The 72,089-nt window shown below is 40.5% G+C and overlaps 4 protein-coding genes across 8 annotated transcripts; 3 read left to right on the top strand and 1 right to left on the bottom strand.

The window, feature by feature from the left end:
• Nucleotides 1-14,025: 14,025 nt before the first annotated feature.
• LOC104931115 (histone acetyltransferase KAT7) lies at nucleotides 14,026-34,507 on the bottom strand. Of its 4 annotated transcripts, none has more exons than XM_019261700.2 (15): nucleotides 34,163-34,303; nucleotides 32,619-32,763; nucleotides 30,796-31,020; nucleotides 28,801-29,082; nucleotides 28,599-28,681; nucleotides 28,096-28,182; nucleotides 26,738-26,836; nucleotides 26,547-26,636; nucleotides 25,214-25,405; nucleotides 23,185-23,274; nucleotides 21,855-21,995; nucleotides 21,259-21,352; nucleotides 20,851-20,997; nucleotides 17,886-17,992; nucleotides 14,026-17,781 (listed from the first exon to the last, which is right to left on the bottom strand). In XM_019261700.2, the coding sequence occupies exons 1-15, from the start codon at nucleotides 34,193-34,195 to the stop codon at nucleotides 17,683-17,685; spliced, it is 1,914 nt and encodes a 637-aa protein (XP_019117245.1). In that variant the 5' UTR covers nucleotides 34,196-34,303; the 3' UTR covers nucleotides 14,026-17,682. The 4 variants fall into 4 exon arrangements, with proteins under 4 accessions (XP_019117245.1, XP_010744344.2, XP_027140640.1 ...); XM_010746042.3 differs by having other exon boundaries at nucleotides 26,526-26,636; nucleotides 34,163-34,302; XM_027284839.1 differs by lacking the exon at nucleotides 34,163-34,303 and adding an exon at nucleotides 32,904-32,945 and having other exon boundaries at nucleotides 26,526-26,636.
• Nucleotides 34,508-34,894: 387 nt separating this feature from the next.
• On the top strand, nucleotides 34,895-42,979 carry aldh16a1 (aldehyde dehydrogenase 16 family, member A1). The gene is made up of 17 exons (XM_010746041.3): nucleotides 34,895-35,168; nucleotides 36,131-36,230; nucleotides 36,311-36,437; nucleotides 36,533-36,690; nucleotides 36,788-36,865; nucleotides 36,968-37,155; nucleotides 37,236-37,394; nucleotides 37,492-37,650; nucleotides 39,008-39,164; nucleotides 39,399-39,474; nucleotides 39,647-39,752; nucleotides 39,868-40,001; nucleotides 40,199-40,369; nucleotides 41,137-41,341; nucleotides 41,471-41,656; nucleotides 42,060-42,185; nucleotides 42,318-42,979. The coding sequence occupies exons 1-17, from the start codon at nucleotides 35,079-35,081 to the stop codon at nucleotides 42,495-42,497; spliced, it is 2,400 nt and encodes a 799-aa protein (XP_010744343.2). The 5' UTR covers nucleotides 34,895-35,078; the 3' UTR covers nucleotides 42,498-42,979.
• Nucleotides 42,980-47,886: 4,907 nt separating this feature from the next.
• Nucleotides 47,887-49,689, top strand: fthl27 (ferritin, heavy polypeptide-like 27). Its single transcript, NM_001303319.1, is given in 4 exon segments — nucleotides 47,887-48,191; nucleotides 48,658-48,804; nucleotides 49,040-49,165; nucleotides 49,261-49,689. Coding segments are annotated over 4 exon segments (531 nt in total). The 5' UTR covers nucleotides 47,887-48,089; the 3' UTR covers nucleotides 49,417-49,689.
• Nucleotides 49,690-51,986: 2,297 nt separating this feature from the next.
• Nucleotides 51,987-64,776, top strand: syt5a (synaptotagmin Va). 2 transcript variants are annotated; one of them, XM_019261684.2, is made up of 10 exons: nucleotides 51,987-52,230; nucleotides 58,154-58,329; nucleotides 58,969-58,983; nucleotides 59,164-59,345; nucleotides 61,113-61,199; nucleotides 61,357-61,524; nucleotides 61,619-61,786; nucleotides 61,883-62,000; nucleotides 62,110-62,243; nucleotides 63,098-64,776. In XM_019261684.2, exons 2-10 carry the CDS (start codon nucleotides 58,161-58,163, stop codon nucleotides 63,305-63,307), a joined length of 1,251 nt encoding a protein of 416 aa, XP_019117229.1. In that variant the 5' UTR covers nucleotides 51,987-52,230; nucleotides 58,154-58,160; the 3' UTR covers nucleotides 63,308-64,776. The 2 variants fall into 2 exon arrangements, with proteins under 2 accessions (XP_019117229.1, XP_019117230.1); XM_019261685.2 differs by lacking the exon at nucleotides 58,969-58,983.
• The last annotated feature ends 7,313 nt before the right edge of the window (nucleotides 64,777-72,089 follow it).

The following is a 72,089-nucleotide window of genomic DNA, read 5'->3' as shown; positions in this document are numbered from 1 at the left end:
TCATATTTTATACAGTCTATGGGCACAGCTGTCTTACAGCTGACAAAGCATTGTGAATGGTGGTGTTGTGGCTTTAGTAAAATGTGCAACCACTCTAGCATCATGGAATAAAAGAAGATAAGTAGACGGACGGTAAACGACAAAATAGACACTGTTGTTATGGCAAAGTGAACTGACTTGTCATTGTGCATGTGAAAAACCATCATAATTAAAGTGAACTGTGTGCTGTGACTAAACATACAACAAAACACAGCAGCCACCTCAAACATGGCTGTAGAAACAAACACCTCGGGGGAGTTCTGCGTTCACATTGCGCCCTTCGAGCTGCCTGCGCTGACGTCTTGCTCGGCTGTCTGCACATTGCTCATTTGGGTTTGCATGTGCAATATCTGCTGTCGAATGACAGAGGGAGAAACAGTGGCGAGAAAGTTGAATGAGGTCAGACGAGCGGGAGGGGGAGGTGAGATGAGTCTGATCAGACAAATAAAAACTGATTGGATCTGCAGTAAAATGGCTGGCAGCATGACGAGAGCCTGCCTCCTTTCAACAGCCAATTGTGGACCTGGGTGTTCCTTTCCATTTCAGGCAGCCAAAGCTCATTTACGAGGTGGCCGCAGATATATTTCCCCTTTTCCTTTGTTATACACATGTCTCTCTGTGCTGTTTGAAATACAGACGGAGGACAGAGTGATAGGAGATGACATGTGACTGAAGTAATGAAACAACCAAAGTGAATTGTGTTGGTGTATTCAGCACTTCTGATGCACATAAATCCAATGGTCGACAATCAAATTAAATAAAATATAAAAATTCCTGATCATTGGTTGTTATTAAGCTATAAACGAGCTCAGTAATCGTAACTAGGCCTGACAGGCTGTCAAAAGTATCGATAGTTTTTTTTTTTTCGATAGCGCTATCGATTATCTATTCAACCAGGGGTCCATGACCCCTAAGGGGTCTGCAGAGGTACTGCAGGGAGTCCGCCAATTTGTGTCATAATAATTGACAATTTTCACCAAAATAATAGTGAACATGAGGGTGCAGATAATTGAGAACCTACAAACAGCAGAGGCATTCACACTCCAATTGGATGAATCAGTGAACATGTCCAAAGACGCACAGCTCTTTGCATTTAATAACCAATAATTATTATTATTTATTATCATAAACACATATAGGATTATAACCCAGTATATAACTTTTATAACTTTTATTTCACCTTATTACCCTTTAATAAGGTGAAACAAAAGTTGAATAAAGTAAATATAAAAGTTATTAAAGGCCAGGCTTAAAATGTGACACATTTTTAAAAAATGAATTACATGTGGGGGTCCATGTTCACTTTGTCTCTTGTCTTGGTCTGAAAAAGTTTGAAAGCCTCTGATCTAAAGTACCAAAAAACAGATCTACAATCAGAAAGATGGATACTGTGCAGTGTCTCCACCTCCCTCTCCGCCCAATAATCTTAGAGAGAGGTTATCTTCATTAAGCTGGGACCAGGTAAACAGTGAACACAGCTGGTCAGCGCCACGTCGGTGTCGATCAGCTGCGATCTGCTGCTGTGAAAACGGAACTGCAGATGGGAAAAGAAAAGTTTAACTTTTTTCTATGAGTTTGTGAATGCTAAAATATGTAAAGTGGAGAAATAAAATAGTTACATAAAAAATAATACATAAACATGAAATTGCACCACAGTTACACCGTCATTCTGCGGGAAACACTACAACATGTGTTCAGTCACTTTTTCTGTACCAGCACTGTCGGTATGTTTGTGGACTTACAAGTCATGTTAGAGGAACACCTGTTCAGGACTGACGCACCATCCAGTATATATGAATGGCAGCCCTGTTATAGTGATGGAGTGCTCTGAAATGATTACACGTACTCCTCACTACCCAGCACACTTAACTTACATATATACATAATACATTGTGCTTCAACAACCAATCAGTGAATGACGTTATAGCACACAACCTTCACACCACCCCACCTGGACCAAAAGGCGGTAATATCACATGTAAATCTAGAAATGCTTATTCTATTAAAAGTGATTTCAAGCTGTGTGTTCTGTAAATACACACACTAAGTACGTGCACACACAGAACAGACATTTCATTGGTGTGTATTAGCTGCAGCATGGCTAAGCTGTGCGTACATGGTCTGAGATTAGTGTCAAACTGTGTTCAGCTTCAAACACGACAAGACCACCCATCATTATGACGAGACATTTATATCGGATGCTGCAAAAATAAGGCTAGGAGGATCTTTAAAGAACCAAAACCACCCAAATAATGGTTTAGAAAGAAGGTTCTGGATACACCAGACAAGCACTGAGAGGCTCAGGATGAGCTCAGACCACTAGGATCCTAAATGATGACTAAGACTGACCATTCAGATTATTATTATTATTATGACTGATTTACTTCCATTACTATTAAGATCCTATTTTTTCTTTTTTTACCCACATTATTTCCATAATAACCACATTATTTAGTAGATTTTCTTTTATATCGTGCTGTTTTACACAATTTTATTTCAAATAATTTTATAAGCTTACTGAAATACATATGATTATGTACTATGATTGTACATGTATGATTATATGTGACAGCTAAACTCAGCTTGAATTTAAATATACATGTCGTGCAGAGCAGAATGTTGTAAGCTGCAAACGAAGACAAAATAAACGTCCAGCAATTTTTACAGCATGAAATAAAAGCATTCTTTTACTTCATCATTTTCTTCTGGCTCTCATTATTATAATTTATCATTATTATGGTGACGAACATTCTGCATTTAATGTTCCTTCTAAGCAACAGAGTCATCAGGACACGGCAGGAAAAAGTAATAAGGAATTAGCTTTAAATGGATTAAAGAAATATTTTAGTGTGTTGGCACCTCTTACCATGTTGTCTTTGCTTATCCCTGGAGAAAGTGCTGACAGCTGGAGTGATGTCTCCTATTTTGTTTGGCAAAAACTGCTCCCCTGGCGGTTCACTGGATCTAAGCTTAGCTTCAATGTCCACAGATTTTTCACAGGAGTCACTGTGGAATGCAAAATCGAAAAGGACTGGGAGCTAAGAAATATGAAAATAATGAACCCTTGAAGTCAAATGAGAAGAGGTGAAAATAACATCTGTCTGTGTAACATCCATCGACAACAGCTGCACAAACTAAATGTGGGTGAAATCCTTGATGATCATTGCCGCATTGTTGGCTGATGCCACCGCGATAATGTTACCCCTGATATGCTGCCACATCTTTAAGAAATCCAACCTAAATGTTGTCCATCATGCACAGCTCAACTCCCTTCCAGAACTCTTGAATCTGGAGTTATTAATCTAAATATTAAATAAATAAATAAATAAATAAATAAATAAATAAATAAATAAATAAATAAATATAATGACAATAAACATATTTTATATAGCGCTTTAAATGTTTTTTAACATGGTCTCTAGTGACAACAACTCACACTGAGTTGTTTTAAGTTGTAGAATGAATTCACATATTCTTCAATGCATTGTATATGTAATTGCTTTTTTTTCCACCCCAAAAGCTACCAATAAACGTAGAAAACAATATGTTTAAGCTGAGTGGATCAGCACTGCTCAGATAAGTACCGATATGGAAGTCGGCAGTGTTAGTGCTCCTTCTGTCCTTAAACTCCTCCTCTGAGACCTTTTATTGGCAAGCAGCTGCTGTAAGTGATTGATTCAAAACAGCAGACAGTAGTTTCCACAGGAGATACTGACCACCACCAAGTGGCGTCGATATGGTGCCTGGGAGAAAGATGGTTGGAGAGATGAACAGGGGTAGGTTTTATTAGGGGGTTTCATGCCACTGAACATGTGTATGAGTCTCATTTAAAGGTCTAAACTCAGACCTGTGGAATCTCAACCTTAGATGGAGACTATTATAAATGTATTTCTTATTTATAGACTATCCCAATGTTGGTCAATATGTTGGTTAACCACGTTATTCCAGACTAAAATCTCTTCACAGTTGTTGGATTGATTGATATGAAGATTCTTTTTGCAGAAGGTTATGGTTCACATAAGTGCTTTTGAATGAAATACCTCGAGAACTATTGAATGGTTTGCCATGAAATTTGGCACAGGAATTCCATATAATCATCTCATTGGCTATCCACTTTATTTTGTGGGGTTATAAGTCATGTTAGAGGAACGTCTCAGGACTGAAGCACCATCCAGTATATATGAATAGCAGCTCTGTTACATGTGTAACTTTTGGCAAATACCTCTGCAGTGATGGAGTGCTCTGAGCTGCCGGTCAATAATTACATCTACTCCTCACTATCCAGCACACTTGACTTAACACATTATGTTTAATGTCCCAACCAATCAATGAAAGACACAGACAACATGCTCCAAGATTACTTAGACACAGACATTCCATATAATTTGAGTTCTACAAAAATTCACCCTCAGTACAGTTGTCATGAACGGGGAAATTAGCTACAGAGACCAAAACTGTTTTTTGTACCAGGCTGTAAACATGTTTATTTCTGCTGTGAAGTTGGACATTTGGACATGGGGACTTATGGAGACTGACTCACTTCTGGAGCCAGCCTCGTGGACGTTTGAAGAACTGCAGTTTTTAGCACTTTTTATGTTGGCTTCTCTTCACAGCCACGGAGGTTGTCGCTTAGGAACGATACAACAGATTCCTATCCAAAGCAGTGATAACACTAAGCTAATACTAAGCTAACCCATACACACACACTGATGGCAAGGCCATCTAAAGCAAATTGTCCAATATAGTGCCCAAAAACACTTTGAATGGACTTACAGCAATCATAGTAATGATACATTTCTTGCATGATCAGACATTATTTTCCACAAACTGATGAATCGTAAACAGAGGCAGCAGCATATCCATCCAGCTGTTCATGAGCTTCCATGATTCCAGTGGCGCATGTACATTTTTAACATTATTATCTGTATTTCAGGCCAGCACAGGACCACAACCCATCTATAATCTGATGTAATTTTCAATACAACCATTCATTTCAACAATTATGTGAGTCACTTAGTCATCATGGTAGAACGGTTAAACATAACTGAGGTAATGACTTGGTGATTTTGTTCTATGAACCATGCAGCAGTCCAGCGTCATGTCAAGGCAGGTGGTCTGCAGTATTTATGAGGGTGCAGGTGTTTGACTAAAGGAAGGATGAGACAATAAAAACATCACACATATTTTAACAGTGCTGTTTGAAGCACTTTTCATGACATTTCTAGCGCGGAGCACAAACCCCTGCACATTAGAAGGCCTTTAAGTGTTGTCCAAATGCAAATACTTGCTGCTCTCAAAATAAAGTGCCATAACATTTGTCAGCATTTATCATCAAATACTGTGAGTTGGAAGAAATCTAATCATTTGCTTCCTTTCCAACAGACAAGAAGAACTAGGGATGCACCGAAATGAACATTTTCGACCGAAACCGAATATGAAATACGGTTGTTAAATTTTTCACTATTTTTTTACTATTGCATAAATAGCCTAGAATAAATTTGTAGACATTTTTTTTCAAAGAAAGTAAATGTTTATTTAATATCCTTCAAATATTCCAGTAGAATTTCCAGTTAGTATAATTATTATTTCATTTATACTGTTAGAAAGCCCATGTTGTTTTAATCACTGTTAATTTGTTCTTGAAAGAAATACTATTTAGTTTTATTATATTTCCGGTGAATTTCCATTTTTCCCACGACACGAACGCATCTTAGTCATTCCGACGGTCGCTGAACGCACCTCGCCTGTGTGAGACAGTCATTCCGACGGTCGCTGAACGCACCTCGCCTGTGTGAGACGCCGTAGTTTAAAGATATAGCTTCGCTAAAGAGCAGTGTATGATGTATTTCTTGCCTGTGTTTTTCCTATATCCTGCATCGTGGGTTTATTGTGTGAGAATGAGAATAGAGTCACGCCACTATTCAGCCTTACTATTCGGCCACTTCACCGAAAGCCGAATGTGGCATTTTTTTTGCAATATTCGGCCGAAACTTTCGGTTGCCGAATATTCGGTGCATCCCTAAGAAGAACAATAAAACACCATGGATTAAACAGACAAGATATAAAACATTGATCAGCGAGGTTTAGGCGCACCTTATGACGGAACCAAAACTGAAGCTGCACACACAACACCACAGGTCCACTTGATGCAAATGTGTGGCTGCTGGTGAGAACAGTTGAGACTTTAGGAGCCCATATGATAGTTTGGGACAACACAACATGTTTCCTGCTTAATTAAATAGTAGAAAAATAAATGTAAAGTTTATTATTAACAGGTTGTTTTTAACCACTATTTGATAATAATATGTCCGTCTGAGTTTTCATCTAGTGTTATCAGGTAAATAATTCAATGTTGTCCAATTTCTGACCAAAAAGACTAAAAAGAAATTTCAATCACCACCTGTACTTATCTTTACATGAAAGATGCTATATATGACATTCAGAACCACTAGATGAGACAGCAACAGATGGACGTGTAGGCTACACCTCTGGAGACGGAGTAGAGGTGCAGCCTGTCGACAGCCTCCCTTTACTGCACCATGACCTACTTGATGTTGAGACAGCCCACCTGATTGAGGATTACACAATCAAAATCAAAATTGTCATTGGCTACAATGGAAATAATCACATGAAATCAAGTCATAAAGAGACAAGTTTGAATCAAAATTACAAATGAAGTAGCAAAGTTTATACAGAGTTTGTAAAGTTTCACAGCCACATATATATACACTGCTATACAATGCTTTAATATTGTATATTTGTATATTTGCTTTTCAAGCGTTCATGACGTAGAACTGATCACTCTCTTCTCAATAGTTTCTGATTACCAAAGGAGTCTGATTGCAGATAATCTTTCCAGGGGGAAACAACGTAATCCAACCACTGTCATTAGATTAAAGATGTGAATACAAAAATGACTAATCAGTGGTCAGCATAGTATTCTAATGGCTGCCCCAGTTAAAGATGACTGATTGAGGGAAGATAACTGAACTGAAATGGCTAACTGAACATACTGATGAGACATACGTGGATGTATGTTTGACAGAGGGTGTCATTTTTCATTAAAATGCATTTAGAGATAATGTACTTAAGGACAATAAGGAACATATCACAGGTTCTTTAGAGAGCATATCCGCACACTCGAAACACAACAGGCAGCACATTACTGCCCCGATGTATTCTCATTTTATGGGAGCATGGCGTACTTCCTTACAGTTTCATCAGGCAAAGACCATTTATATAAAATGAATATGATGCTGTTTGATAATAAATAGCAGTGTTGTAGTGAAGACCACCTAAACCGAGACCAAGTTCTGACCAAGATCAGAGTGCATCGAGACCAAGATGAAGACTTTGATGGGTTGAGGACAGGTCAAGACCAAGACCACACAGTACATAGCATACTTAGAAGTGGAGCCATTGACTAGGACAAATTCTGATTGAACTGAGCACTTGAAATATGTCAGTATCCGGTATATTAATACAGGGCTTCTGAAGATGTGTCCTAACTGAGTGTATGTGCATCAAAGTCTAATTTCCTCCATTGGTTAGCCCTGACCCTGGTATGGAATTGAGGTCCTTGGCAAAGCTCAGAAATCTTCCACTCATAAAGGTGAAGAGTAAGCAAAGGCTGATCCCTGGACAGCTGTTTGTGCACACAGATAAGCCTGTGTGAAAGCAAACTGTATTTGTGGTACCTGCAAGATGGATCGTTTGATGGATTGGAAAGTATAAAAGATGAAAGAGTAAAAACAGTTCCCCTCTCCTGTTATTGGAGAATCCATCTGTCATGTGTGACATGCTGCTGATATTTGAAAGGGCTGGCAGTTCTGTGAGGCTGTACTTAGGCACACAGTCATTTCAGATAAGTTCAATTCAGTTCAATTTTATATGGCGCCAAATTATAACTTTTCAACATCTTATCTTAGCACGTTAGCATACCAATATTTGATAATCAGCACTGAACAGAAATCACAGCATAAGGCCAGAGTGGCTGAACATTTACCGTAGCGAGTGCACCCCTCTGCAACCTTTATCTGTTACACTTGGGATCAGAGGTTATGGCTTCAGGGTGAATATGAAATGTCAGCAGTTCAACCAGTTAAACACAAGAGTGATTCTTGGCTTTCAGATTGTTTAATTTCAGGGTTTTGGGGCAGGTCTGAAGAGGTGACAGTATTTAAAACACCCCTTTAATCATAAAAGTTCTAAAAGTTCTGTTGCTTCCAACACAGCAGTGTATTCTCGTCAAAGACTGTTGCTGCAGTGATTATTTAAAGTATAAATTCATCAGGCTCCTGGACCAAGCACCTGCAGAATGACACAAACAAAGCATGACTACATCACAGCCGAAAATCAAATTGCACCTGGAAGAAGGTGACACAAACCATAAAGATGAGACAGAACATGGTGTGATCTGGTTCTGCTTCGAGACAGGTCTGGGATTAAAAAATATAACCCTGTCTGTGTTATTTGTGATTCAGCTTGTGGTCTTCAACCTGTAAAATAAAGCATATCCTGCCTCGCCTGTGGCCATTTAATTCTCCTCCCTGGGTTTCATTGACCTGATAGCTCAAACAAACACACTGGAGTGTCATACATCAGCTTTCACGCCCCAATCTGTTCATTCATACCACATCTAGCTGCTTAACGAGCCTCTCAATCAATCATGTGGACAAAGGAGAAATCACATGTGAGTAAGAGAAGACAAACTAATCAACACGTCCATCCATCACTGTTTGGGAAGTGTTCCGTTAGCTTGAGATAGGGTGAACTTTATTCACTGTCTGCGCACATCACGTCTGAGTCAGACAAGGAAAGGGAAAAAAAAGTGTCCTGCAGGATGTATCCACGTTAAAATGAGGCTGGAGGAAGTGGGGAGGAGCGAGCAGAGGGACTTTATAAAAGCAAACGGAGACCTTCACTCAGGACAAACGCACAAAGTGCAGAAACCAAAACGCACATTTTTACGCACAGAATCTGAAGTTACTTGGCCGCTGCATGCGTCCAAACCGGGAACGTTTTTCTTGACAATCTGCAGAAACTTTTATTTTGGCACTCTTAGGTGACGATGGATGCTCTGAAGTTTGCCGCTGTGTTGTTGGTGTTCGTGTTCGTGCAGGTTTTCGGCGCGCTGGGGACTCCGCTCTCCAGCGAAGAAGAAGACGGAGACGTTTGGACGGTGGAGAACTGGCAGGTAAACGCTCGGAGGATATTTATTTGAAGTTTTGGTTCTGTACAGCGGAGTATGTTTGCATGTTTTGAGAACATGATCTGTTTGTGGCACAAAAACATCTTTTACGCACACGTGTGGAAGTCAATCGTAAAATCCATTTTGCTTTTTAACTCCTCTGATGTTAACTGATTTTGCACCAAATGAGGATTTTCTGTAAATTCTATCTTCTAAAGTATATTACATGATTGCCACTTCTCTCCAGCATCAGCTATTCAGCTGTGGGAACCTCTCTTCTGTTGTTTTACGCGCTTTCAGCACTGCGGAGAGCGACACCCAGTCAGTGCCATCAGATATTGGCCGGATGATAGTTTGTTACCTTACCTCATAAATGTTAGGAGGTATGAGAGCAAAAGTAATAAAAAACAACCTATAATAGCTACATAGCTTTAAAAAAGTCTCTGAATTCTATTTACTGCATTTCAACAACTTAGAAAAGCAATAAACTGATGTGAAATATATGATCCTGCTTCCAAAATTAGGCAATTTAATGAAAACAATGCAAAAGTTGTGTAAAATTGTTGTATTATTAATACATAATATTGAGTTTTGTTGCCTTAGACCTCATATTTTATTTAAAAAAATAAATATTGAACATCTGTACTTTAACCTTAACTGATGTTTAATTCTAGCATCTTTTTTGGAGAATACTACACATGAAACATGCAGAGGCTGTCATACAGTGTGTTGGGAGAAGTCAGGAGAAAGGAAGGTGACATATTATAAAGACAGACAAAGTCTGTGTAGGGGTCGAGGTGGATGAACAAGCAAAGGACTTTCTTGTGTTCTAGTCACCAAACGTCAATGCTGATTCATGATTTTTTTGTGATATTAACCACGTTAGAAAGCACTGAAGGCAGAAAGCGTGCCGCCAGAAAGCCTTTCTTCTCCCATGCACCAGCCTTAGGGTAATCAGTTCACTAGTTTTTGCTCATTATTGCACACTTGGATAACTGAAGACAGATCAGTGTTAGGACGTTTTTCTCCTCTTCTCTGGAAAGTTTAAAGATTTTACTCAATGAGTTCAACTGAAACTGTAAACGTGAGGAACGAGATCACAGAGGTGTGATTTTAAAGAGTGAGTCCTCCTCATTCACAGATGCACAGTGAAAATTATGCCCTTACATATATTCATGTATTTTTCATTCATTTTAATACATTTAAATGAACTCATTAAGCTCATTAAAGTTAGGATGTACCTTAATGAGTCCAGTGGATGATTTACAGGAGTAATAACTTGAACATCGTACATTTCTGAACCAAACCTGCAATGACTCACAACTGCCTTTACTGTGTGTGTGTGTGTGTGTGTGTGTGTGTGTATGTGTGTGTCTGTGTGTTTTGGCTAGGGCTACCCACTAGAGAGAGGACTAACAATCCGCCTGGCAGACCTCATCAAGCGGTCTAAATCACAGCAGTTCCACGGCCTGATGGGAAGAAGCTCAGGTAAACAAACAGAGGTCTTTTAGTTATCCCGCTCCAGCAGCGTGAAATACGCCTCAAAGAAATGTGATTGTGAAGGAGCTAGTCGTTACCGTAGAATTCCTTTCAAAGCAGACTGAAGTAACTGGAGGAAGTCACGCCAGGCTGGAAATGCTTTGACTGGGTTACATCCCTTTGTGAGATCCAAGATACGACAACCTGTGTCTTACTGTCTGTATCCACGCTGTAGTCTGACATCTTGTTGTCTGTATATATGTCTGCAGCGATGTCTTAATGTGAACACAAGATTTTTAATCTCAATGAGGGCTTTCCAGGTTAAATACATTTCATAATTTATCATATTTTTATTTGGATTTTATAGTTGATCTGCAGTATTTTCATCATTGCAATATTGTACTTTTGTATTTTTCTTAACCCTGGTAATCTCTGTAATATTCCTACTGAAACTTGTAGATTTCCTGTCACACACCTGTCTTACACATGTTAAAGCTTTCTATCCTTACTTAATTTCAGGCGCATCTCAACCTGTGAGACTGGGCAGGAAAAGTGAGTATAGTTACACCAAAAGATATCTATGAGTGTATAAGTTTTTTTGTTTTCAGATTATCACCAGTTTTAAGATCATCTGGTTTCTTTGGATCTTGAAGACAATCCGTCCTCTCTCTCTTTCTGTCTCTTCATTAGGAAATAAAGGGGAGATGTTTGTCGGACTCATGGGCAAAAGGAGTTTAAGTGGAGGTAATGTAAACTCCTTATTTTAAATTTACACAACGTTTAATGGCATAATAAATAGCCTCTGTTTTCAACCAGTACTGCTTTGTCATCTTCATGCCTGTGTTGAGTTCTTTGTGTCATCTCTTGAGTCTAATGTTTAGATTTTCTCTCTCTCTCTCTCTCTTTTCCAGATATGGACGAGGAATGGAAGTCTGACTCCTACTAAAGATAAAAACAATAAAACAAAAAATAACCTTAACAACCATGATCAGATTGGATTGAATTGTAATGTCCAGTTCAGTCCTGCCTTGTTGATCGACAGGACGTAGAGTGTTACAGTCTGACCAGGACAGATGGTCTGAACACTTGTTGCAATTAACTGAAATGAATTTAAACTGCTGCAGATCACTTACATAATCGCCTCTCCATCACTTTTGAGCTATAATCTATATTGCTATTGATACTATTTAAAACTATATACGTGTATCCCCTGTCTCTTTTCAAAGAGTTTGCATATTTCAATTAAATCCATTAAAGCTGAGAACGTTTGCTAAGTGTGTCTTCATTTTGTGCTGAAACTGTGAACAATGATGCTGTTGGACTAGAAAGTTACACAGTGGAGTATGGAGAATCGTTGGGATGGATGAATATTTGCGTATTTTTAAGTGAAGAGAAACAAGTCTTATTTTAGTTCTTGCCTCAGATACGTCCCAGTTTGAGCTAAAGTGAAGTAAAGTGAAACCATTCCATAATAATCAATAAATACCAACAGCCAAATGCGGTCCTTTCTTTTTGGTCTCCAAGGTCTCAACTCCAGTGTCATACAGAAGCAGCAGGATCAGGCATATTTTCACTTTAAGTGCCTATAGATAAAACACTAGATTCTACATTTCCCATAATGCTACTCAACGGCATCTCTTTGTTAGCCCCACCCTGCCTTATAAACACCTACACACACTCCACGTCCCTAGTTTTTAACGCAAGCCTTTTGGTCATCTTTAAGCACAGGCTGCGATAACCCCACATACAGACAACCCAGGTATTTATCCTTGGCAGGACACTGTTCCCACATGGTTTGTTAGTGCTCCTTGTTGTTTTCCTGAGCTCTGGTGTGGACGATGGTCTTTGGAGTCCTTAAGGCCAAGTGTGAATTATTGCTAGTGTCCTGTAGGTAGGGGATAGGTGGTGTCTGAGACCTCCTCCACTGTTGAGTGATGGTTTCTCTACTGTACTTTTACATAGATATCCTCCTTCACTACTCTTTCAAGCCACCTGTACTCCCTATCCAAAATGCAAACATTATCACATATCATTAGCAAAGAGTGCCTCTTGTCCCAGGAGTGTAGGAAAACTGCTGAGTCTAGTCCTGATGAGTTGACCCCAAGTAGCAACCTCCCTGGCTGTGAAGTGAAACCAACACAGAAGCGTAAAAAACTAACCCTAAGCCTTCCTCAAACGTCCCCTTGAGTCTGGCTCCAGAAGTGAGTCAGTCTCCATAAGTCCCCATGTTCAAATGTCCAACTTCACAGCAGAAATAAACATGTTTACAGCCTGGTACAAAAAACAGTTTTGGTCTCTATAGCTAATTTCCCCGTTCATGACAACTGTACTGAGGGTGAATTTATATACAACTCACCTGTTCACATTATATTAAGGCTTAAAGTCATGCATTAATTATGAATTAAGAGTGCAGACACTTGACTGACAGGTGGTTGCTGTTACAGGTGGCCTGTTTGAGCAACCAGGCTTCATTCACCCCACTTCATCTCCACTGATGATCAGCGTCTTTGCCCATTTTTAGACTAGCCAGGAATCAACAAAGGCAGGACAGTCAAGATGTTTTCTGGGTGTGGGGAGCGCTGTATTTGGGGTGTAACAGTTTCTGTCTGTGTTGCTGGGTCTAAAGAACACTGGGATTCTATGTTGTGGATTCTTTTCTTCATCAACCTGTCTGTCCTTGTCTTAGTGTCTTTCCTGGATCTTGTGGCCATTTCCCAAAGATCCAGTTTGTGTACCCACAAAGTTTGAGTGCATCCCTCCAAGGTTGGTGCTCTTTTTCTTGAGTTTGGACACTCGTTGGCACTTTATCATCCATGTGTTGTAGGGTTCTGATAACACCTAATTTGTGCTTTCAATGAGTCGAAGTCTTTCCAGTAAACCCAACGCTGTAAAATATGTCTGTAGACTTCACAGTGAAAAACTGCTAAACCATGTCCGTAAAAGACCGTAAAATACATCATGACACAGCCATGTTTTAAAACCATTATTTATACACTATATTAAAGGAATTTATACAAAATAAAATGGTAGAACATTAACTGTACAATAAAACAATGGAATATTTAAAAAAATATTTTACGGGCTTTTACTGTCATGGTTCAGACTGTAAAATCTTATTTTAAATTTAAAATCTGACATTTTAAAATATGGAATAAAACCTTAACGTGAAATCAGCATTATTTACTGTAATATTAGAAAAGGTTATACTGTATTCATTATGGTAAAATTCCACAGCTGACTTTTTTTTTTTTTTTTACAGTGCACACCAGGGAAACAGCTACACCCTACATACCCAACACATCAGACAAATCTCGACATGTTTTCACAATTTTCATTTATTGAAGAGGAAGGAAGGGGAGGAGAAGCAAGTACAAAAGCACAACTGAGCTACATATCAACGCCTCGCTACTTTTGTCTGTCTCTGCTTTCAGTGCGTCGTTTAAATAGGAAGCAGTGTGCGGTGAAGTGCTGCAGTACTACAACAACTCACTGGTGAAAGGTGAAGGAATGCCTCTGGGTTTTCTAAGTAACTGTGACATTATTCAGACGTGTTAATAACCAGCAAGGTGCTACCCATCTATAGCTGCCACTGGCAAAGAAAAACTACAAGACACCAGGAACAAAAAATAAACGAGAGAAAAAAAACTATTTTCACAATAAATACGAATCAATCGGTGATGTCTAACACATTCCAGGGGTGTTTTTTGACTAAGTGTTGTCATTTATGGTTTAATGGGCCCTTTCAACTGAAAAAACGATCTCTGCAACTGTGAGCGTTAAACGTAAAAGTACAAATCTCACCTACGCAAGTAATATCTCAACATAACTATAACTAAAAAAGTACAGTCGAGAACTAAATTAGCCCAGTCGTCATCAAGAGTTATGTTTTTAGGACATATTTTTCTTTTGGAAGTCTTTCAAAAAGTAAGTCCACTTTCCTGTAAATGCACTTATGAATTGGCCAAAAAAAAGAATAAACTGTACACTGATGAGTCATGGGTAATTTTGGTTAGTAGCACATTGCAGAAGTTTATTGAGTTAAGGTGCTAAAAGGATAAATGTAGTCCTGTTTGTATTGACTGGAAGTCTGTCAGTCAGTGACGTGACTCCTGAACCTCTTTATGTAAGACCCAAAAGAAGGCAGGCGAAGCTTCCACAGGGTTAGAGAAAACACACAACATGTAAAACAGATAAATAAAATCCACAGATGGTAGAAAGAAAAACGTCACGAGACAATACAAAGAAAAACATCTTCAACCTTACAGCATTTAAAGGCAACACGAGAAAAGCAAATGTAACTCGAGGCTGTGAGGGAGGAAGATTCCTCCACGCTGAAATGAAACTGTGACACAAAAGCTACAAAACAAAATAGCATCAGAGAATAAAAATAGCTGATTCAATCGGACATTGTTGGCCACACACCTCCAATTTCACAACCAACTGCTGTCCAAGCTTATGCACAACGATTAAAGGAACAGCTCAGCGTCTTGGGGAAATACACTTGTTTGCCTTCTTGCTCGGAGTTAAATGAACGGATTGACACCACTCGCATGTCTGGACAGTAAATATGTAGCTACTGCAAATAGCTGGTTATCTTAGCTTAGCATAAATAATGGAAACAGCTAACCTAGCTCTGTACAAAGGTGAAATCCACCTACAAGTACCCTGAAAGCTCAATCTGTACAAAAAAGACAACAACATGGGCTGATGTGCTGAAGCCAGGCTAGCTGTTTCCAGTCTTTGTGCTAAGCTAAGCTAACCAACCTCTGGCTATGACTTCGTATTTAACACACAGACACCAGAGTGGTGTCGATCTTCTCATTCAACTCTTGGCGAATATGTGTATTTCCCACAATGCCAAACTATCCTTTAAACATATCTAATGTTAAATGCTGGTTACAAAAATAACACATTGATCCAAATCAATAAATATGGAGATTGTCAATAAAATGAAACATGTTTTCAAACAAACACAGTGGGCTGTAAAGAACAATAAAATACGACAAAAATGACTCCCTGTCGACATTCTTTACTAGTCTTACACAAAAAGGTTGTGCTTTTCTTGTGTTTTTATGCTGCAATGATGCATCAACTGCAGCAGCAATTATGGTGCAATGTGTACGATTCAGTCATGTGTCACTTTTTGATTACTGGACATGTTTGAAACGAAAATGACTGAGTCATTGTTTTTATTGGGGGGGGGGGGGTGTTGATGAAAGTCTTGGAGTCTCTCTCCTGTACCTTTCAAGAGCTTCTATACACATTCATTTCTACGTAAAACTTTGAGATAAATATTTATATTCACATGGGAGCTGCTCCTACGGAGTAGACGTTCCTCTACCAGACTTTGTCTTTTACGTTCTACACAGTTAACATATTTTTTAAGAATATAAATAGCATTTTTTTTTTTTAAATCTAGTAAAAAACAAAAACACTTGCTTGGCTGAACACAGCTACATAGTTTCACACATTGACACAGAATCAAACAATTAAAAAAAAAGAAAACAAAAGAAGCTTAAAATGGGCCGTTCTAGCTTTTGTACAGTGGTAAACCTTAGAGGTAGAAAAAGTATAAAATATCATTGAGAACTTTAATAAAAAGAAAGGACACAGAGAACTCCCATCAGCTGACATCCCTTGTGTACCTTCACTGTTGAGAATCCAGTGGTAGACATTAAACAACACAGCCGTCACTACGATAGAAGATGGAGAAAAAAAAAGAAAGAGGAGAGAGGTGGTAACAAAGTCCAATCCTGGTAACATAACACGGTCCAAACATAGCCAATGGCAGCTATAGCTTCCTGACTACCCGCTTGACTGATGCGACGGGTTAAATACTGGACACAATGTGTGTGTGTGTGTGTGTGTGTGAGACAGATGAGGAGTTATTGATTAGCTCTGGGTTCACACAGTCACTGTCAATGTCAGAAAAATGTTTGTCCACTCACACCTCTTTCTTACACTAAAAGACACCTCTGCAAACCAGTTTAAAAGTCTGCGCTTGATGGGGTGCGTCATACAAAGCAGTTAATGTGAGGTCGTATTTTGTTCACAGGAATTATTAAACATAGTAACATTTTTCATCCCTTTCCATTTCCTCCTAACTCTCATAGAAAAAAATTGAAATCATTCTGTAGTCTGTGTTGGAACTCGCTGTTTGCACCAGACTCCTATTTCTAGAAGCTTCATGCGCCCGGGCCGCGTCCAGTTTAATCGCAGCCAGCTGCTCTGTGTCTGCCGAAACACGTCGAGTGAGTTGATGTGCTGCTGGACCTGCGTTGTGTCTCGAGAACAGAGCGAGACGCGGCGCGTGTTGAACATCGGCTGTCGCAGATTGGATTAGCGGGGCGAGTCTGGTGCTCCGCGCTAAATCAAGTGTCTGGGAGGAAACGACGCAGAATTACTTTCACTTTTCACATGACGGATGAGGTTGAGGAGATGTCAGCAGTGAATGTACAAAGACTGACATCACGACGCTAATTACTTTTATCATTTTAGTCATACTTTATGTTGGACAAGAGCCTGAAACTCCTGTGTGTCTTCCATGGACACATTCAATAATATATGTTCAATACTAAATACACAAAAAAGACAGGAAATAAATAATCACTTGAATAAAGAGTCACTTTTCTCTAAATCTGACTACCGCTTGGTACCCATATTTTATCATTACATTCGTATCATATCATTTTAATCTGTGTTTTCTTCTTTCTGATGAAGTTTTGTGCATTTAGTGAGTAAATGTTGGATTTGTTGGACTGGAGTCAGTTTCCCAAGCCGTGACAGTGACTGCTGAACCCAGAGTAACGTCTCACTCTCTAAGTGACTGACTGTGCTGTGGCTGCTGAAAAAGTTTTGTACAAGAGTGTGTGTTTGTGTGTGTTTAGGCTCAGAGTCTGTGAGCATGCCAGTGTACGGTAGAGGATCTGTCTGCGTGTGTGTGTTTTGGGTTAGCAGTGTGAAAGGAAGCTCCTCTACGTCCCTTTAGGTGGCGTCCATTTTAAGGCTGCGGGGTCGATGGTCTTGCCATTACCGCGTTTAGTCTCCTTGGCCTTCCAGTCGTCGATGAGGTCCTATAGAAAGAAAAATGCACCTTAGTTGGCTGGAACGTGCTTGTTTTTAGTACATGGTAATAAGAGTTTGAAACTTAAAATGAGAAACATGATTTGTTTCTCACCTGTCTCTTTAAAACCAAATGTTTTCCTTTCCAGTATTTCAGCATCTGGAGGGACTGCAGCGTGCTGACGATGTCCACTGGGTTCACTGCCGTCTCCTGACTGATCTCTGCAACACGAGAGCAGGGCAAAGGGAGGTCAGGGTGATGGGCTGAGGGCTGTCTGGTTAAGAATACTCCTGCAGAGTCCACAGCCAAGCTGGCTGCTCTGTGAGGCTGAAGCTTTCTAAGGCGCTTTTACATATCTCATTCACCCGTTCACACAAATTTATACACTGATTGCATTAGCTGCCATGCATCAGTTTTTAGGAGCTAATCATTCAATTCATACACACCAATGACGCGGCCTCTGCAGTTGGCTTGATTCTGTCTGATGGTGTAAGAGTGTAAAAACGACAAGACAACGATACGACACAACTTTACTATCGCTATTATTTCTTGGCTGGTGACTTCCTTGGAGCTTGAGTTATCTAACTCTCAACACGAAAGCAAATAAGCACATTTCCCAAAATGTCAAAGTACTGCTTAAAAATGCTGACAACAGCATCACGCGTACACGTGACGCTGATGGGAATGTCATTAGTTTTGCATGTGTTTGGTAATAAACCAAAGGTGGAATTAGATCAAATATCTGAGCTGATCAGAAGCAATAAGGGAAAAATCGGCAGCAGCAGATTTTAGATACAGCACGAGTGCCGTCATTGCTCTTCATAAAATGTGCAAACCCAGCGGTGCGGTTCAAACTAATCAAAAGGTTTGTGATGACAAAACTAGTACGGACAATGTTTGCTAATGTGTCCAGGCGCAGCAGAGAACGGCAGAGGCAGAGCGATCCAATCATGGCAGTAAGAGTGAGAACATCTTGAATGCAGACTGACATGACTGACAAGGTTTTTTTTAATTCCTACATTCAAAATAAAATGCAGAAATGTAGAAAGAAACAAGATGGAAAGAAAAGGAGGACAAAAAGAGGCTCAGACAGGCAGGAACACAGTGTTATTACTCAACTACTCTCGTTCTTCACACAGTCGTGGTTGCTGCCTGAGCTTTTTTTTTTTATTTGACGATCGCTTTATTTAATGTGACAAACAGATTTTTGAATTGCAGTGAATTAAAGTTATCTGTGAACAGCAACTCATCGAAAACTAAGAGCAACATTGTGTTTCCAGCTGGAGTTGTCAGCTGAAATGATCTATATCGAGGATCTCCACTTTGCAAACTGTGGCATTTATAATTAGTGCTGTCATATTCATAATGGGTCAGTGATCAGCTAAGACGTTAAATACTTAAAACTCTGCCTGTCAGTAAATGAACACAGTCACGGCTTAACTCCATTCAGTTTGAGAAAACTCCTGGAGATCAGCTCATTCTTATACTGGTCTTAATTCAAATCATTCTTAAGGCACGTCCAACAGCTTTAAGACAGCACACAACTTTGTGATCAGTAGTAGTACTCTGGAACAATACTTTTACAAGTGGGTCAACCTTTTGTCTGTATTGAGCACGAATGCAGGGACACCAATGCGTCCAGGATTCCACTGGTCTGTTTTTACAGTAATGACTGAGAAACTCGTGGTTCTTCTGGTGGAATCACAATCATTGTCATGAACGGCCAAGATCAGCGGAACCGACCACAACGCTAACTGAACATTTCACAGCTGTGCTTAGATGTTAGATCATCATCATCATCATCATTCATATGAAAGCAGAATCTGTAGGCAAGAGATTTTGGCACTGGAAGCAGAAGTTTGTGTCTGTTTGTTTGTAGTCTAAAGTTTTGGTTGCACCAGTTCATGTAGAGAGCAGAAGAGGTGGAACACACAGACAGAAATGCAAATCTACTCAGAACCCATTGTTCATCTCCCCACAATGATTTTGTTTTTTTATTGTCCTTTTCAAATTCATGTGCAGATATAAGTCTTGTCTCTGTGATCTGTTGGCTACAAAAGTCCAGAAACACTGGCTGTTGTCCCCAGAGGAAAAATCCTTGTCAGACAATAGTCGATGGGTTTCACAGTCAGTGGCAGAAACACAAAAAATAGAAAGTAGCAAAAATAAAGGCAATGAAGAAGAAGGAAATCATGGGTGTTAACAATCGCAATATAAAAGATGCTTTTTTTTAAACTAGTGTAGGAGGAAGGAGATGCATTGAACATGTTTGTTAGACCTCAGAGATGCACTGAGAAACACTCGATGTTCAGAGGGCACATTTCATTCTCAGTAAGACGCCTCTGAATACCACACACTGACGTCACAGCCATCAGATGAGGGTTGCATATCTCCTCCGATTACCAGATGACCCACTCTTCCACCTGAGCCACAGCAGCCCCTGATGTCACCTGCTGGTGTGTTCAATGACATCAGCAGTTTAAAGCGATGATGTCACAGCAAACACTGTACCATCACCAACTTTTAGGCGTGTTGGCTGCACGGCTCCAGACTGAAACATCTCACGACTACAGGATGAAATGCTGTGAAATATTCATGATGCCCAGAGGATGAATCATAATGTGACTTATGAATTGTCATAACTCTGAATGTGACTCTGCAAAGCTAATGACATGAGCCTGCACATGTTCGCTATGCTAACATGCTAAGCAAAGATGGTAAACATGAAACCTGCTCAACACTGCTGTCATTCTTGTGAGCGTGTTAGCACTGAATCAAAGCAGCGCTGTGTGACTTACAGGCTTGTTTCTGTCTTCAGTCAGCAGAAACATAAAATGACTCAGCGGGATGTTCTCTCAGAGCGCTGAATGTTTGGGATGACTTGAAGTCACCGAAAATCGAAATCACTCGAAATCACCTGAACACCGACTTGGACTGGCCTCAGCGCTCTCTGATCCATTTACGAATCTCGACACGCATGAATGCATGTATGCACATTTAAACACGCACACTATCAAAAACTGCGTGGGCTCTTTGTGGTCCAAATATATCCGGTCTCTTTTGAGTATTTTATTCTGACCTTTGATGGAGATCTCCTTGCCCTGAAAGTTGTTCAGGTAGCGCAGCAGCACCTCCTTCCAGTAACTCCGGTAGCTGATAAGGCCCAAGTCAGACAGGGGGCGTTCAGGTGAACCCACCTTCTCCTCCACCTTGGACAACAGGTAACCTTTGAGGACAGATCAGAGCATTTCATTGGCTACATAAATAAGAAATGAGGACACAGAAATACAATGTAATAAAAAAAAAGAATGATTTTCATAGCTGGATAAAATAACAACAGCATGCACAGGTTTCCTCAGATGAGCAAGCGCTTCAGACAGCCTCCTAAATCTGCTGCTGTTGTTCTGTGCACAATCCCTTTGGCCAGTGTTTACGAGTGGACTCAAACACACACAGAGGAACACACACACAGTTTGCCAGTACTCACTGAAGTCTATGAGCATCTTGCCATAGCCCTGCCTCATGTACTGTGGCATGGTGAGGATGCAGGAAACGTTGTAGTTCAGGAACGAGTTCTTCTCCTGTGGAAGGAGAATATTAAATCTGTGAACACAAACCCATGCCTTTTTATCAGGACTAATATTTTTGAATTGGAGGTTACTGGTATTTATACAGGAAGAGGATATATGCTCACGTCCTTTTCATACCTTGAAACTGAGTGAAGAAAAACTCAGACGTGTACACACAGAATTAAATATTAAATCCTGTCCCGGGGGGCATATGCAATAATCAAAATATCAGTTCAGAACCACCTAATCGGTGTTTGTGCACATCAACAGTTCACTCTCAAACCAACATGACAGATATTACATACTGTACAAACTTGTATCAGAACATGCTGAACTCGTATTGTTTAAATTCAGCTTCAGCAGAAGGAAAACAAACTTTCTTAAGGAATATACAGGTGTTGTTCCACAGCATCTCAAAATGAAAACCACTATCTGATCCAGTGAGGAATGAGGACATTTTGGAAAGTTGCTTAATATTTCCTAACTTCCAAAAAGGTTTTTTGTAGTAGGTTACCTTGGAGAAGTATCCAACTAGATGGCAGCCTGTGTTGTCAGCTTCTGTCATGACGTAGAAGAGGAAAGGCTCGACGTCATAATACAGAGTCTTGTGGTCAAGGAAGAGTTTTGCCAGCAGACACAAGTTCTGACAGTAAATCTGTAAAGAGGAGCGTCAGAGACATTGTAGTTTTTTAAAGTTTACAAGAAACACAACTAGTTAATCTCTCTCTCTCTCTCTCTCCCTCTCTCTCTCTCTCTCTCTCACACACACACACACACACACACACACACACACACACACACAGAGATGTAAATCTCATTAGGTAGAAGAGTCTTTCAGCCACAACAATCAGTTAAAAAAGGTCAGACACAACTATGAGCGCTGTTTTTTTACATTCACAGCCAATCAGAGGAAAGGGCCCTGAAGGCAGCATCACGTCTCTTTAATACTGTTCATAACCTAATTTACCAATTATGTCCATGCAATGTAAAGCACTATAAACATAGTTATTTTTTATTTTTTTTTATTTATTTATTTATATTTATATTATGTGATTATAATGCATTACAGACATGGGCATCACAATATGTTATTATTATTGTTATAAAGTACTAGTAGGTTAGGTATAGGGTAAATACTTCATAATGGATAATCATACATTGCTGTGAGCACAATATGATCCATCAAAAATATGTTTATGGTGCATTATGAACATGGCATCATAGAAAGTGTCACCAGATTTTCAGACAGCTCCCTCCACAAGAGGAAAAGCATTTATCTGACACTTGAATCTGAATTCACTGAGTTTATTATACATGCAACTTTAAATAAAATATACAAGTAAAACACATTTAATGCAAAATATATATATTTTTTTATGCCACAACAACTTTTACAGTTCATAAAATCTCTACAGCTGCCTTGTGCAGATCTCTGTTCAGGGTTAGGTCCTCTGTCGCACTCCACAGTATGACATCACTTCTGCCTCCCATCTAACACATGAGCCGCTTTGCTTCGGAAGGATGTTTTTTAATATCTAATTTCATGTCAAGTCATCCTGTCAGATGACAGATCATGGGCAGCTGTATTAATATTTTCTACTTGTTTCCAGTTTCCAAATACGATTACTGACACTGCTACATACGATTTATGAAGACAGAGCATTGATTATTTTAAAGAACAACATCAACAGCATTTCTGACCAGTCTGTGCAGTTACGAGAGTTTGTGGAGTCTAACTGGAAAGATTCAAGTTAAAAACAAACAGAGGTTTAGGATAAGAACACTAAAATGTTCTGACATGGGGCCTGATAATTCGTGGGGAAGGTCACACAGCACTCTTTTACCTTGTTCTTCTTTCCATCCACCTCAAAGACAGAGATGTTCCCCTTCCTGTAGATCTCGTCACCTGGAGGGTGCTTCCACACACACTTAGCCTTTACACAATGGAGACAAGAGGAAACAATTAGAAATATTTACTTTTAGTTTCACATCATGGTCGTGCTGGGCCTAAAATCTTCATTTTTAAGGTTCAGTTCACATCTCTACACTGAAGAAGAATGGTCAAAAGCAAAGCATAAGAGGTAAAGTTGTTCTGACTTCTCCTCCTTTGTCCCTTCCTGATGAATGCCCTCCTCTTTAACAGACTTTTATGTGTAAAATCGTGGCATGCCTCTTTACACCGCCGGTTTTAATCCTGGTGGGCTGTTTTTCTTGACGTCGATGTTTTTAATTCTCTTTTTAAAATTTAATTGCAAAAAACTGCTACAGTCTAATGAAGATAACAGTGTTGTGGCCATATGTTTGACATCCCAGCTCCAAACCTCTGAGTCACTCAGCAGAGCACTGCGTCCTCTACTCGTTTCTCTCACTCCAATATAGAAACAATGTGAACTGCATCAGAATCTAAATAGAGTCTGCGAGGTTCAGGAATACAATTATGAATAGCCTTAGGCACTGAGATAGTGAGGTTATACTTTGAACTAAGGCAATAGCCCAGACTCATTTTGTGCCACAGTCCATTTTGACTTTAATGCTTCAGCGTCACTCACTGGAGGCTTCTATCTATAATTCTGCTTCTTGATCAGAGACATTTTACTAAGATAAAGAACCGCTTTCTAACCACACCTGGAAGAATTCAAAGCATTGTGTTTTCCCTTAGTGAAACGTGAGATGATTGAGAGAGCAAGAAAACCGATCATCAAAAAACAACTGAAACTTCCTAACACATTGTAAAGTGTATAGCTCTGGAGTCCAGAATCTGTAAACCTTATAGTAAAAACAATTTTTCTGCAGGTCTAACATTAAATAACCAATAACACCTTTTGGTACCACGGCATTATCAACATTTCTGAACTGAATTTCAGATGATTTATCTCTGTTTTAAACGTGAAGCTCTTGGAATTTGTGAAACTATTCATCAAACTCATTCATCACAATTAGGAGACAGACATGACGGTGTATAACATTAGCCCTATTCTGTATTCTTCTGACACTGGACATGCAGATGAGTCACATATACTTTCACCAGGAGGAACTGCAGGTTCACAGGTCCACCCTGTTCAGATCTGCACAAACAAAAAATTCACTGCACTGTCCTGAATTTAGTGGGCTCTATTACAGAATATGGCTGAAATGGAATACAATATTCATAATTATGTGTTTAGTTATTAATCGCCTGAAAATCACCTGTCTTGGCAGACAAACTGGCTCTACCTCTGGCCTTTCATTCTTCACTGTAGTTTTTCCTTCACACTAGGAAGCCGAGGAGGTTGCAATCAGCAACTACACTGCTACATGCCACTAAATCCCACACACTGGTCCTTTAAGTCAGTGTTTCTAACTATTTAATAAAATGTATTCATTTCTTTTGCTCGACCACTTATCCTCATCAAGGTCGTGGGGGGCTGGAACCAAACACAGCTGATATTGGGCGAGAGGCGGGGTACAAATCACACACAGTTCATCTTAGGGCCAACACGGAGAGACAATTCAATTCACAGAGACATTCCAGACACGGGGGAGAACACGCAAACTCCACACTGGGTTTGAACCCAGAACCTCCTTGCTGTGAGGTGACAGTGCTAACCACTGCACCACTGTGCTGCCCTCGCATGACACAGTTGATAATAATGTTAAGCGTGAAAACGAGAATTGTTTTTAGATAAACCGTTAAATACAATGAAGTGTTTAAGACATTAACTGTCCATCATTTACTTATTCAATTCTGTTGACATCTGTTGTTTATCATTATTTTGCATCACAGTTCTTTTCACATCTTCTGAACATGACACGTTGCAATGTGGCTACATCTGACAGATTTCACACACAGCTGGACCTGCAGATTTCCCCCAAACTAGAAAAAAACTGCTTTACCATGTGCCTGCGCAGGATGGTCTGGCTCTTCATATACTTAAGGCAGAACTCGCACATGTAGAGCCTCCCCAGGCGGGCGTATTCCTCTGGATACGGAGAGTGGTACCAGGTGTCCAGCTCGTAGCGACCGAACACGATGGTTTTTATCATGTTGCTGCCCTCCGACACCTGGCCGGCCAGCCGGAGCTTCTCCTGTTACAGGCCAGGACAGGAGGGGCAGGGAAATGGGGTAATGGTGAAAAGGTACAAAGAGGGCAAGAAGAGAGGGCAGACGAGCAGGCAGAGGAAAGAGAGGAGAAAGAAGAGAGAGTTATTCAGGGAAGAGGATCAGGTGAACCAAAGATCACAGTTAGGAAAGATCACAGGAAAACCTCAGTGGAGGCAACCGGCCACGAAAAACAAAAACAGAAAACAATAAAAAGAAAAAATAGATTGAGGAAACAAGTAGTAGTATTTGTGTGAATGTAGTGCACTTTCGGTTCCACCGCATTTTCAAACTCTCTTGTGTAAACGTACTTTACGGGCTTGAATTGGGAGCGAGTGAATTTAAGACCATCAAAATAGAAGACAGACGCTGGTGTTCAGTGTTTGTAGTTAAAGGTGGGGTGAGAGATTTAAGGCAATGTGATTCTACTCCAGTACACTTCAATTCAATGTATATCTCCTCACAGTCTGCCTCTGTGTGTGATGGTTGTACACAGCGCTGGCTCTGTATATGGGAAACAAATAAAGTGGATTGGACCGAGCCACCCAACATCAACTTTATATTCCAGCCAGGATTTGTGTGTTCTAACATTACTTGCCCACAGAGCTCGTTGTCCAGTTTTCCAAGATATGCTGTTGTGATATTAGCGAGTGGTCGCAGGAGAGTTATCTGGAGCTGCTGTGTTTGCTCTGTACATCTACATGACTAACATACATTACTTGCTGTGTTGTTATTCATACTCTATCATGGGAGCTGTCATGGATTTTCTCCAGAATCACTTACCCCACCTTTAGCCGACCAAACACACAAAACCATCTGTGCGATTGTTTGATTGAAAACAGCAATATCTTTTCATCTGAACGTGTCACAAAGTAACAGAGCAGAAGAAGAAAAAACAAAACAAAACCAAAAAAAAAAAAACAGAATAACAGGAAGTGATTGTCCAAACTACCAAAAATATCTCAGACTCCTCCTGTGGCTGCAGAGGAGGGTTTGCTGACTGAAACAGAGAAGAAGAGGAATAATGCAGAAAAGAGGAGGGGACAAAAACGAAAGGGGAGGAGAAAAGAGTAAGGGAGGGATGTGATGATGAGTTTTCTCTCTTACAAGATCGTCCGAGGCACGTGCCTGCGCTTTCCTGAACAGCTCGAGGTCGTAGTCACTGGTGATGTTCTCCAGCAGCGGCTCCCTGCTTGCTCCGTGACTCTGACGGTGATCCTGGCAGGAGGAAGAAAGTTGAAAAACTTTCAAAATATAATGTGGAAGAGGCGAGTATGTGAAGGACATATCCATTCTTCATCCATTTTTCAGCCACTTACCATGTACTTTTCCTTCTGCTCCTTATTGAGGCTAGTGTTCCTCTTCCTCCTCAGCTCCGTCACCTTCTCCTTGTAGCGCAGCTGACGCTCTGTAGGGGCCTGAGACCACAAAGACACAAACACTCACACGAAGAAGATTCTGCACTTTCATTTTCACCCCTTTATCTTTTGAGGAGTGACAACGATCACAAAAAAACAGATCACTATCTTGAATTTAAATGTAAAAATTTAAAGAAGAAAATTACTACATGATATCCATGGCACTGTAAAATTTTAAAATGAACACAAAATTGGAATTCATAAAATATTCATAATCGTAAGTTAACAGATTTTATAATTGATACGGGCGTCCCACAGAGATCTACACTTATGTAATCTGTATATAAATAATTTGCCTTCTGTTGAGATTCAGCCATGTGCATATGGAGTGATCCAGAATAAACGTGGTCGCACAGATAGCAATCTGCTTACACTGAGGCTAAACTAATCACATTCTAGGTTCAGTGAAACAGAATCAGGGCCATGTACCACTCCTGAGCTAGATATATTCAGTGTCTAGGTCTACTCTAATTTGTCATTTAGAGCTCATGTGAAAAAATAAGCCAGAGAGCTGGGTTTAATTTGACTCATTTTCCAGTTCTAAGAATCACAATGATCTCTTAAACAGCTTATTTCTTGATCTTCCCGCATTTTACAATGTTGTCTGACAAGCTGGGAACGAGCTAACAACAAAATTCATATAAATATACACATCTGAAAAACTCTACCATGTTGAGCTGAGAAAACAGTAGAAAATGTGTTCATATTTCAGAGATAATCAGCTTCTCTGCATTAGTTATTCGTGTCCTTTCATGTTATCTTGTCTCCATCAGCTAACAACAATGTGTTATTGTGGAGTTACTTTTTAGTGGATGCGTACTGTACTGTATTTTGTGTTTATTAACTTTTGCACATGATTTTTATTCTGTTCTGGGGAGATGTTTTAATATCTTTCCAGGAATACCGGATGAAAGCTAGCCTTTGATGCTAACATTAGCTTATTTACAGTCTTTTATCACTGATGAGCCCTGTTCCTGTGAGATAAACTAATTACTACATCAGACTACGAGTCCTTTCAGACTCCCTGCGACTCAACATACAGCAGCCCTTCATCACTTTCAAAATGAAATAACTTGGACGGAGGAAATCAAGGAGGAGCCACATCTTTCAACTGAATCCAGCTGTTCTGTTCAGTTGATAAAGAGAATACAGGTTCATACATGTGTACCTGTGTCTGTCTGTTTTAGGTGTGAGCTGGTGTCACCATGCTTTACAAGTGTGCATGTTTACATCTATATGTAAGGGTGCTTGCGTGTTACCTGGCTTCTTGTGGAGTGTCTGTTCTCATCCTGGCGATGCGACAGTGTCCTCTCCTCAGTATGTTTCTCGCGTGTCGATGCCTTACCCTAACAAAACATCAACACTGTCTACCACCAGCGATTCACAACCACCCCCCGCAGCAGAAACATCACAGCAACCACTTCCTGTATTCCTGGAGTCTTCACAGCTTGACAACTTCAGTTAGAGTCTGTTGGTTTCCTTCAGTTCCATGCACTGGACTTTCAGCCTCAGTGTGATGGCTGAGGTGTTGCTTTAACTAATCAGTAATATTAGGAATGCTACATAGTAGCAACTGAAGAAACAAAATGTAACACATGCGTACTCCAATGTGACAGATAGTTGTCAAAAAAAAAGAACAAAATAAGGAGAAATTGTGAACACATGAAATGGTGAGAGGATTTAAAAATAGTATTCGGTATCATGGCTTCACACTTGCTTCTTACCCTGGAATCCCTGTTGATATGTATTTGTGTGTGTGTACCTTGCATTCATCAGCAGAGAGATTGTGGTAGAGTGGACATCCCGATATGGAGAAATGTCTCTCATGTCTCCCTGTTAGGTGACCTGAGAGTAAAAGAGAAAAAAAAAAGTGGAGGGAGACAAATGAAAAGAGGTCAGGGTTGGAACATTGGAGAAGAACATCTGATCCAGTGCAAATTGTTGGGAGTTTTTGTGCCTCTCACCCAATGAGTTGCACCCAGGTGTGGGACACTTCATGTTGAAGTTGTAGCTCTCGTGGAAGCGCCGTCGTTTGGGCCGGTGAGAAAGGTCGTGGGCGGCGGCCTCTTTGAGCGACAGCTCTTTGGCCAATCTCTCGTCCTCCTCCTGGGAAACTACAATATCGTTGCTGGAAGACACGAGGTCGTTGCTGGGGCTGGAAACTTCGATGTCAGACTCTGAGGATGGGGCGTTGCCTGTCGGGGTGCGAGGAGGGGTCTCGTCGCGGTCTGCCCCCTGCTTCAGGTCTGCAGAGCCAATCGGGACAAAGAAATAAGTCTCATAAATCTATGGTTTGTCTATTTAACTAAAAGAGGGAAGTCAAAACGTGCACACATTTCAAATTATTTTTTTACTAAGAGATAATAATCACCTTAACACGCAGCATAATGGTCTAATTTTAAAGGCGTGATTCAATTATGGGGAACTGAACTATTTTTGCAGCTTACTTATGGATTGGGTGTTTTTTATTGTCTGTCTGAGGACAAACAACACAGAATATTATGTTTTGATGCATTGTACAAAGTTAGTAGACTAACTACCTTGTGTTGGACAGCAGCAGCACAACAAACGTAGCACCACCGAAAGAACATTTCAGTGAATAACAATCAGTATCTATCCCTGCAGAGCCGAAATAGCCATGCATGTTTTATGATAAAGATACTGCCACAAATCTCTGTCAAGGGAAATCTCTGCAGGCTGCAGGTGTGACCACATACAAGTGCAGTTAACACCTTCCAGCAAAGAAATCCAATAGTAAAGACTGATGTTCCTGCAGCACTAGGCTATTCAAGATCCGGTCAGGGAAATGCAAGCCTCCACCCCAAACGATACTGTGTGTTACACCCCAACATCATTCCTAATACCACTTATTTAAAAGGTTAACATTAAATCTGGTGTTCCACAAGGGTCAAGTTTAGGGCCCTTAATGGTTGTTATTTGCCTATGTTTGTAAACTGATATGTTAATTTAATAACAAAGTATACTACATATCTAACAAACTTATGACAAATTAACTATTAGTCAACTTTGAGAAAACTTATTTTATTTTATTTGGACCTAACTCTCACTGTCTGTCACTTGGAAACTGGACAGGATAAGCATCTTGGGAAAGACAAAATTGCAATACATTTATCAGTCACAATAGAACCAGCTTCAGCCTCCATTTTCAAAAACTTTAATTCACAATTTTTTTTTATTTGCAAAGAAGATGTAAGAAGAAATTCCTCATTGCCAAACATTTTTTTTACTAAATTGTGTTTCCTCTTTGAGATGACCTGCATGATGACTTTTTTTTTGGCTGTACCAGAACATCTGTTCTTTCTGTGATTCGTTCCTTGTGTTTGAGTTTGTCAGAATTTTAACTATACTATGTTGTGATGTGTAAACAAACTAGGTTTGTGCGACGTAGATGTGATTAAAATGTCTGTAATATAAACATTTTCATGAATTAAATTAACTGTGTATCATTGCATCAGTCTTAATATTATTTCACGATATGACTCAGTGTTAAGATAGATCTGCTTTAGTGGTTACAGATCACCTCCTCCTACAGTGTCTGAAGTTAGACAACAGACCAGGTCTCTGTAAGGTAATTCATTCATACCAGTGACAAAACACAAGTCAAGGATATGTACTGAGACACATTTGTATTATTTATAATCAGGAACACACTGTGATCACAGACAGGCCTCATGACATTAGCTGAGCAGCACTATAATGAATGAATCAATGAATGAAAACACGCAGACAGACGCCCTTCCTCCTCCTACCCCTCCTGTCCACCTCATCTTCACGTCATTCCTTCTTTTCTCTGCCCTTCCTTCCAGCCTCCTTTTCAACTCTCTCATCAGTCTCCCTTTCGTCCTCTCCCTCCTTTTCATAGAATAAACGTTGAAAGCATTCCTAATGTAATGTCTGATCTAATTTCGAAGATACACAGGAAACACTACCGTTCTCACCATTAGCCTCGGTGTCTGAGCCAGATGACCTGCTCTGACGCAGTGGGTATTTTTTGGCTGCAGAGTTTATCGCCCCCTGCTGGCTACGAGTCACCCTGCGCCCGGAGGAGAAGACAGACGCTGCCACTGCTGCTGCTGCTGCTGCTGCCGACTCTGCTGCTGAATCCAGGCCTTCGTCTAGACCCCCGGCTGCAGGGGAACTGCTCCGTACTGAGCTGCAGTTATCTAGAAGAGAAGAGAAGAGAAGAGAAGAGAAGAGAAGAGAAGAGAAGAGAAGAGAAGAGATGAGAAGAGAAGAAGATTATTTAATGACTACTCGATATGGATAGTTTGTAGATAGGATAGTATCTTTCTGATTGATTTTACTGCTTATACTTCCATACCTTTACTTAATTTTGCATGGATTAGTCAATAAATTGATTGGTTGATTGACAAATAGAAAATAACTAGCAAATGTTCTGATAATCAAATAATTTCTGTCATTTTTCATTGACAAATACAGAAATGTCTTAGTTCCAGCAGTAATAATAAACAGAATATCTTCAGGTTTTAGATGATTAGCAGTCCCCACCAGACAATCAAAAAAAAAAAAAAAAAAATCTGCAGATTATATGATAAAGACAATTGTCATTAGTTGCAAAAACTGCCTCCTAAAAACTTTTACAGTCTACTAAACAGATACAATAACATTTCTTAAAGACTAAACCTGAGCACACTGTAACTGGGCAACAAAACAAAAATGGTAAGAAGAAGACAGAGTTACTTGTTGCGTGTGGCCTCAATGGTCATGAAGACACTAATCCCACCATAAAAAAGACTGAACCTCTGAATCCACTTCTTCTCGAGGAAAACTAGCCTTTGTGCTGTTTCTTAGTCTGTCTGATCACTGTGATGGCGTGGCTAACGTCTCTCGGTAACAAAAAGCAGAGGAAATAGTGTCAGCCTTTCTTTCCCAGCTGTAAATCCCCTCTGGCAGCCACAGCAGAAAGAGGTCACAAGGGGGGTGGGAGTAGAGTTCATGTGTTTGTGGTGGGGGGAAGGTCAGCCTGCCTGAACCCATTCAGGCTTCAGGGTTCCCACATATAATAGCTACTGCAACAACTGTTGAAGTCTGGGGGGGGGGGGTGGAGGCCTCTGTGAGGTCCACAAATTAACACATCCTGTCTCACTCAAATACACATGTAGAACTGTCTGAATAGAACGCACAACTTTATAGAATAAACAGCTTTAATTATATGTTTGCCAAGGAAAGGTCTTCCTAAAGTGCACTGTTGCCATGGCAATGGTACGATAAATGGGTGTAATTACACTAAGGTTCTCCCTATGACATGTGATGCTTTACAGCAATGAAACGCTAATACAATTGCGCTGTAAGGGTGTCATTCTGATATACTGGAACAAATGATAATGCTTCTGTTGAATACCCTGTTGGCAGTAGAGTGTTACACTGAGCCTGTAAACACAGGGTAACAGAGCTGCTCTGTATCCTGTTATATATGCCATATCATTATACACACATATGTGTAAACATATGAGAACTTATATAACTAATGCTGTCATTCATTCATTCTGCCTCAAACACAATACAACTATTTCCAACACTACTAATATATGTTAAAGACCGTTATGAGACAGCAGAAACGTTAGCATGTATGTATGTCTGAATTCATTTCTATGTTAAAGTCCCTCATATTGTTCCTTATTTTACAACCTCTCACGCCAAACGCTTTATTGTTTTGCCTTTGTACGACATAATTAGTGTATGTGTTCTTTTATACTTCCCATAACGTCATATTTTTTAAAAACAAACCTGAAGTGTTTACCTTGTGAGCTCTGGCTGAGTCGCAGTGACGCGCGAGTCAAGCGCGTGCTGCTGCGCCTGCGCGTGCTCTCGGAAGCTTCGGCGTGCTCGAGGTCGGCGGAAAAATCCGAGTCCTCCGTCCCATCCGAGCTGCTGCCGGCTGTCCTCTGGAGACGAAACCACAAGTCAACAGCACAATCGGCGTTATTTCACCACAAAGTCAAGTGGTGTTCCGTGTCAGCCCCGGTTAGAGACAACATGTGAGACGAACTCGACTTAAACACGTGTGTGTTGTTATTTTTGTTACCAGCGGATAATTCAACAAAGATCCCATGCTGGGGGAGGAGCATCAACCTCTCCACACCTCCTCCGGATCCCGCACCTCCTCTGGACTTGTCAATAAATACTAAAAATTAGCCAAAACGACATCACTATGGGTGAAACCCCTTAACCTAATCACACCGATTGCATCTACTGTACCAATCCCAATTTGATACAACGTCTGTGGACACCTTCCGCGTGGATTCTCAGCTTATTCACAGTCACTTAAGTCGACGAGATGTTTAAAAAGGACTGTATCCAACTCAGTACAACAGACCCAGTGATCAAATGTCGCAAAAATTAGCAGAATTTGTCGAAATTGCAGGCTGCCTATCTGTCTGCCGCACGGAATGAATGGGGGTGATGCTGAGGGCGTATGTGGGCTCAAAATCCAGCTGAGTGGGGGGTGGGGATAGGGTACTCAAGTGGGTAGCCACCAATGTCATTTGCATTGAACAAATAACATATCGGGGCCCACTTCCGTCCTCTGACATAACAGCCAATATGTGATATCACAGGGCCACCTACCACTTTATAGAATGGAGGAATAATAATGCGTATTCCATTCAGTGCGCCTGTTATTTTACTCACAACCGCAGTTATTTCGTTTTGTAATTTTTCCCTCTGTCAAATTTTATTCACACAGCAAGAAATAACATGCAATAATACGGTACGATAAGTTTGTACACGCCATGGATACAAACAGCTATAATGATAATCTTTATAGACAGTAACAAAAATCTAAAAAAAAAACACAAAAAAACGTAAATTTAAGAAATATCTATCTCCACACTACAGCGTGGATCAGACGCGCGCGTTCAATGGAAGCGCTTTTGACAACTTCATAACAAGAGGCTCGGCGCTTTACACGCGACCAATGACATTAGGGAGGAGGGCGGGGTTTGAGACAGGCGAACCAATGAACGCAACGCTCGTCCCGATCCCGTCCAATCGCGGCGTTGTTTTGATGCGTCCCATACCTCATACACTCAAAGAACAGCCTGTTCCATTCCAAACTGTTGTAGCTACCGTTACCGACGTTAACGGAGGTCGGTGTGTCTCCACGCTGTCCGCCAAGCTCGTAAAAACCGGACCCGGGTCTAAATCCTCAAAGCTTTTCACACTTAGCCAACACTTAATAAACAATAAACACACTCCCACAGCTCAGCAATAAACACGAGCTAGCGTGGCTTGTAGCACAACACTAACACACAGCTCGGTTCAACATTAATATTCAACCCACACCTGCAGCTTATTAGCGGCATCTCGTAGAGTCATATTTCAGCTGCCGGGCGCTCAGAGCTCTTCACACGCAGCCTCATGTTTACCTCTGCGGTGGCTAACATTAGCTATGACGTGATGTTGTTGTGTGTCTCTGCTCTAACGGCTCCGTGTCTGCCTTACCTTTCTACGCGGCATTTTTCAAAGCAGTGACGTGTCGCCTCGGGTCGAAGTGTCCCTCCGCGCCCTGAAATCTATTTATTTCAGCTCGTATGAATAATAACAACAACAAATCTTTCGATACAAGCCAACTCAGCCAAAAAAGCGCATCAGTTTCTCTGCACTTCCTTGTGAGTACAGCGCAAACTCGTTAGTTTTTTTTTCCGTTGACGAAATGCCTCCGTGTGGAACACACAGTTTGTGGCGGCACTTTGATTCGGGAACTAAAAAATGTTCTTTTAATGCGCGCGAGCGGAACACGCCGAAGGTCGACGAATTAAGTCGCTTTTATAAAATGTAAAAAATTAACGAACAGCTTTAATAGGTTAATTCAGGTTAACACATTCAGAGCAAATATTACTTTCGTTAAAAATCATCAGGTGTTACGCAACAGAGAGCGGAACCACCAGCAAAAACTCAATACGTGTTTAAAACAAAATTTGAAATATGTATATAACTATAATTGTTTTAATCCAGTCTAATAAATGAACACTTCCGGACACACCGGAAGTAAGCAGGAGTGAACCATCTCGGTCCGGGTATGTCAGAGGCAGCTCTTTGTACAGCGTGTTGCATTTTTTGACGTTTGTCTCCTGAGGGTACTGTCTTACACCGGACAAAGTAAATATCTTCATATTTATCTTCACGCTGAACGCCGTTAGGAAGTCACTTCACCGCTCTAAGGAGATTTGCTTCCTCTCCGTCTGATCTTGGAACTATTATGGCCGGTAGCACCATCAAGACAGTGCACGACATCTTTCAGAGCATGGAGTCCGGACCTGCAGCAACTTCCAGCTACGCTACTGCACAGGTGAACTTATCAGAGCCCGACAGTAAAAGTAATAACAAATGTGATCGTGTTATGACATTATTTAAATACTTTTTTGTGCGCTCGCTGGAGTTAGCGTCTCCCTGTTACACTATGTGACCCATGTGAAGTTCATTAACTGTAACTCACAAGGCAAACATGTGACTTCAGACTGTACACTGGTTACTTATGGAAAGCCAGATGTTTGGGAAATGTCACCCACGCCCAGTCAGTGTCACAGCAGAGCATGAAAGGCTCTGACTCCTGATGTAAGAGCTGATCATCTGTTAGTGATGTATAAAGAGCTCATGTGTTCTCACAGTGTTCTCATCCTCCCTGTGTTCGTGCAGTATTACAGTGTGATATGAGAGCAGCTTCACTCTGCTCATGTCCATGTTCATGTTTAGAGAGAGAAGGTCAGCTCTGCACTTTGCCCCTGTAAATAGTTGACACACTCCGTCTCCTTTTTATCAGTCACTGTCCAGCAGTGGTGGCATCTACCTGCCCAATGAAATGTGAGCGTCGGCCTCATTCGGAGGCATTATGGGAAGAAGAGTTCATCGTTGAGATGCATTAACATTTCTTTTCTCATAAATATGACTGCTGTGTACCTGAAAACTACCAGAACATGTGTTTATTGTGTTACTATGATAACCAGCAGGAATGAGCTGTCATGTCACTTTGTTGGACATTACTGCTTTGAGGCTGTTGCATGTTTTCTTTTATCATTTATATATTTGGAGACATAACAATATGTATATACACGTGACCTTGCAGGACTCTTTTCCAGAAGTGTATGCTGTATACACACTGCTTGCATAGATACACTACATGCCTCACTAATCACACCTTAATGTGATTTGTTCAGGTCTTCACTGCAGTTGTACTGAGTGTACTTTCAGAGATTTCATCTTCAGAGAGTTTTTCGGCTACCTCCATATTGACTGTTTCTTTCCTCTCATCAGGCCTGGCTGGAACACCATTCCCGTTCTCTGGGTCTCTTCTTCGATGGCAAGTTTGTCCGTCCGGCAGACAGTCAGAGTCACTCCCTGTGTGATTCTAAAGGTGAGGGCAGCATGAAGCTGAACACTCCACAGCTTCCACTCAGCCCTGCTTCAGTATCACCCGTTTTTTTCACTCTCCAGGTGCTAACGTGTGCAGCACAGTGTGCGCTGCGGACGACGATGTCTCCCATTGTGCCTCCTCTGCCGTTAACGGCTACAAGGCCTGGAGCAGCCTGACCTGCCACCAGAGGGCCAAAGTGCTGCTCGGGTGCGACACGCTCACCTTCACACATCAAACTCAGCGCCAACTGTTTGAACCACTGTCTTAACATGGACGTTAATGTGTCTGCTCTCCACTGACAGGGTGGTGAGCGCTCTCGGGCAGCACGGGCAGTGTGTGACGGAGCTGTGCGAGCTGTGCGGCGCCTCCTGCTCGCCCTCCGCCCTCGTCAGGCTGCTGCAGTACTACGGCAGCTGGGCTCAGCTCAGAGATACTCTCATCACCGGCTGGACACCGCTGGGTGAGGTTAACAGGGTGGTGTTCACGTAGAAGTGTTTGGTTTAATAATGATTCAGAAGTGAGTTTAATTAGTTTGATTGTGTTTGTTTGTTTTCCAGGTGTGGTGACTGTAGTCGCCTCTGATGACTGCTCTCTCTATTCCCTCATGCTCAAAGTCTTACCAGCACTGGCCATGGGTAACACACACACACCTGGCACATTTAATAACAGGCTAACCGTTTCAGCATGTCCCTTCTCAGAGGTTTTGGGAGTTCTGACTGAGTCCTTCCTTCTTCTAGGTAACTCTGTCATCGTTGTCCCTGGTCGGAGCACCGCACCTCCAGCACTCCTGCTCGCACAGCTTTTCATCGGAGCAGGACTTCCTGCTGGAGCTTTGAATATTTTAACAGGAAGCAACGTGTCACTGGGTGCCAAAGTGGCCCAGAGCCCCAGCATCAGCTACGTCACCTACTGCGGTAACAAGCAGGTACATTTCGCAGTGTTTGTCGAGAACCTCCCTGTAGTTTTCTTCTAGAAAGTTGAAACAACGTTTCTCCTCTCTTTCAGGATGGGGTGATGCTGTGTAAGGCCACAGCAGGGATGGGTGTTCCTGTTTCAGTGTCTCCCTGCGTCGGCGCCACGTGTCCCTTCATCATCTTTGAGTCTGCTGACATCGACAGCGCGGTGGAGGGAGTGCTGGAGGCCGCCTTCAGGAAGAAAAAAGAGGTGATTCACACAAAAAGTATTTCCTAAAGAAGGATGGAGGGCCTCCCCATCACATCGTTGTCTTTTCAACAGTATTCTTCTCCTCTCTCCGCCTCAGATCCACTGGGTGCTCTGCGTCCAGGAGAGTGTGCTGGACAGTGTCGTGGCCCGTCTCAAGCTGCGTATGGCGGGGATGAAGTGTGTGGCCCTGCAGAGTGATGAAGACAGGGTCCAGGTGGATGCCACAGTACAGGAAGCTCAGCAGCAGGGGGCCACGGTCAGTCAGAACCACAGAAGAAAAGCTGTGCTCAGCTGCAGTGACATTTAAAATGATGGGTGTGCTCCAATACCTATAATAACACTACACTATTTACAATGCCAGAAGAAAAAAAAAGATTTAATATATTCCAATACATAAAAATACCAGGATGGCGTATATCATGTATTCACATTTTGAAGTATGCAAAGTGCACGTTTGGCTGGCTGTTTGAATTTAACGCATTCAATGCATTTCATTCAATTCAAACGTGAACATAATACTGCAGTGTATGTAACATTACATACTTTACACAGTAACAGCAGCAGAGCTCTCTAGGTTGACCTCTGTCTCTGGTGAGCTCAGTAAATCTGCCAAAGAAATGTTAAGCAATGTCATTTTCTTTTATATTAAATTTTGCACTACGGACTGCAACACATGTCAACACACAGGAGGGTCAAAGTTCAAGGAGCACTGTTAATGACAAAGTAGTGTATTTGAATTGTATGCACACTGCATGTGACAGCCTAAAAGTAAATAGAAGAAGTGCATATGTTAGAATGCAACTTAGGACTATAACTAACCACAATGTCATCAAGTAACTCATTTACTTTATATTAATTATATCAGCATATAATTATCACCCTAATTCTAAGTTTACTGTATCATCTTTAGTGTTAGCTTTAGCATAAAGTTACCTAGCTGAGGCTAACTCTCCTCATAGATCCAAACCAGCCAATGCCCATAATAGAAGCTTGTGTTATTCTTGATAAATTATAATAATATTTTGTAGAAGTGCGTGATGTAATGTCACCTTAAATGTTTCAGTAAGAGAATCAGCTGGTTATGTTTACTTTACTGTAACAGTAATTTATTCAATTAAATTTAAAATCATATTATGACATGCAGCAAGAGTGTGGCGGCCGGGATGCCAATGTACTTAACCATTTGACTGTCGTAACACTGCTGTGCCAGTAAGAGTATTTATAGTATATAGAAAATATCCTGCTAATATAAAATATGTGCACAGGACATATTTGAGTGCGAGCAAAATGTTTGTGTCCATATGCGAGCACAAGCATAAGCATATCAGAAAGCAGCAGAAATCTGAGCACGAGAAGGAGAAATCATGCTCTCAAACTGAAAATCTACGCTCATGAATAAAGATAGGATAATTCACCCATAGGTAACTGTCACATGCACTGTTGTAATTTTATGACCACAGTAGGCTTTAGCTAGGTTGCTTGCTGACAAAGCTGGAAATGTGTGGAGGAAAGGGGAAATATCATGGTGGGAAAATACAAAAATTCTTAAATGTGTGTGAAGACCAAAAAGGAAAGAAAATGGAAACTATTATTTGTCTCTCTCTGATCCTCAGTTGGTTCAGTCTTGTGCTGCCCCACCTTCGGGTGCCCAGTACCCTCCGACGGTGCTCTGTGGGGCAGCCCCCTCCTCTCCGTTTGTAGTCGACCCCTCTCCTGGACCGCTGCTGCCTCTCATGACCTTCAGAAGCAACACAGAAGCAGTGACCCTCGGTAAGGAAGCCTCTGTGGACGTAGATGCTCGACAGAAGAAAGTTATAGATGCACAGTTATCTTTTCAGTTTTTTAGATTTATGTTATGGGAGTTTAAAAGACTTTTCATCACAGAGAGTGAGATAAAAAGTGGCCACCACACTGCATTTACATAGATTTTTCCACAATAAAGCTTTTTATATTTTAATATTGAATCTCCACTTGAACCTCAGTAACAGTATCTGTTCTCCACAGGGAACCACAGTCCTCATGGCCAGGCAGCCTCCATCTGGACTGAAGACCTCACCCTGGCTCTGGAGACAGCTAAGAGGTACACACATTCACACACCTCTTTTTTTTTATCTTCCTCTTCTTCTGCTTTTAGTTTTAGTTTTTCGTCTCCCACTTATTAATTTCATGCAGTCACAATCAGTCCAAATGTCTGCTGTGAAAAGAGTCTGTGACTCCCTCCTGACATGTTCATCATCTTCTTCTCTCCTCAGCATGTCAGTGGGCTCAGTGTGGGTGAACTCCCATTCAGTGTCTGACCCCTGTCTGCCGGTCTGTGGTCACAAAGACAGCGGCACCTGCACTGACGGAGGACAGGAAGTGAGTTTCAGTAGTTTATCTCACAGTTTAAGACACCAACGCCACAGTCTTACTAACCACGATGCAGATGAGTTTATGTTCATAGGTCATGTGACCTCTCTCTGCTTTCTGACAGGGTCTGTACCAGTTTCTACTCCCGCCCTCTTCTTCTCCTCCTCTTCCTCGCTCCTCTCCTGTCTCCATGGACTACTCAAAGTTTGGAACAGCAATAACACCAGTAGTCATTCCTGATGATGCAGATGCTGCCAGGTGGGTTTGTAATGTTCTCTTTACTGTAAGTCATGTTTAGGAGGTATCACAGGGCATCATTGCTGTGTGAAATTATAATTATTAGTTTGTTGTATTTAAATATTGCATACAGTAGGAGATGCCATCCTCCTTGTGTCAGTTGTTCTGTACTTGTCTGTCTACATGCATCACTCACTCCCTCCCTCCTCTCCCCTCAGTGCTCCTAAGTACTACCAGCAGTTTGTCGGTGGTAAGGCGTGCAAGTCAGTGTCCGGATGCAGTGTGGCCGTGCACTCCCCAGGGGGCGGCAGAGTGTTAGCCTATTGTCCAGATGGAGGCCGGAAAGACGTCCGCAACGCCGTGGAGGCTGCTGCGAAAGTTCAGCCTGGGTGAGGGCACACAAAGTACACGCAAACTATTCCACGTCAGGCCATCAAAGTCCAGCCAAAGAACAAGAAATGAGTCAGTGTTGTGTTTTTAAAGTCACATACTTTTTTATTTGGGTATATTAAGTTACAATCCAAGTCCCAGTCGAATTTTGTGTTTTGTATAATGGCTGACAGACAATCTAATTTATCCAGATGGTTCATGTGGATTTTGAAGTAACTCATAAACATTCTTATGCCCATTCTTAAGTCTACAATGGCAAAGTTTGGTGTTAGGTGGTAGAATGGGACTTTACTGTCACATTTTATTGATCCACTGAAATGACCAACCGTCGGTGGCCAGGATTCAACCATAAACTCTTATTTTCCTTTAATTAAAACGTAACATTTACTTTTACAGAGCTTTAAAATTCGAGGTGAAATTTGGCCTCCATAAAAGACGTTTATTCAGACATGAACACAATCCAGAAAGGCGTCAAAGTATTTCACAACTCACTGGGCTGTTTGTGTTTATCACCAGTCAAAGTCAAACTTGACACAAATTTGCTGAGTCATACTTAATATATCAACAAAGGCCACCAGTATCAACAAAGTGCATTACAACTCTGATTACACTGATGCAATAAACATAATCTCGTCAATACATTTAATGTATTAACAGTTCACGCAGTTTTCCTGCAGGACATTCATGCTTTTAATTGTGCGCTGTCATTTCATTCAGTTTATTTTCATAATCATTTTATTTCTTTTGACATCCTGGTCTCCTCTAGCTGGATGAAAAAGAGTCCGTCTGCACGCGCTCAGTCACTCTACTCTCTGGCCAAGGGCCTGGAGGCGAAGAGGCGGGATTTAGCTGTGTCAATCAGTGTTCAGACCGGCCTCTCAATGGACGAGGCTGAGAAGGAGGTGGAGCTCAGCATCGCCAGGCTCAGTGATTGGGCAGCTTACTGTGACAAAGTCTTAGGAGGAGCTTTGGTGAGTGATGGCTTTTTAAAAAAAAAAAAAAAATTATATTATGCAAAGTTTATAAAAAAAACGTAAACAATAATGAACAAATAAGATGATTGTCAGGAAGACTCTTACGTCACTGTCGCTCTGCTTTAGCCTGTGCCTCAGTCGGGCTCTGCTCTTGCCCTCCCCGAAGCCCTGGGAGTTGTGGGGGTTGTCCTTCCTGACAAGAATCCCCTCCTTTCTGTGGTAACACTGCTCGGGGGAGCCATCGCCACTGGAAACGCCATCATCATGACCCCCAGTCAGAAGTATCCACTACCAGCCTTAACGTTCATTCAGGTGAGTGTTCTCTCATCTTAATAATAAACCAACTCAACAGTGGATGGAAATGCACATTAATTCACATTTCTGTTTGGTTAAAATGGGTTTTAAATTTGGATGGAAACCTGTCCATTAGGTCAGTTTGCTGAGATCATAAGGTTTGACAGACAAGTATAGCACAGTGTCGTCTGCATAGAAGTGGAGGAATATATAGAAATGAGTATATTATAAAGACTCAGTGATGAATGAATGATCAGTGAAATAAAATGGTGCCAAGAACAGTCTCTTAAGGTATACCATAGTCAAAATGGCTGCATCAGACACTAAGAACATCATTAACCACCACTGAGAACACCTGTCCACACCTGTCCAAGTATCTTTAAACACTGATTTTATCTTCCCTTTTCCGCCTCCTCCTCAGGTGCTCCAGTCTTCAGACCTGCCAGCAGGTTTAGTAAATATCATTACAGGAACCAGAGACCAAATGACAGCAGCTCTGGCTAATCACAGCGTCATCAAGGCCATCTGGTACTGGGGCAGTGCTGAGGTGAGGACTAAACATCAACACGTACACCAGTGTTCACATTTTGTCCGGAAAGCAGGATCTGATTGAAGTCCTTGCTCAGTCATGCCACATATTATCCCCATCCTCACCCCTGCTGTCCGATTTCCTCTGTAGGGCTGTCAGTACCTCCAGCACACCTGCACCAGCCCTCTGAAAACCCTGCGCCTGTCCTGCCAAAAGGACGAGGAGGGTAAAGATGGAGGGAGGGACTGGACTCAGTCTCATTCCTCACTCCTGGAGGAGATGTGGAGAAATGCCGTCCAGTGGAAGAGCGTGTGGATTCCCACTGCATAAGAAGACAGAGGGAAGAAGGATGAAAGACCTCAGCCTGTAGAGTTAAACTGCTAACTGCAGGATGTAGACTTAATATGAAAAAAGAATGAAAAAAATTTACTGTAAGAATGAAAATCTTAGGATGTGAAATTAGCGTTGAACAAACAACAAATACCCCATTGTTACTGACTGCTTGCTAAGGCCCACCCTCTTCGATTACATTTGCTATGCCTGTCAAGTGTTTCAAGGCAGGAGGCTTGAGCTGGTGACTGTTGATTCTGCCAGCTAATCTACCAATATACTATACTAACTCTTGGCCATCAGTAAGTAGGATAAATAGTTGGATATGCTACCTGTTGCCACCTACACTGAAGCAGTTAAACACCGCTTAATCCATTTCTTGCACCTGCTGCTTCTTTGTCAGCGATTTGTCAAGTTAAAGGTCATTTGGCAATGAAGCAGATTGCAACCAGCTGAATACTGATTCCCCTCAGGAGAAGCTATGGTAGCTGCAAAAAGAGTGGCCTATGGTAGGAATATGATAAAGCCCCTTAAATCTGACACAGTGGACCTTTTTAGAGTGTTTGTTCTGTTGTACAACAATTTATCCAGGAGTGAGTGGATGAGTCAGTGGTTGGTTGAGTGAGTGGTTTATTAAGGTGAAGTATTCTTGGATCAGAAATTAACCATATACTGTATATGTACAAACAGCAAGTTATATACATGTCAGTCCACACAAATCTTAGAGCCAAGAAAATTTCCAAATATGCAGTACGGCTATACATTTATCAGGTAGTATTTTCAATTACTTCCAAATGGTTTCATCAGCCCTAAAGGTCCAATGAACTCGATGAAGTAAATTAATATGCGTTAAAATGTGAAACCGATCCTATCATCTCGTCTTTGATTTATTTCCCTGATCTGCATCTTGTCAGACTGAAGCAAACACCTTCATTGGTTTGAACAGAATGACAGTAACTATTAACAATGGTGCATTCAGGGACAGAAGGAAGTGAAAGCTACGAATCAGAGAACAGAGATTTCTTTATCAGGTTGTGGGTGAGTGTTGCCTCAGCCCAGACTTTTTAAATCCATCCATTCTGCTGAGCTGACTGGAAATTGAGATAATCAAGTTGAGTTGACATCAGCCAAGAGTGAGAATGAGAAAACAAGAAATTATTTATATATATAATTATTCACACTAAAATTAATTATGAGGTTATGGCAGTGAATTTTGCACAACATTGGAAAAAATTTATAAAGCACTTAAATGATTAGATGATTTTTACTAAAACCTCCAACACCTCTGCATTGCTGATGTATTCATGTATTGTGTTTATTACATGTTGCTTCTTTATGATGGCATGTAGGTCATTCTTTTCACCTCGTCAAACTAGCAAAGCAGATGACTTTCTACCTCTGACTTCTGCTTTATGCTCATTTTCTTCCTTCTTCTCTTTTTTCACCGTTGCCTTAGAGTTCTGTCGATGACTGAGCAAAAATCAGGTCAATCTTGTGTCAACTCAATCCCAATGACATAATGCTAATGTACTGTATATGTCGTTACTGTACAATAATTGTGTAGCTTTTAGCCATGGAAGCATACATTCCAAAGATTCCCAGTGAAATCTACTTTGTTAACATTGTTTAAAAAAACAGTTAATTAAATCTGTTTCTAGAGGATGATACTGAGTCTTGCTGTCAAAAAAAATATAATTAAAAAATCATTTAATGAATTCACACACTCTTGTCGTTTTTAAATCGTAATAACTTAATAATATTTGATCTGTGCCTCAGCTGTACTAACGTTAGCGTTAGATAGTCAACATGGAAAATGTTATACCATCTTATCCTGAACCTGTTCGGTTCGAGTGAGGAAAAACTTGCCCACAAAAAACCTTTAACAGGGAAGAAAGGTGGAAGAAATCTCAGGGAGAGCCACAGAGGAGGGATCCCTCTCCCAGGACGGACAGACGTGCAATGGATGTCACGTGTACAGGACAAATCAACACAAACATATTGTACAATTACAATGAATGATAAAATGACAATGAATTACAATGAATGATAAAATGACAATGAATTACAATGAATGATAAAATGATTACAGTAGCAGTGGAACCTGTGATAGAGATAGAGAGACACAGATGCACAGCAGCAGCAAATCATCAACTAACTATAAACTGTAATGGAGATATGGTAGCAATAATGACAGTAATAATATATGTAGTGGACGTCATGCAGGATCACAATGTACACCAGTGTACTTCAGGTCAGAGGAAAACGTATACATTTTCACACCTATTCAATTAAATGCACACTTGGAAGAGGCGACCAGTATATAGTTGATTTAAATCCCACACACTGGATCAGTAACTTTGTCATGTAACTAATGACAAAAAAGAAAGAAACATATAGTCCATGTGCAATGATGGGACTCGACACACTTTTCGTACAGTTTTCAGTAAATCTCGTCCAGTTATGTGTTCCTTTTTTTAAACTTTCTTGTTCCTTTTTTATTCTTACAAACTGGTTCCAGCCAGTGGAGCAGTGAGTCAAACATTTCCTCGGTCACGAGGTTCCTCCCTCCTTCTGCTTCAACCATGACCAAAACAGAACAAAGTAAAAGGAAGCATGGCCTTGAGACTGTGGTATGCTGAGTCACAACAATGACACAGCACAATCTTCAGTTGGACTTTTGCACAAGACTGAACCTGTTATGTGACAGAGCACAAAAACTGCTGAGTCACTTTTATCCAAGTATGAGAATGTGAGATATAAAGTATAGACAGAGTTTGCCCTGTAATTAGAAGTACTTAACCTGCTGGGAATTCAGTTTTACTGCCTCTGGTTTATGGAAGATCTGGTAAATGTATAACAGTTTATTATTGACTGTGTGTACTGACCAGACTGACATACAGCACATTAACCCATCTCTATAGTCCTTCTTACATTTGTCTGTATTCAGTTCACTATTTCAATAAGCAACCCTAAAGTGTGTTAAGTATGAACATGGCCATAGATTTTGCCTACAGTGATAACGTATTTTACTAACATTAACATTTTTTTCATGCACATTAAAAGCTTTAATACAAGAGTGATGTCATTTTAGTGAAGTTGTATACCAAGAAAGAGTAGAGCCATGTGCTTCTACAGATGACAACCAGGAATAAGACAAGATGGGGATAAAAAAAAAAGAACCAAATAACAGCGTCAGTGTGTCTAAGTCAAAGTGTTTAATGGGTTCAAAGTTAGCAGATACTGTATAACCCGAAAGACACAACCAAACAGAACAGCAGGTTGCCACAAAAGCAGTTAAGAAGTCCTGTCCTGCTGCTATAGCTAACTGGAAAAATAAGACAAATGTCCATGGGCGAGGACGTTACCAGGCAAATCCTGACTGGAATAGCTGGAATAGCAAGTTATTGTTGTGTCTCTATTTGTCCCCCATTAACATAACCAGGGATGTGTACAACTACCACAATTTCTTTCAATACACACACACACACACACACACACACACACACACACACACACACACACACACACACACACACAGGGTAAAACTAAAAGAAAAGAAGTATATGCAACTGGAATTGCATTATCTAGAATTATACACCACCTTTAAAGGGCGTCTCTTTAGACTGCAGCCATACCTTCCACACTACATTTTCATGAAGATTAACACCCATCAGTCAGGAGTGTGTTACTTAATCAGCCAGACATCTAAAAAAAACAGAGACTTTTAGTGGATTTAGTGGCAGCCCTCTTTAGCCCACACTAACTGCTACAGTTTGATCACGGAGGTTAAACAAAACACTGACTGTCCCCTAAAATCCGCCTGGGCAAGGCACTTGAGAGAAAGCTCAGTTATACGAGTGGAAAAGTACAGGCTTACAGTGCTGAGTCTGATAAGGGTGATAATATTAAAGCTAAGCAGAATGTTTAAGTTTCCATGAGTGCAAACCTCAACCCAGATCTCAATGTAAGAACTTTGAACATTAGGAGCTGATGTGCCACGGAAAGAATTAATAATTAACACAGCATAAAGATTATTGTAAAGTCACTACCATACATGTTTTTTGTTAACTGTGGTTAACAAAAAACATTATCCATATGTTCCAAAGCATCAATTTAAGGTACATTCATGTCACTTATCTGGGTCCCACATTGTTGTTATTGTGAGTACATTAATTTATAGTGTACTTTTTTATTGTAATGTTTCCATCCGTCCATTTCCTAAACTGCATATCCTGCTCAGTCATGGATACAGCCTCACGGTCAATTCAATCTTTATGAAGGAAGCTCACGCAGACACAGTGATGAAATACAGATGTTAGTTGAAGTGCTTGCACTTGTCTGTCCCTCCATTTATTTACTGCTTAGTGGATCATTATCTAAAGTATAATATAACGATATAAGTATTTAAAAAAAAGTTAATAAGACTACATTGTTACACCGCTAACAATTAAGTTTCATGAAAGAGTCTTTTTCCATCAGGACTGAGACTCTTCTTGGAGCAGGTTCACAAATGATAAACTCTCAGACAAAGTGTAAATACAGCACTTTTCCTGGTCCCCATGTCATTTGAGCAATGATAGGACTTTTCAGGCTTTCGGATTCAGTAGTGTCTCGCAACAGTGCTGTGGTATTGAGTAATACAATAAGAAGCACCTTGGCTGAAAACACGTTATCAGCAGTTTTTTTTAGATGTCGTGGTGTATTTATGAGGTAAAACAAGGTCAGTGTATAGCAGCCTCGTAGGCCCAAAGTTAACGACAAGGTAAAGTTCTACAGATTGTCTAAAGGTTTGGGGAGTGTTAAACAACAATCCTGTGCCAAGTTAGCAGCTCCAAGAACACTATAACTACACTGAAACTACATAGGGACAAGTTATTATACAATAGTAAATCCTTTTATTTTTGTTATTTGGCAGCATTACTGACTCCAAGATACTTCTGTTCATGTGTTTTTCAGATGAGAAAAAGTTTGGACACACTTTCTAATGCAATATGACCTGGTGTCTGCCTTTTGTACTTAAAATAAAGTTTATTTTATGTTGTTTGTATGTAAAAGGAAAAAGAATTACACAGAAATTATACACTTAAAACTAACATGTTTTTTGAATATCAATATAAAAATAATGTAGTTTATTTTTTGTAATCTCTCGTTTGTCTGTTGTAACAGAAATACTTCGTCACTGTAGGTAAATAAAGGAATAAAGACGGTTGAACCTGGATTTTCCGTAAGGACGAAAAAAGCGCAACCTCATCTCTTGTCTCGTAACTTAGCCTTTGTCATGTCATGTGCCAACTGAGCTCAGTGATTGGCGGAAACGCGAGTGACGTTACGCGCGTCACGAGGTGACGCCGCGGAGTATAAATACACCGAGCCGTTTCTCTACCATTTCACACCGGGGAAGAAAACCTTGAGGAGTTCTTGCTTCAACAGTGTTTGAACGGAACTTCTTCTTTCGTCCCTCTTGTTTTTTCCTTTGCCTTCCGGACACGAAAAACCTTCTCTTTTTTTATCTGAACACTACTGACAAAGTCGCCTTAAAGCTTTATTTTTGTACCGTTTTGTTAAGAAAAAGCCCAAGAAACGCCAGCCAAAATGGAGTCCCAAGTGCGTCAGAACTACCACCGCGACTGCGAAGCCGCTATCAACAGGATGGTCAACATGGAGCTGTTCGCCTCCTACACCTACACTTCAATGGTGAGCATTATATCCAACGACACATACTAATGTATACGAGTCTGTGTGACATGTTTTACACACACTAGCACACTGACAGGTCGTAAATTGATTCATATTAAATACAACAGCGGAGTAACCGTGTGTATATATGTATATGTGATGATGAGCGTCCTGTTTGTGCTTGTCTTGGTTGTTTATCACTGGTTGGGCGGGTTGCCAGATAAGTAGTCTCATAACCCCCACCCACCTCACTGAAGAAAAACTGCTGTGTCATGCTTATGTTGCTTGTTTTTGGGGAGTTTTTACCACTCCTCGTCTCATGACTACTAAACCAACAAACTGACTCTACAAAGTCATGACTCATGTCTCTGACCACTGCCTAGTTGAATAACCGTTTGTCACTGACACGTCTCTTTTTTTTTGGCAAATAATGATAGGTGACATCTCTTAATGACTGTTTTCATCCTCCTTGTCCCCCTCGCAGGCCTTTTACTTCTCCCGTGACGACGTGGCCCTTCCGGGCTTCAGCCACTTCTTCAAGGAGAACAGCGACGAGGAGAGGGAGCATGCCCAGAAGCTGCTGTCCTTCCAGAACAAGAGAGGAGGACGCATCTTCCTCCAGGATGTCAAGGTCAGTACAGACCGGAGAGCGGACCCTGCTGTGACGCGTCTCACCACAAGCCTGTGTGTTTGTTGTGACACCTGCTCCCTAAATCAGGCCTGAAATATTAAATAGTTCCTCCAGTAATCATTATCTAATGACAGTGCTAATCCCCTGTAGCAGTACTAGTGACCCAGATTATTGTGCCCTGCATACACAAGGCCTAATTGTTCAGTCTGCTGTAATTGAATGTTTCCTTCTGCAGAAACCGGAGCGCGATGAGTGGGGCAGCGGGCTGGAGGCCATGCAGTGCGCCCTGCAGCTGGAGAAGAACGTCAACCAGGCTCTGCTGGACTTGCACAAGCTGGCCTCTGAACACGTGGACCCTCATGTAAGTCATAAAGGCTGTGTTAATCTTAGAGGTTTGTGAAAAAAAGACTGTCTCGGATAATGTTGTCTAACACATCCTCTCCTCCCTGTGCTCAGCTGTGTGACTTCTTGGAGAGCCACTACCTGAACGAGCAGGTGGAGGCCATCAAGAAGCTGGGCGACTACATTTCCAACCTCACCCGCATGGACGCCCACACCAACAAGATGGCAGAGTACCTGTTTGACAAGCACACTCTGGGGGGCAAGAGCTAAACGCTCCCCTCCGAGGATGGAGCCTGGGATGAAATCTAATAACGAAGCACAGGCTTTAAAGTTAACACACCTTCCAGCTGTTCATTCACTGAGCATACTTTTAATATCTTTGACCTATGAAGTTGATAAGTTCTCGTCTGTCCTGGTGGCGTCACTGTTTCTATGTCTAATTGAAGGATGAGTATCAGGCGATTTACCTGTAAACCCCTTTGACATTTAACAATCGTGACTGTTTCTGATCTGTTCTTAATCTGAATAAACATTATGAGCTGGACTTTGGTGTACGCCTACATCTGTCACATGACCTGTTCATCCTGACCTCAGATCTGTGGTTAATGTTCCAATGAATCAGGAAGGCAGATGACTAGCTTTAAAGAGACATTTTGGCTTTAGTGTAAGTAACTCCCAAAATGGAGCACATAACAAAATGATGTATGCCCATTCACATCGACACTTGTATAAATAAGCAACACTGTTTATTAACCAGAACCTGTCTGGTTTCTATCAACAGGATGGGAACATTTTGTCATCCCATCTTCCATTTTCTTTGAATATTTAAAAAAATCATGCAACCAGCACTTTACCTGCTCATTGCTGTTATTGTCCAACATAATGCTGATAATTAAGAGCTTAAATTAGAGGCCTGCTTTTGTCACCAATGCACAGTAGCTTACATCTGGTTAGAATAAGTTCACCTCTGACAGATTATGGTGTTGAAGGCTAAAATCTGTGAGCAGTTTGTTTCCACCCACAAACTGAAGCTGTTGATGACTATGGAGGAAGATGTAAAAGAAATTCTGTGTGAGTAAAGGTAATGTTTTAGTACAGAAATATTGACATCAGAATGAAGGACCAAATGTAGAAAATAAGAAAAAGAATATAATACAATATATACATTTTGGTCAATATCGCCTCTGAGAGCAAATATATAGTGTTAGAAATTAGACGTAATATATTGATATGTGGAAGACATCATAGACTACTGACGTCACACAGTCACTGTTATTTGCATGTTGTTTATTTGGACTCTTCTTGTCATGCCAGTCTGTGAAGGTTCCTGTGTGTCCAGAGTTACCTTACTCGTCCTGTGGTGGATCCATCTCTCTCCTGCTCCTTGTACAGAGGAAGTTGGTTATCAGCTGTTCTTTGACAGACAGGCTGTCAGGATACTCGGGCAAAATAGCAGCAGAAGAACCAACAACATTTAAAAGACGAGACAACATAAAATAATGAAACATTTAAAAAAGTTTAACAATACATAAAAATGAGAAAACATAATGATAAATTAAATAAAGCAAATTTTTTTTGTGATTAACATTTTTTATTTGTATTTTTCATTATTGTTGAAACAAACACCATGCTCTGTGCTGATCCCTTTCTGGTTACCAACATCTACCAAAAAAAAAAACTTAAAAAAAAAAGATAACATTACTTAAAAGCAAGTCTATAAAAATATTTCAAGAAGTGATAAAAAAAAAAGAAAAGCCTTATGTCCTCAGGCGGGGCGTTCCAAAGTCGAGGGGCCCTGATACCAAACACCCGAATTATGATATTGTATCGTAGTGATGCAAATTTCCAACCAATAATCAGTTTACCAAAACCAACTGACACACTGGGATGGGGACCTGAGGCATTTTTCTATCTTCCGCTTCACTTCAATGTTGCAGCTTGTCAAGGGGGATCAAAAATGATTTTACATCAAATATAATAATACATCATAATTTACTTGTGGGTTATATTTTATAATATTATTCTAAAAGTAACTGAAGTTGTCGAATAAAAGAAAATAAACACAATATTCCCATATCATATCTGTCTCATATCACAAGCCTCAAAGTGCTTTACAGTGTGTACACCTTCTATAATACTATTGAGATAAACAATAATCTAAGTAGGAAAACATATTCAGGTGGTCAGCATAATATTTCTGTTTATTTATAAGTAGTGTGGGAATGTCTGCAGAGCTTATGGTGATATTGTTTGAGTTGTTTGTGTAATCTGTCTGTTCAGATGAAAGCAGCAAAGCCATCTGCTGAAGATGTTCAGTACTGCACAGTGAGTGTTAGAGACATGCTGAAGGAAAAAAAGCTAAACATTTCTATGAACAATTTAAAAATCAAACATTTTAAAGTACATTCAAATACATTATACACTATATCCCACACTGATGACCCTCACACAGTGCTGTTCATGACCTTCACTCAGATCTAACCCGTGTGTCAGGGTGAAGGGTGTGATGCAGCGTGCTGAAGCCTGCAGGGCGACTTAACTGAAAGAGCTGAATGAACTCCAATGACAACATGAAAAAGAGCAAAACTCTCTCTCTCTCTTCTGTGAATGGCTCTAATCACAGAAGAGAGAGAGAGAGTTTTGCTCTTTTTCATTCCAATTATTTCTGGAACACGCAACAGGTGTAATGGTTCTGATGCTAACAAATCATTTAGACTGGTAGCTGGAAAATCTGATCAATCAGTTAGAAAATCTACAAGTAGGTAAAATAAATAGAAATATGATTTAAAGTCACAGTGTTTGACTTAACACAACTTAAAGATGGACTTTTTTTTGTTTGTTTTTGCAGTGGAGGTGGACAGTAAGTAGTTGGCAGTCAGGGATATTGTGGAGATTAACCCAGAATGGGGGAGGGGGAGAGAGAGAGAGAGAGAGAGAGAGAGAGAGAGAGAGAGAGAGAGAGAGGGAGAGAGGGAGTTACATGCAGTGACTTCTCATCAGTCTGCCGTGGATTTGTCTGGAGGACGTTTGGATGCAAAACAATAAAATAAGATAAAACCCAAAGAACCACGAGAGACTAACACGGTGAGTTACAAGCTGTTTTCATGTTGTATTACAGTTTATACAGAATTATTCATTAGTTCATTTGTTCCCATAGACAAAAGGATGTTTTAAATGGATTTATTTTAGACAAGCAGTCAAATGTTTGGTGCTTTCACCTGAAAATGACACGATCATGAAACTTGTCATGAATAATCTTCTGTAGGTTTGTTAATGACTCATTTCAGCTGCAGTTTGTTCACCTTGCTTTGCTGTTCTCTGCTCATCTCAGCTGTGAAGCCTGTAAATCTGTTAAGAAGCAGCTCTGGTCACAGGAAGTTAATGTTAATTCGATTTGATAGTTTAATGCTGAATTTGATGTCTTTCTTTATCATTTGATGAATGCGTTTCACTGAGGAAGTCCCTGCATGACACAAACATTTAGTTTTACAGGTAGTGGAGGATGTTTTCCAAAAGTGGGAAAGATTAGTTTAAGTGGATTATAGCAGGCTAATGCACGGCTATTTGTGTTCACGTGCAATCACCCACAATGCACCAGCACGATACCTATGTTTACCTCTGCAGCCTAAATGAAGTATTACAACCGTTAACTGAGCAGAGTTTGAGTGAATGGACACTGGATGGTTGCTGGCTGCTGTGGTGCAGATGTTTGATGAGTTTTGTGGGTTTTTGCACAAAACTGCAGATCTACAACAAACTGTAGAAGACTGCAGTGGTGTTCTCTTGCAGGCTCATCATGCAGGTTGTCAGATATGGTGGTTATAAAAGCAAATTGAGTATCAAACATTGAATTCTTTGCACAAAATGCAGTTCAAAGTGTTCTACAATTACAATTTACAAAAAAGTAAAAAAAAAATTGGGGCATTATTTTCACCTTTATCGATCAGCACAATCAGAGGCAGACAGGAAATGGTAGAGAGGTATGACAGCATCGGCTGGGACCGATGTGGAGGCCATGTGGCAATGCGCTGTAACCTTTTGGCTACCAAGACGTCACTAATCATGACCACATCTACCTTTCAAATGTATAAAATTGTCTCTCAGACCTTGTGTAAACAATGCATGCACAATGCAAATGCTCTGTATGCTCTGCTATATATAATATATATAGAATATATATATATATATATATATATATATAATATATAGATATATATATATATAGTATATATACTATATAATGTTGTTTGTTGTTCAGTTGTACCATGTTTTTACCCCAAGAAGAAAAAAACTTGACTTACAAACTTACAAATGTTGTAGTGGTGCTTTTCTCTGTCATGCAAGAGTATGGTTTGGGATTTTGATATTTTCAAGCTGTCCACAAATCCCACAGTTACTAGTATGCGCATGTAAATGCCTCCAGCAGTTGTGTCAGAAGCCTTAATGACGCCTCAGGTTCAGTTCAGAGTTTTGACCGGCTGTTCACCTCCAATCTGTGTGTGTGCAGATCAGAGCAGAGAGCCTTTAAAAAGCAAAAAAACAAACCAAAAAAAAACCAACTCAAGATCTGGATTCAAGATTCATCCTAAACTACAACAGCTGTTTGAAGTATCAGGGTTGACCTATGTCCAGGCCTCATATACATTTATGCTCAATTCTCAACATTTCATTCAATGAATTAAGTACACAGAATGCATGAGTATAAAGAATTGTTCTACTTCAGTTTCTGTTGAATGATTTCTTTAATTTTCTTGTACTGCGCTTAAAAACAGATAAACTCATTAAACCTCTGAGAACCCACCTGTGACTTGTGTTCACAGTAAATATAAATTCCCACAATATGGCTTCTAGAGACAGTGTATTGAGTGACTGAGCCTTGCTGTATGCATGCTATCATTCGTTAATTAGCACTAAACACAATCAAAACATTTAGTCATACACCAATGTCCTCCTCTGTAAGTCGCTTTGGATAAAAGCGTCTGCTAAATGCAATGTAATGTAATGTAATGTAATGTAAGTATAGAGTCAAAGAAAAACTGTCATGGCAATCCATCCGAATGTTTTCAAGCTATGTCACTAAAAGCAAAAATGTTAACCTCATGGTGGCACTAGAGGAAAAAATCTATAGGCAAGAGTCACTGGGGACCATGCATGTCCACAAAATTTCAGAGATATTTCAGTCTGGACCAAAGTAAAAATGGCTAGAAAAACTACAATCAGAGGTAAACACATGACCAAGTCTGCCGGTGGTCTCTGCTTTGTTCAGAAAAGTCATTTTGCTTTTCTACTCTAAGACTGTGAGGCTGTGATTTAGTAAGCGGACCTTTCATCTTCAAGTCTCTATACTGTAAATTGATCAAAAATGAACATCCATGCACAGGGGTGATAAAGTGTGAGGCACACACACTTTTCTTCAGCTCTAATCAGTGAAATATCACCCACGGAATGTTTGAAGTCTTTTCTGTCAACTCTCATGCGGCCAACTTTGCTGATTGTCATGCATTTTAGTGTTCATAATGTGAGTTTTGTTTAATATGTCAGACATTGTTCGTGTTCATATAAAAGGCTGTTGTCTTATTTTGACATGTGTCACTTTTGACATCAGTTGTTTTATATTTTAGCTTTAACTTCAAATTGAACTTTAAAGCAGCTATTGTTTGTGGTGCAGACATATTGCTCACACTAAATGTCACTCTTCTATTTTTTGGTTTCACCATCCTACAGTCTCTGGACTGACACATTTACTGCTGCATCAACACGACCAGGTTTCCAACTAACTGACGTCAGTTTTTGGCAGCTGTCCAGACTAATTCTGCTGTGACCCAGATAACAACTGTGGTCATCATCCTGATTTTTGGGGTGTTCTGAACTTGAGCTAAAATGCCATTATGCAACACACAGAGTCCTGGCAGAAAGCTGAATGAAACAGAACTCAGCCAGTGCTTTTATCTAAAGTACACAGAGAATCATCACAGGCTTAGACTGAAATCAAATATTCATTCGCTTTCATTCACTTCTGATGTGATTGAGGTCCCATCCCAACATTAAATATGCATTTCTTTTCTACTTTCTAAAATGCATCAAACCTATGTATATATCTCAGGGTTAATGTGTGTTCACTTCAGAATTTTCAGTCTAAATCAATGATTGTTTCAGAGGGACTCAGACAGTTCTGTGCAGACTGCACTGCATAGACTATTTGTAATCACTGGCCTGGAAAAACAATTACAATATTCATTAATAATACTACTAATATAGACATATTTGTTACTCCACAAACTTGGATTTGCCTATGCATAAATATGCAAAATATCAGTCAAACCCAAAACAACAAGGTTGTAGTGGAGAGTAAAAATACCAAACTCAGCTTTCACCCATCACATATCTTTTTAATATATGGCATCGTAGTATGTAATAGTGTAAATTCATAAAAACACAACTGTAGGGGGCGGTCGGTAGCGTAGTGGGTTAAGCGGCCGCCCCGTGTGTGGAGGCTATAGTCCTCGCTGCAGCTGGCCCTGGTTCAAATCCCGCATCGGACGGCTAATTTACTGCGTGTCGATCCCCCTCTCTCTATCTATCTTCAGCTGTACTATCAAAAAAGGCCAAAAAAAAATCTTTAAAAAAACACAACTGTAAATTGCACAGGATGCATTCTTCCTGAGTTAAAAAGCCTTTAGTACAAGTCACTCTCTCTCATACAGAGCAGGTCTAGACTGTACTCTCTATAATATTATTTACAGAGACTCAACAATGCCCACCATGAGCAAGCACGTGGTGACAGTGACAAGGAAAAACATCTTCCCTTGGTCACAGACATGTTTTTATACACATGGAATTATCTCATTTAAGACAATTTGGGAAATATTGGCTTTATTGCTGAGAGTGAGATGAGAAGATGCCACTGTCCTGTCTGTTTGTTCATACAGTATATGAAGCTACAGCTACAGACACAGAGCCACACTGAAAGACTTTCAACACAAATGACAGGCGTAAATACATAGGAACACAATCAAAGACTCACAACTAAAAGCCAGTAAAAAAAATCAAAACTGGGAACACAGGCAAACCCCAGAAAACCAAAAACACAGCACAGACATCTAACGGACAGACAAGGAAACAAAGGAAACACAGGAACTAAACAGACACCCAGGTGAAACTGATCAGGGACGGGTGCAGAATCAAAAACAGGCGGGAAAACAAGGCAGGAAGTAGAAGTACGACAGTAAGACAAGACACAGGGTAGAACTACAAAATAAAACAGGAAACACAAAACAAATTCTAAACTGTTACACTACCAGCATATCTAAAGCTCACTGGTCGACATTCTGTATCTCCTTTGTTAAATCTGTACAAAAAAACAACAATTTACCATTTTACTACAGATTATGTGTCATTATGGCTATTTTTGGTCTGAGCAGTTGTCAGGCAGAAGACTTCAGTGAGTTAGTGTGCCGGACCAAGAAATGTTGTTACCTTTTGGCAGAGCTTAGCCTTGAATAGCTGTTTAGCCCCCATTTTCAATCTCTGTGCTATGCTAAGCTAACCAGCTGCTGGCTCTATATTTACCATACAGACATGAGAGTGGTACGAATGTCATAACTCTAAAAAAGTGAATAAGCGTATTTGAACTGTTGCTTTAAGGTTTTTCATTTAGTTGGAGGTCAGCAGTGGTGTATTAACCAATCTATCAACACACACACACACACATGCACACACACACACACACACACACACACACGCACACAGACTGAAGCCTCCCTCTCTAATCCTCTACTTATACAATCCAGGGAGCTCACAGAGCTCACCACCTAAACCAGATCTCATCATGGCGATATGATATGTATGATATGCGTGTATGTCTTTACTGCAGCTGAGGGAATCATGACAGGCAGAGGGGGACAACAGAGGAGAGTAAGAAAGGAGAGATGATGTTGGGATGAGGAGAAAGGGGAGGAGACCCACGGAGGCAAACTGTCCTTAACTTGTCTAAGCTGAGGGATTTTCGGATTACCTTCAGCAATGAATCTCGTTACATCGCCGAGGCGACACAGGGATGTGAGCTGTGGGCATGGCCTATGTATGTGCGTTTAAATGTCAGCGTACCTGACAGGCTGAACTCTTTACAGGGCCAAAAAAAAAAGTAATTAAGAGAGTGTCATGATCAGCAGAAAATACTATTGTGTCTTTATTTTATTGCTTTGTCACAGGGCCGTGGGCAGAGGTTGACCGAGCTTTGTGTTTGCACTGAATCCACCTTTTAAGCCTGATATGGAGATGGATTCACAGAGTGCCTCATTAAAGGATAAAACTGACAGGAACTCCATGAACATGGAGTTTGGAAATAAAACAAAGCAGGAATATATCATTTGGATAAACTGAATTTCAATCTTCTGTCACAGTAGTATTTTGGTAGTAGTTTGGTAGTAGTTTGGTAGAATTGATAGAATTTAGTACACTAAATATTAATACTTGGTATTTAGCTGCTTTTGTTTCAGGGTCCTGATAATGTTCATGTTGGCTCACTGTCACACTGACATGACTTCCTGGAAAGCTTGAACAGAGCCATCCTTAATGTTATTAGTAAGTCAAGTCAAACTTTCTGCTGTGAAAAAGGTCTGAGAGCCAATTAAATGTTTTGACATACGTATACTATATATGAGGATATGTGTATAGGATATATGTGTGTGTATGTGTGTGTTCATCCATCGGTTTTGCCGTTACAAAGTCAGAGGGATTATTATGTGCAAGCAACAAGCTGCGGCTGAGTTTTGCTCTTTGTGAAGCAGAGATGAAGGAAAGGTAAAGAAGCAAGAGAGGAGGAAGGAAGCAACAAGAGGAAGTAGGCAGAAGAAGAGGACAAGAAGAAACAATGCAAGAAAGGAAGAGGGGCATAATATCTCCTCCTCTGGTTACTGTTGACCAAAAAGACATCCAGCCAGGTTGTTTGTTAACTGGTCTGCTGACGAGCAAGTCGCTGACCATTTGTTGTCTTTGATTTTCACAGAGCAGCGATGCGATTGGTCAGTGTGGAGGCGGCGAGGGTCCGCAGGGCGGCTGAGGAGGAGAGAGAGAGGGAGAGGGAGAGGGAACCTCCACCTCACCAACCCCCCTCACACCACTCCAACCACCAGTTCAACAGCATGAAGAACAAGTTCTACAATGAGCACACGCACCTGCCAAGTGAGCACACACACACACACACACACACACTGTATGGACAAAGGGTTTGGGCTAGGCCCCTAATCTCCAGTAAAGGTCTATGTTAATGCTTCATCATACCAAGACATTTTGGACAATGCTATGCTTCCAACTTTGTGTCAACAGTTTGGTGAAGGCCCTTTTCTGTTCCAACATGACTGTGCTCCAGCACACAAAGCAAAGGTCCATGCAGACATGGTTTGATGAGTTCGGTGTGGAAGAATTTAACTGGCCCGCACAGAGCCCTGACCTCAACTCCACTGGGATGAACTGGAACCGAGCATCCAACATCAGTGCCTGACCTCATAAATACTCTAGAGAATGAATGGACACAAATTCCTACAAAAACACTCCGAAATCTTATTGTAAATTGTAAAAAGAGTGGAAGCTGTTATAGATACAAAAGGGTCAAAAGCTGAAGCCTGACCCCCCCCCCCTTTGGTTGATGTAACGGTATATTCAGTGGCTGTACATCATTATTTGTGTTTGAATGAAAAAAAAAAAAGCTGAAGCCTGCCACTCTCAAACAGTCTGTTAGCATCATCTAACCATCCTGTCATCTCATTTTCTTTCTGTCCTCTCTCATCTCATCATGTGACCCCCTCCGCTCTGCCCTCCAAGATCATAAACTCAGGAGTAAGTCCATCTCTTGTCTTGCACCATTCTGTTTTCCCTGATATAAAGAACAATATGTGTCAAGTTATCTATGTTTTCTGTGGTGAAACATAGCTCTATCCCTAACCATGACACCAGCTTACGCTGTTTATAAACTTCTTACCAACTTGCCTTTCTCCATCCTCACTCCTTGCTCTCCAGTGCCCATGTGGGCTGTAGGAGCCATTGTGGTCGTGGTCCTTGCCCTTGTCGCCTGCATGGGATTCTGCATTTACAAGAAGTGCATCAACAAGGGCAAGAAGCCCAAGAAGGTCCGTGAGAGGAAGGGAGGACGAGGGCGCAGGAAGAAGGACAAGGAAGGAGAGGAAGGAGAAGAAAAGAAGGTCAGAAAATAACTTTTTTTTAAATGATTTTATGTATCCTGAGTTGGGAATCCTCCTATCAAGGTTTCTACCACACAGCTTTTCTAAATTAGGAGAGTTTATATGATTTCACTAGTCCAAAATTCAACAGATGCATGTATGGTGGCGACAGTAGCTCAGTCTGTAGGAACTTGGTTTGTGAACTGGAGAGCAGCTAGTTCAAGTCCAGCCTGGAGCACAGTGTGGAGTGTTGACTGGTAGCTGGAGAGGTGCCAGTTCACCTCCTGGTGACTGCTGAGGTGCACTAAATGCTCCCAGGGCTCCATTACATGGCTACACATCACTCTACCATCAATATACCACTAATGTAGATTTTGACATTTTGAGTAGTGCTTTCTTTACAAGAATTCTACTCTCATGTCTGTACAGGGAGTTATATGTAGCTAGTATATATGTGTATGTTAGCTTAGCTTAGCACAAAGACTGAAAATACAATCACACTTGACTATAGCTAAACATATTTTTCAAAATGTTGAACTACTCCTTCAATGATATCTGCCACTGTGGAAATGTGTAACAGAAGAAACACCTTCAGGTACCTTTAATACCCAGGTCTGCTTAACTGTACCCAGGTCTGTTTAACTGTAATCTTGTGTCATTTTTGTTTCCTGGGCAGTAATCAAATCAAATCAAATCAAATTTTTATTTGGGTTGGGTTCCCCGGTGGTCTAGTCCTATGGCAGCATAACTATGGGATGACCTGAGCCAGCCCTAACTATAGGCTTTATCAAAAAGGAAAGTCTTAAGTCTACTTAAAAGTGTTGACCGTGTCTGCCTCCAGAACCCAAAATGATAGTTTGTTCCACAGAAGAGGAGCCTGATAGCTGAAAGCTCTGGCTCTCAATCTACTTTTGGAAACTATAGGAACCACAAGGAACCCAGCGTCCTGAGAGCGCAGTGTTCTAGAGGGGTAGTAAGGTATTATGAGCTCTTTTAGATATGATGGTGCCTGACCATGAAGAGCTTTATAAGGAAGGAGAAGAATTTAAAATTCTATTCTAGATTTATTAGGTAGCCAATGCAAGGAAGCCAAAATGGGAGAGATGTGATCTCTGATCTTGGTTCCTGTCAGAACACGTGCAGCAGCATTCTGAATTAACTGCAAAGTCCTCAGAGACTTATTGGAGCAGCCTGATAACAAAGAGTTACAATAGTCCAGCCTTGAAGTAACAAATGCGTGGACTGGTTTTTCTGCATCCGCTTGAGAGACGATGCATCTGATTTTGGCGATGTTACGCAAGTGGAAGAATGCAGTCCTCGAAATTTGTTTTATATGGACATTAAAGGACAAATCCTGATCAAAAACAACTCCAAGATTCTTTACAGTGGAGCTGGAGGCCAGGGTGATCCCATCTAAAGTAACTAAGTCTCCAGAAAGAGAGTTTCTGAGGTGTTTGGGTCCAATTACAAGAACTTCAGTTTTGTCTGAATATAACATAAGAAAATTGTAGGTCATCCAACTTTTTATATCCTTAAGGCATGCTTGGAGTTTAGTTAACTGATTGGTTGCATCAGGCTTGATCGATAAATATAATTGTGTGTCGTCAGCATAACTACTCCATTAATGAAAATTAATGGAGTGATTCCTAATAATGTTCCCTAGAGGAAGGATATATAAACTGAAATCAGTATTTAGCAGACTGCAGCAAATCACAGGAGCTTGAATGTGAAATATGTGACCTTAATAACATTGTCTGTTAACTGCTAACCATGCTGTGTGTCTTCCAGGAAGGAGAGGACGGGAAGCAAGAGGAGGAGAAGGAGTTCTTTGGCAAACTGGAGTACACACTGGACTATAGCTTTACTGATAACCAGGTACACAGACCTACTCAATATCCAACCTCCTGAAGACAAAAATAATGAATGAGCTTAACAACAGAAGGACTCAGATGATGTCCTTTATTCTGAAAAGCTAGCACTGCTTCTGGATTTGGGACCCCACAGTTAAACTGATCTCCTCCTCCTTCTCCAGCTTATAGTCGGGATCCTCCAGGCTCAGGACCTTGCAGCCATGGACATGGGCGGGACGTCAGATCCCTATGTCAAAGTCTACATGCTGCCGGACAAGAAGAAGAAGTTTGAGACCAAAATCCAGCGCAAGAACCTCTGTCCCGTCTTCAATGAGACCTTCACCTTTAAGGTCTGTACATGATGCTGGAGACCACTTGAACATTAAAATGAAAATGTGTCTAAAGCAGGGTTAACCTTTTTGTTCTCATACCATCCTTCTACAGATACCGTACACTGAGTTAGGTGGCCAGACTCTGGTGCTGCAGGTGTTTGACTTTGACCGCTTTGGTAAACATGACTTGATCGGCGAGATCAAGATCCCCATGAACTCTATTGACCTTGGACAGCCAATACATGAATGGAAGGATCTGATTGGAGGAGAGAAAGAGGAGGTACATGCCTGTTTTGGGAATCGAATGAAACATATATTAGAGATAACAATCATTACCAACTTTTAAATATATACACATATATTTTGTCCCTAATAGCAAGAGAAGCTCGGTGATGTCTGCATTTCCCTTCGTTATGTGCCCACGGCTGGCAAGCTAACGATTAACATCATGGAAGCCAAGAACCTGAAGAAGATGGATGTTGGTGGACTGTCAGGTGAACACACACACTTGCTTGCATGCTTGTGCTAAAGACTGGTAATGGATGTCAGATGTGGTTTTCGTGCTACTTCCTCTGATCCACTCTCTGATTCCACCTCTCTCAGATCCCTTTGTTAAGGTGGTGCTGCAGCACAACGGGAAGCGACTGAAGAAGAAGAAGACAACAGTCAAACAGAACACTCTGAATCCTTACTTCAATGAGAGCTTTAGCTTTGAGATCCCCTTCTCCCAGATCCAGGTTTGTACACTTCTTTACAGCAGACATCCAAACAGCTTCACAATGGACACTTGAGTTCCAAGCAATACACCCACCGAGAAGTCGATCAGATGAACAGTAGCCGAGAAATTCGAAGGATCTAACAACCATTGGATGGATTGTCAGATTTGGTCCTGTCCTCTTCAGGATGAAATGTTCCATCATTTTTATACTTATCAGGTCAATTCTTTTTGTTAATATTTTGGCTTATGACTGGTCTGGCATCACCAGACTATCATCAAGTCTCATTAATCAAGCTTTATGTCGCAGTTATTTATTGGTCTATGCTGCTACATAACTACATAGAAGCTTTGACAAACTCCACAAAGTTTTACCCATGGTTACTTTTTATTTAATGAGGTGCCCTAGTGATTTAGTATTGCACATTATTATTATTATTATTATTAATAATAATAATAATAATAATATTATTGGGGGAATAATGAGACAGATGCTTTGCTGAATGGTGTATTCAAGTAATGCCTACCATACACTAGAAAAAAGATCTGACATCTCATGTTTAAAAGTTTTTAGTTTTCGAGTTTTTGCAAAGTGTTGCCAGGGTAACTATTTACAAGACAAGTTCACAGCAACTAGTCAACTGCTTCCTGATAGTGCTTTGTTTTTTTTGACCACCTTATGCCCAATTATCAGGATGACTGGAACATGTCGCAACTCGAGCAAAACCTTCTGGATTTTATACTGAAACCTGAAATTCGTCTGCGACAGTACGATTGCTTGAAAAGGTGTTTGGTGTAAGGTCACCTGGAATATACACACACACAAGAATGAACTAACTGTAGCTTCTCCTCCTCCTCTGCTGTCTCCATGTACAGAAAGTCCAGGTGATAATCACTGTGTATGACTACGACAAGCTGGGCAGCAACGACCCCATTGGCAAGTTTTGGATCGGCTACGGAGCATCAGGTGTCGGCCTGCGCCACTGGTCAGACATGCTGGCCAATCCCAGGCGTCCGGTGGCCCAGTGGCACACACTGCTGCCAGAGGAGGAGGTGGATGCTGCTCTGAAGGCCCCAATCCGTTAAACACACTCACACAGACACACACACACATATATACAGTATATATACACACCGTATACATAGGAGAGGTGTCATTTGCAAGCAAACAACTGTAGGTTTTCTAACCTCTGAGTAGTCATATTTAACGTGCTTCACTCATTTTGTAATATTTCATTTTGGGAACTCTTTATACGACTACATGTGTGCTTTATATTGTTTTGAACACATACTAGAGAAATAATAAGACCCTGCAACGCACTCACATTTATGCAAACTTACATGTACATAGTGCAGCTAATGTTTGTGCACTCACCTCCCCTGTTCATTTATTAAAGGGTCACTCCAGCAGTTTATTATTATGGTATTAGTAAGATTGAAGCAGACTATCCTGACCTTAAGCCTCTAAAACCTCTCGATACAACTCTGGAATGGACATCTCAAGCCCAATGTGACCATGATGACATCATCAGGGTTAGTTCCCCAGATGTTTAAAACTTTCTCCACAGTCACAGGGGGACATAACACATCTGCTTTCATGGCCTGAGCAGTTCCCCAAAAAAAACATTGGGACGCTGTGCAAACTCAGACCAGAGGACACTTTTCTACTTTCTATCAGTCCAGCTCAGATGAGCTCATGGACAAACTGTATTTATTCACAGTTCTCTGACGTGTTCCTGAGCTCTTGTAGTAACATCCTTCATACAATCATGCCAGTTTTTCGATTCAGTGCCACCTGAAGGGTCGTAGGTCACATTGAAGAACATTCAGTGTTGGTTTTGGGGCTTGTCCCTTATGTGCAGAGATTTCTCTGGATTCTCTGAATCTTATAACATCATAGATTGTAGGTGGTGAAATCCATAAATTAATTGAACTAATGTTAATAAGAAACATTGTTCCTCGCCTCATCCTTCAAGGGCGCCACTTACATACCCTATCATGATCCTATCACCTGTTAATGAAGCTGTTTTTTCACTCACTCTTATGTTGCTCCTGTCCGAACCTCCATCATCATCTCATCAAATCAAATCATCTCATCCTGTTCTTGTTTTATAAATCGTCCCAACTTAAATAGACTGTACTGTAGTGTCGTCAAATTAGTTTTGATACTTATTAACGCATCAGTTCTTTCTGTTGAACTGATTCTGTGCTGTCACAGAGCTGAACTCATCTTTTCTCTCTCTCATCTGGTTCACCCCGATTTGTTGTTTTTCATGCAAACAGTCTAAACTTGTTTTTTTTTTCTTGTGAAACGTGTTTGTTGTGTAGTTACATGTTTTTACTGATCATTGGTTTGTCTCTTTGTGCTTGAATGAGATTGGATTGTCTGGTGAGTGTGTGCATTGATCCGTGTGTGTTTGTGTGTGTGCGCGTGTATTATATCATAAAAATGGAAAGCTGTTTGTGGTTTCACTTTGGATGCATACCATGTGATTGTAAATTTAAAAAAACTGAGCGAATAAAATGTTTCCGAACAAGGACAGATGGTTCGATGGACTGACTTACTTGTGAACACAATATCCTTTCATTTGCACACTAGCTGTGTGTGTGTGCAGTGGGTGACAGACTGGATTAACAGTTTGTCCTCTTTAGTCCTTGTCTCACGCAGTGATCCAAACATGTGAGGCAGGAATTAGAGAGGAGTCGGGGCGGGGCCACACAGGAATAACACAGATACCACAGACAGGTCTATCTGCCTGTCTGTCCTCCAGCTGAAAACATGCATTATAAATGTTTTAGAATAACAACCAAATGATTTGTTATTTTACACTGTGGATCTCTTATTTTATTGGCTGTAAGCTTTATTTCATCCTGATAGATTTAAAAGAAAAATTATATTTCATCCAAAAAGGACAAATACGGGTAATGATGTTTCTTAAAAATCAGTTGTCATGAAGATTTCTTAAAGGTCCGGTGTGTAACATTTAGTTTCACCTAGCAGTAAAGTTGCAGATTGCAGCAAAATGAATATTCTCCCACGTCGTTAAGGCAACAAAACACAACAGTTCAGATACACAGGTGATTATACACTAATAAAAACATACTAATAAATATAGCTGCAGCAATGAGGGGCCCATGCAAATCAGGCGATCATGTAACTTACGATAGTTCGTTGAAATCCAATATGCCGCTAAATTGTTATGATGACATGAAAAGTTTTGTAATGTCCATAAATGGGACATTGCACATTATTAGCAGACATGAAAATTTAGTTTCACATCCAAACACGTCAAGAGAAAAAAGCAAAGCATTTTTGCTGCTTACAGCGCCCCCTAGTGACCGAATGACAATGTTTTCCCCCGCATGCTTCAAAGGGAGTCTCAAAGTGTGCGACCAAATTTGGTCTTCGAAAGTCAAAGTGGCGCCGAGATATGAGCAAACTTCCTGTCAACAGATATCAACAGATATGAGCAAAAACAATGTTTTGATAATTACAGCACCCCCTAGAAACCAAATGACACCAGATTTGTTTCCTGCACTTGGAACGCCTGAAAGCATGGCATCAGATTTAGTTATGTTTCACCAAAGCATTCCTGAGATATGAGCTCAGAAAGAAATCGGTGACTTCGCCACCGACTGGCTGTAGTGGGCGAACAAAGGCAAAATTTAAAAATCTGTCTCCCACATTTTGTGCGGATTGGTCTGAAGATAGTCTGTGCCGGTTTTTGTGAGAATCGGTCAAAATTTGTGACCGCTGAAAATTTTGTTTCACTTTCAACAAAATCCAAGATGGCGGAAAATCTATCTATCTATCTATCTATCTATCTATCTATCTATCTATCTATCTATCTATCTATCTATGATCCAAGGAATCCAACGATACCTTGTTTTTTAAAATCGGGCTAACAGTTCAAAAGTTACATGCACAAATGTACCTACAACTTTGACCCGTTGGTGGCGCTATACCATGTTTACTGCCAACATGTAACTTGGTGAAATTAAAGATACAACTGTACTCAATCAATGTGCAAAATTTCACAACTTTTTAACCATACGGTGGGCTGCCATAGACAATGGGTTCCTGGACCCTGTTATGCCCCAGTTTACGGACCTAGAGCATAACAACAAAAAGGTGCATATTTACTGCAGACACCACAGACGTATCTGCCGTAAAGTGTCTACTGTTCATTATACGTTTGTATGTCCAAAGCAATATAGATATTTACTGTACACACACACACACACAGTATACTGAACAGTAGACACATTTACTGCAGACAGACAGACAGTATGTCTGCCAGTAAAGATGTCTACTGTTCAGTATACTGTTGTATGTCCAAAGCAGTATAGGATATTTACTGGTACACACACCACACACAACACAACACACACACACACAGTATATGAACCAGTAGACATATTTACTGCAGACACACAGACATATGTCTGCAGTTAAGTTGTCTACTGTTCCGTATACTGTTTGTATATTCGAGCGTACAGATATTTGCTGTACACACACACACACAGTATACTGTGAGTATACTGAGCAGTAGACATATTTCCTGCAGACACACAGACAGTTTGTCTGCAATAAATATGTCTACTGTTTTGTATACCATTTGTATATCCTGAGTAGCATAGATATTTCTGTCACCAGTATGTTGCCAGTAAAGATGTCTACTGTTCAGATACTGTTTGTATTTCCGACCAGTCAGATATTTACTGTACACACACACAACACACACACATAACTAAGTAGTAGACTATTTACGGCAGACACATAGACAGTATGGTCTGATTAAAGTTGTCTACTGTTCAGTATACTGTTGTATATTCCGATCAGTACAGCTATTTACTGTAACACCACCACAGTATACTCAGATTACACATTATTTTACTGCAGACAAACAGACAAGTATGTTGCCAGTAAATATGTCTACTGTCAGTTACTGTTGGTATGTTCCGATCAGTACAGATATTTACGGCGCGCAACACAACGTATAATGAGGAGTAGAACTTTACTGCAGACCACAGACAGTATGTCTGCAATAAAGATGTCTACTGTCTTGTAAACTTTTGTATATCCGAGTAGTATAGTATTTATTGTGTGTGTACACACACACCACACACCACACACAGTATACTGAGCAGTAAATGTATTTACTGCAGACACACACACCAGTATTGCTGAAAAGTAGACATATTTACTGCAGAACACAGACAGTATGTCTGCAGTAAGATGTCTACTGTTCAGTAACTGTTGTATATATCCGAGCAGTACAGATATTTACTGTACACCACACACACAGTTACTGAGCAGTAGACATATTTACTGCAGACCACAGACAGTACGTCTGCAGTAAAGATGTCTCCTGTTCAGTACACTGTTTTTATATCCCGAGCAGTATAGATATACTGTACAACACACACACACACATACACAGTAATAGAGCAGTAGAGTATTTACTGCCAGACACACACAGTATTGTCTACAAAAGATGTCTACTGTTCCGTATACTGTTTGTATTCCAAAGCAGTATGATAGATATTTACTGTACACACACCAACCCACACACACAGTTACTGAACATGTAGACATATTTTACTGCATATACTGCAGACACACAGTATGTCTGCAGTAAAGATGTCTACTGTTCAGTATACAGTACACATTTACTGCAGACACACAGACTGTATGTCTGCAGTAAATATGTGTACTGCTCAGTATACTGTTGTGAGTGTGTGTACAGTAAATAAATAAAGAATGTCTACTTTCAGTATACTTATAAAGTTATTTCTGTACACACACACCACAAAAATACACAGTATACTGAGCAGCAGACTATTTATGCGACCCAGACAGTATGTCTTCAGTAAAAATGTCTATGTTCTGTATACTATTGTATATCCGAGTAGTATAGACATTTACTGTACCCACACACACAAACCACACGATACTAAGAGTAGACACATTTACTGCAGACACACAGACAGTATGTCTGCAGTAAAGATGTCTACTGTTCAGTATACTGTTTGTATATTCCGATCAGTACAGATATTTATCGCGCGTACACACACACACACACAGTATCTGAGCAGTGAACACATTTACTGCAGACACACAGAACAGTACGTCTGCAGTAAAGATGTCTACTGTTCAGTACACTGTTTGTATGTCCAAAGCAGTATAGATATTTACTGTACACACACACACACAAGTATACTGAACAGTAGACATATTTACTGCATATACTGCAGACACACAGTATGTCTGCAGTAAAGATGTCTACTGTTCAGTATACAGTACACACATTTACTGCAGACACACAGACTGTATGTCTGCAGTAAATATGTGTACTGCTCAGTATACTGTATGTGAGTGTTTGTACAGTAAATAAATAAAGATGTCTACTGTTCAGTATACTTATAGTTATTTACTGTACACACACACACACAAATACACACAGTATACTGAGCAGCAGACATATTTACTGCAGACACACAGACAGTATGTCTTCAGTAAAAATGTCTACTGTTCTGTATACTATTTGTATATCCGAGTAGTATAGACATTTACTGTACACACACACACACACAAACACACAGTATACTAAGTAGTAGACACATTTACTGCAGACACACAGACAGTATGTCTGCAGTAAAGATGTCTACTGTTCAGTATACTGTTTGTATATTCCGATCAGTACAGATATTTATTGCGCGTACACACACACACACACAGTATTCTGAGCAGTAGACACATTTACTGCAGACACACAGACAGTACGTCTGCAGTAAAGATGTCTACTGTTCAGTACACTGTTTGTATGTCCAAAGCAGTATAGATATTTACTGTACACACACACACACAGTATGCTGAACAGTAGACATATTCACTGCAGACACACAGACAGTATGTCTGCAGTAAAGATGTCTACTGCTCTGTATACTGTTTGTATATTCCGATCAGTATAGATATTTACTGCGTGTACACACACACAGTATACTGAGCAGTAGACACATTTACTGCAGACACACAGACAGTACGTCTGCAGTAAAGATGTCTACTGTTCAGTACACTGTTTGTATATCCCGAGCAGTACAGATATTAACTGTACACACACACACACACACACACACACACACACACACACACAGTATACTGAGCAGTAGACATATTTACTGCAGACACACAGACAGTATGTCTGCAATAAAGTTGTCTACTGTTCGTTATACTGTTTCTATATCCCGAGCAGTACAGATATTTACTGTACACACACACCACACAGTATACTGAGCAGTAGACATATTTATTGCAGACACACAGTATGTCTGTAGTAAAGATGTCTACTGTTCAGTATACAGTACACATATTTACTGCAGACACACAGACAGTATGTCTGCAGTAATATGTGTACTGCTCAGTATACTGTGTGTGAGTGTGTGTACAGTAAATAAATAAAGATGTCTACTGTTCAGTATACTGTCATGTATATCCCGAGCAGTATAGATATTTACTGTACACACACACGCCACACAAATACCACACAGATACTGAGCACAGACATATTTATTGCAGACACACAGACAGTATGTCTTCAGTAAAAATGTCTACTGTTCTGTATACTATTTGTATATCCAAGTAGTATAGATATTTACTGTACACACACACACAAACACACAGTATACTAAGTAGTAGACACATTTACTGCAGACACACAGACAGTATGTCTGCAGTAAAGATGTCTACTGTTCAGTATACTGTTTGTATATTCCGATCAGTACAGACATTTATTGCGCGTACACACACACACACAGTATACTGAGCAGTAGACACATTTACTGCAGACACACAGACAGTACGTCTGCAGTAAAGATGTCTAGTGTTCAGTACACTGTTTGTATGTCCAAAGCAGTATAGATATTTACTGTACACACACACACACACAGTATACTGAGCAGTAGACATATTTACTGCAGACACACCGACAGTATGTCTGCAATAAAGTTGTCTACTGTTCAGTATACTGTTTCTATATCCCGAGTAGTACAGATATTTACTGTACACACACACAGTATACTGAGCAGTAGACATATTTATTGCAGACACACAGTATGTCTGTAGTAAAGGTGTCTACTGTTCAGTATACAGTACACATATTTCTGCAGACACAGACAGTATGTCTGCAGTAAATATGTGTACTGCTCAGTATACTGTGTGTGAGTGTGTGTACAGTAAATAAATAAAGATGTCTACTGTTCAGTATACTGTCATGTATATCCCGAGCAGTATAGATATTTTCTGTACACACACACGCACACACAAATACACACAGTATACTGAGCAGCAGACATATTATTGCAGACACACAGACAGTATGTCTTCAGTAAAAATGTCTACTGTTCTGTATACTATTTGTATATCCAAGTAGTATAGATATTTACTGTACACACACACACGCAGTATGCTGAACAGTAGACATATTCACTGCAGACACACAGACAGTATGTCTGCAGTAAAGATGTCTACTGTTCAGTATACTGTTTGTATATTCCGATCAGTACAGACATTTATTGCGCGTACACACACACACACAGTATACTGAGCAGTAGACACATTTACTGCAGACACACAGACAGTACGTCTGCAGTAAAGATGTCCGTGTTCAGTACACTGTTCGTATGTCCCAACAGTATAGATATTTACTGTACACACACACACGCAGTATGCTGAACAGTAGACATATTCACTGCAGACACACAGACAGTATGTCTGCAGTAAAGATGTCTACTGCTCTGTATACTGTTTGTATATTCCGGTCAGTATAGATATTTACTGCGTGTACACACACACAGTATACTGAGCAGTAGACACATTTACTGCAGACACACAGACAGTACGTCTGCAGTAAAGATGTCTACTGTTCAGTACACTGTTTGTATATCCCGAGCAGTACAGATATTAACTGTACACACACACACACCACAGTATACTGAGCAGTAGACATATTTACTGCAGACACACCGACAGTATGTCTGCAATAAAGTTGTCTACTGTTCAGTATACTGTTTCTATATCCCGAGTAGTACAGATATTTACTGTACACACACACACACACAGTATACTGAGCAGTAGACATATTTATTGCAGACACACAGTATGTCTGTAGTAAAGATGTCTACTGTTCAGTATACAGTACACATATTTACTGCAGACACACAGACAGTATGTCTGCAGTAATGTGTACAGCTCAGTATACTGTGTGTGAGTGTGTGTACAGTAAATAAATAAAGATGTCTACTGTTCAGTATACTGTCATGTATATCCCGAGCAGTATAGATATTTACTGTACACACACACGCACACACAAATACACACAGTATACTGAGCAGCAGACATATTTATTGCAGACACACAGACAGTATGTCTTCAGTAAAAATGTCTACTGTTCTGTATACTATTTGTATATCCAAGTAGTATAGATATTTACTGTACACACACACAAACACACAGTATACTAAGTAGTAGACACATTTACTGCAGACACAGAGACAGTATGTCTGCAGTAAAAAGTCTACTGTTCTGTATACTTTGTGATATCCAGTAGTATAAATATTACTGTACACCACACACACACACACACGTATACTGAGCAGTAGACATATTTTGTGCAGACACACCGTATGTGGTTCCTTGTGGTTTCTAAAAGTAGATTGGGAGCCAGAGCTTTCAGCTATCAGGTTCCTCCTATGTGGAACAAACTACCATTCTGAGTTTGGGAGGCTGACACGGTCAACATTAGACATGTAGACCGTTACCACCACCATCTGTAAACATACATGTCTCATTAATGCATGTTACTAATTA

Source organism: Larimichthys crocea, chromosome XII (genome assembly GCF_000972845.2).
Source record: "Larimichthys crocea isolate SSNF chromosome XII, L_crocea_2.0, whole genome shotgun sequence".
In the NCBI taxonomy this organism is placed as follows: Eukaryota; Metazoa; Chordata; class Actinopteri; family Sciaenidae; genus Larimichthys; species Larimichthys crocea.
The sequence above is the reverse complement of the archived record's forward strand: the minus strand, read 5'-3'. Positions and strand labels throughout refer to the sequence as shown.

Excerpts from the sequence above, each read along its gene's own strand:
- LOC104931115 (XM_010746042.3), bottom strand. The coding sequence starts at position 34,195 with ATGACTCTACGAGATGCCGCTAATAAGCTGCAG. Across the intron at positions 28,183-28,598 it reads TCTCTGCTGATGAATGCAAG|GGTAAGGCATCGACACGCGA; the intron begins GTACACACACAC and ends ATGTTTTGTTAG. Across the intron at positions 21,996-23,184 it reads TGGATGGAAAGAAGAACAAG|ATTTACTGTCAGAACTTGTG; the intron begins GTAAAAGAGTGC and ends TCCTCTTTACAG.
- aldh16a1 (XM_010746041.3), top strand. The coding sequence starts at position 35,079 with ATGGCCGGTAGCACCATCAAGACAGTGCACGACATCTTTCAGAGCATG. Across the intron at positions 37,395-37,491 it reads CCTTCAGGAAGAAAAAAGAG|ATCCACTGGGTGCTCTGCGT; the intron begins GTGATTCACACA and ends TCTCCGCCTCAG. Across the intron at positions 39,753-39,867 it reads GCACTGACGGAGGACAGGAA|GGTCTGTACCAGTTTCTACT; the intron begins GTGAGTTTCAGT and ends GCTTTCTGACAG.
- syt5a (XM_019261684.2), top strand. The coding sequence starts at position 58,161 with ATGCGATTGGTCAGTGTGGAGGCGGCGAGGGTCCGCAGGGCGGCTGAG. Across the intron at positions 61,525-61,618 it reads ATGAGACCTTCACCTTTAAG|ATACCGTACACTGAGTTAGG; the intron begins GTCTGTACATGA and ends ATCCTTCTACAG. Across the intron at positions 62,001-62,109 it reads GGATGTTGGTGGACTGTCAG|ATCCCTTTGTTAAGGTGGTG; the intron begins GTGAACACACAC and ends CACCTCTCTCAG.